This window comes from Phyllobates terribilis, unplaced genomic scaffold (assembly GCF_046119375.1).
Source record: "Phyllobates terribilis strain yellow unplaced genomic scaffold, ASM4611937v1 Scaffold_3__8_contigs__length_932513732, whole genome shotgun sequence".
Classification (NCBI taxonomy): domain Eukaryota; kingdom Metazoa; phylum Chordata; class Amphibia; order Anura; family Dendrobatidae; genus Phyllobates; species Phyllobates terribilis.
Window position 1 is genome coordinate 60,707,516 of NW_027362763.1, and position 72,089 is coordinate 60,779,604.

Genomic DNA, 72,089 nt, shown 5'->3' on the forward strand with positions numbered 1-72,089 from the left:
ACTGTCCAGTAAGAACATATGGCCCATTTTAGTTTTGGGAGCTCTTAGCTGGGAAATAACAGGGATGGAGACTTGGGCTCCACCAGGGGTGCAGTAGGGGGAGTGACACAGAGAGTTTGAAGGTCTCTGTAGCTAGAGCCTATTGTCTTTTTCCTGGGGAGGTCGTGATATCAAGTCATCCACCTGATTGTCACAGCTGACACCCGGTGCTATGTGTAAGGAACGGTCCTGCACCGCTCCCTGCACATTAACCCCTGAAATGCTGTGATTGAAATCGATCGCAGCATTCTGGTGGCAAGAGGAGGTTAGCACGATACTTACCTTCTCTGCCGGCATCCCGCAGCGTCTGAGTCCGGTCCCAGATGTTGTCATGGTGACCCGATGTCATCATGACAACATCCGGGTCATCAGAAGGCAGGAAGTTGCTTTGGTCATGCGCCACGCTGACCAAAGTAACTTTTCCCTGTGCAGCGCTGACAGGCTGCATAGCACAGGGATGGTGATGAAGTTAACCCCTTTAGTGAACAGGGTAAAAAAATAAAATAAAAAACAAAACATAAAACGATGCTTTATCATCATACCACCAAACAAAAAATGGAATAAAACGAGATCAAAAAGACAAATGTAAATAAAAATGGTACCGCTGAAAACGTCATCTTATCCCGCAAAAAACAAGCCACCATACAGCTCCAACGGCAGAAAAATAAAACATTTATAGCTCTCTAGCGATGCATAAACAATTCTTTTTTCTATAAAATAGTTTTCATTGAGTAAAAGTGCCATAACGTGAAAAAAAATATAACTGTGGTACCGCTGTAAACGTACTGACCCGAAGAATAAAGCTTCCTTATCAATTTGACGACACATAGAACGGCATAAAAAAAACACCAAAAAACAATTCGTGAATTGTTGGTTTTTGTTTATTCTGCCTTCCAAAAATCGAAATAGAAAGCAATCAAAAAATGTAATGTGCCCAAAAATGATACCAATAAAAACATCAACTTGTCCCACAAAAACAAAAAAAAAAATCACATGACTCTGTCGGCCGAAATATGGAAAAATTATAGCTCTCAAAAAATTGCGATGCAAAAACTAGTCTTTGCAATAAAAAGGTTTTTTTAGTGTGTGACAGCTCTCAATCATAAAAACCTGATATGAATCTAGTATCCCTGTAATTGCACCGACCAGAAAAATAAAGTTGTCTAATCACTTATACCGCACGAGGAATGGCGTAAAAAATAAACTTTAGGGTTAGGGATAGGGTTGTGCTAGGGTTAGGGTTAGTGTTGTGCTAGGGTTAGGGTTGGGCTAGGGTTAGGGTTGTGCTTGGCTTTGGTTTGGGCTAGGGTTAGGATTGGGCTAGGGTGAGGGTTGAGCTAGGGGGGGCTAGGGGTAGGGTTGGGGTAGGGTGGAGCTAGGCCTAGGGTTGGGCTAGGGGTAGCATTGAGCTATGGGTAGGGTTGTGCTAGGGTTAGGGTTGTACTAGGGCTAGGGTTAGGGTTGTGCTATGGTTAGGCTAGGATTGGGTTAGGGTTGCCTTAGGGTTGAGCTAGGGTTAGGGTTGGGCTAGGGTTAGGGTTGAGCTAAGGTTGCGTTTGGGCTAGGGTTGTGGTTGTATTAGGGTTGGGGTTGGGATTTTTTCAGAAGTAAAGAAAAAAATACCGTCTATATGGCAACTAATGTTGAGCACAAGAGCTCGCTACTTGAGTTTGCATCGGGTGCTCAGGTATGCACCGAGTATAGCGGGTGCTCGAGTGACATGCTCAAGTCTCCGCCTCAAATGTTTTGCAGCTGTTATACAGCCAAAAAAACCTTGCTGGGACTTCCTGTCATGCACAAGCGATCCCCACATGTTTTTATTTGGGTGACTAACAATCATGAAACATGCGGGCGGGGACTCGAGCATGTCACTTGAGCACCCGCCATACATGGTCCATACCTGAGTACCCGATGCAAACTCAAGTAGCGAGCACTTGCACTCAAGACTAATGACAACTTATTCAATATGATGACCTAATGTTATCAAATTCTGTGTCGTACCTCTGGGTTCAAAATGTTCACTATACCCCTTGATAAAATCCTTCAGGGGTGTAGTTTCCAAAATGGAGTCACTTGGGGGGGGGGGGGGGTTTCCACTATTTAGGCACATCAGGGGCTCACCAAACGCAACATGGCGTCCACTAATTCAAGCAAATTTTACATTCAGAAAGTCAAATGGCGTTCCTTCTCTTCCGAACCCTGCCGTGTGCCCATACAGTGTTTTTTCCCCACATATGGGGTATCGGCTTACTCAGGAAAAATTGCACAACAAATCGCGTGGTGCAATTTCTCCTGTTACCCTTATGAAAATGCAAAATTGGGGTCTGCAAAACATTTTTGTTGGAAAAATGTGAAAATGTTATTTTTATAGCTCCATGATATAAACTTCTGTGAAGCACCTGGGGGTTCAAGGTGCTCACCACACACCTAGATAAGTTCCCTGAGGGGTCTAGTTTCCAAAATGGTGTCACTTGTGGGGGGTTTCCACTGTTTAGGCACATCGAGGGCTCCCCAAACGCAACATGGTGTCCGCTAACTTTTCAAGCAAATTTTACATTCAAAAAGTCGAAAATAAAAAAAATTGCGGTCTAAAGTAACATTTTTGTGAAAAAAGTTAAATGTTCATTTTTTTCTTCCACATTCCAAAAATTACTGTGAAGCACCTGAAGGGTTAATAAACATCTTGAATGTGGTTTTGAGCACCTTGGGGGGTGCAGTTTTTACAATGGTGTCACTTTTGGGTATTTTCTATCATAAAGGCCCCTCAAAGTCACGCCAGATGTGATGGGGTCTCTAAAAAAGTGTTTTTGTAAATTTTGTTGTAAAAATGAGAAATCGCTGGTCAACTTTTATCTCTTATAGTTATGGGGAAAAGATTCATCTCGGTGATACACAAAATAGACATGAGGGGATGCGGATTGTAACCCTAGTTTTAAACATAGTCCGGCGTAAGGAAAGGAGATACCCAGCACAGCCTTGCAGGGGCCCCTAGGACTCTGATGTTTAGCATCCATGCGTAGCAGGGGCCCGGCTGGGTCCAATGACACCAGAAAGGGCTCCCTAGGACTGTCCAGTAAGAACATATGGCCCATTTTAGTTTTGGGAGCTCTTAGCTGGGAAATAACAGGGATGGAGACTTGGGCTCCACCAGGGGTGCAGTAGGGGGAGTGACACAGAGTGTTTGAAGGTCTCTGTAGCTAGAGCCTATTGTCTTTTTCCTGGGGAGGTCGTGATATCAAGTCATCCACCTGATTGTCACAGCTGACACCCGGTGCTATGTGCAAGGAACGGTCCCGCACCGCTCCCTGCACATTAACCCCCGAAATGCTGTGATTGAAATCGATCGCAGCATTCTGGTGGCAAGAGGAGGTTAGCGCGATACTTACCTTCTCTGCCGGCATCCCGCAGCGTCTGAGTCCGGTCCCAGATGTTGTCATGGTGACCCGATGTCATCATGACAACATCCGGGTCATCAGAAGGCAGGAAGTTGCTTTGGTCATGCGCCACGCGTGACCAAAGTAACTTTTCCCTGTGCAGCGCTGACAGGCTGCATAGCACAGGGATGGTGATGAAGTTAACCCCTTTAGTGAACAGGGTAAAAAAATAAAATAAAAAACAAAACATAAAACGATGCTTTATCATCATACCACCAAACAAAAAATGGAATAAAACGAGATCAAAAAGACAAATGTAAATAAAAATGGTACCGCTGAAAACGTCATCTTATCCCGCAAAAAACAAGCCACCATACAGCTCCAACGGCAGAAAAATAAAACATTTATAGCTCTCTAGCGATGCATAAACAATTCTTTTTTCTATAAAATAGTTTTCATTGAGTAAAAGTGCCATAACGTGAAAAAAAATATAACTGTGGTACCGCTGTAAATGTACTGACCCGAAGAATAAAGCTTCCTTATCAATTTGACGACACATAGAACGGCATAAAAAAACACCAAAAAACAATTTGTGAATTGTTGGTTTTTGTTTATTCTGCCTTCCAAAAATCGAAATAGAAAGCAATCAAAAAATCTAATGTGCCCAAAAATGGTACCAATAAAAACATCAACTTGTTCCACAAAAAAAAAAAAAAAAATCACATGACTCTGTCGGCCGAAATATGGAAAAATTATAGCTCTCAAAAAATTGCGATGCAAAAACTAGTCTTTGCAAAAAAAAGGGTTTTTTAGTGTGTGACAGCTCTCAATCATAAAAACCTGATATGAATCTAGTATCCCTGTAATTGCACCGACCCGAAAAATAAAGTTGTCTAATCACTTATACCGCACGAGGAATGGCGTAAAAAATAAACTTTAGGGTTAGGGATAGGGTTGTGCTAGGGTTAGGGTTAGTGTTGTGCTAGGGTTAGGGTTGGGCTAGGGTTAGGGTTGGGCTAGGGTTTGGGTTGGGCTAGGGTTAGGGTTGGGCTAGGGTGAGGGTTGAGCTAGGGTGGGGCTAGGGGTAGTGTTGGGGTAGGGTGGAGCTAGGGTTAGGGTTGGGCTAGGGGTAGCATTGAGCTATGGGTAGGGTTGTGCTAGGGTTAGGGTTGTACTAGGGTTAGGGTTGTGCTATGGTTAGGCTAGGATTGGGTTAGGGTTGGGCAAGGGTTAGGGTTGCGTTAGGGTTGAGCTAGGGTTAGGGTTGGGCTAGGGTTAGGGTTGGGCTAGGGTGAGGGTTGAGCTAGGGTGGGGCTAGGGGTAGTGTTGGGGTAGGGTGGAGCTAGGGTTAGGGTTGGGCTAGGGGTAGCATTGAGCTATGGGTAGGCTTGTGCTAGGGTTAGGGTTGTACTAGGGTTAGGGTTGTGCTATGGTTAGGCTAGGATTGGGTTAGGGTTGGGCAAGGGTTAGGGTTGCGTTAGGGTTGAGCTAGGGTTAGGGTTGGGCTAGGGTTAGGGTTGAGGTAAGGTTGCGTTTGGGCTAGGGTTGTGGTTGTATTAGGGTTGGGGTTGGGATTTTTTCAGAAGTAAAGAAAAAAATACCGTCTATATGGCAACTAATGTTGAGCACAAGAACTCGCTACTTGAGTTTGCATCGGGTGCTCGGGTATGCACCGAGTATAGCGGGTGCTCGAGTGACATGCTCAAGTCTCCGCCTCAAATTTTTTGCAGCTGTTATATAGCCAAAAAAACCTTGCTGGGACTGCCTGTCATGCACAAGCGATCCCCACATGTTTTTATTTGGGTGACTAACAACCATGAAACATGCGGGCGGGGACTCGAGCATGTCACTTGAGCACCCGCGATACATGGTCCATACCTGAGTACCCGATGCAAACTCAAGTAGCGAGCACTTGCACTCAAGACTAATGACAACTTATTCAATATGATGACCTAATGTTATCAAATTCTGTGTCGTACCTCTGGGTTCAAAATGTTCACTATACCCCTTGATAAAATCCTTCAGGGGTGTAGTTTCCAAAATGGAGTCACTTGGGGGGGGGGGTTTCCACTATTTAGGCACATCAGGGGCTCCCCAAACGCAACATGGCGTCCACTAATTCAAGCAAATTTTACATTCAAAAAGTCAAATGGCGTTCCTTCTCTTCCGAACCCTGCCGTGTGCCCAAACAGTGTTTTTTCCCCACATATGGGGTATCGGCTTACTCAGGAAAAATTGCACAACAAATCGCGTGGTGCAATTTCTCCTGTTACCCTTATGAAAATGCAAAATTGGGGTCTGCAAAACATTTTTGTTGGAAAAATGTGAAAATGTTATTTTTACAGCTCCATGATATAAACTTCTGTGAAGCACCTGGGGGTTCAAGGTGCTCACCACACACCTAGATAAGTTCCCTGAGGGGTCTAGTTTCCAAAATGGTGTCACTTGTGGGGGGTTTCCACTGTTTAGGCACATCGGGGGCTCCCCAAACGCAACATGGTGTCCGCTAATTTTTCAAGCAAATTTTACATTCAAAAAGTCGAAAATGAAAAAAAATTGCGGTCTAAAGTAACATTTTTGTGAAAAAAGTTAAATGTTCATTTTTTTCTTCCACATTCCAAAAATTACTGTGAAGCACCTGAAGGGTTAATAAACTTCTTGAATGTGGTTTTGAGCACCTTGGGGGGTGCAGTTTTTACAATGGTGTCACTTTTGGGTATTTTCTATCATAAAGGCTCCTCAAAGTCACGCCAGATGTAATGGGGTCTCTAAAAAAGTATTTTTGTAAATTTTGTTGTAAAAATGAGAAATCGCTGGTCAATTTTTAACCCTTATAGCTCCCTAAAAAAAAAAAATGTGGTTCTAAAATTGTGCTGATGTAAAGTAGACATGTGGGAAATGTTATTTATTAACTATTTAGTGTAACATATCTCTATTTAAGGGCATAAAATTTAAAATTTTGAAAATTGCAAAACTTTCTAAATTTTTACCAAATTTCTGATTTTTTCACAAATAAACGCAAGTGATGTCAAAGAAATTTTACCACAATCATGAAGTACAATATGTCACGAAAAAACAGTCTCAGAATCAGCGGGATCCATTTGAAGCGTTCCAGAGTAATTACCTCATAAAGTGACAGTGGTCAGAATTGTAAAAATTGGCCTGGTCATTAACGTGCAAACCACCCTGGGGGTAAAGGGGTTAATACTAGACCTCTGAGCATAAGACGGAAAAGTCGTGGAACTATGGAAATCACAGGTCGGAGAGACGTGTTAGTGATCTGCAAATGATAAAATAATGGATACAACATTTTCAAAACATCTCAATTTATCCAGTATCGAGTATGATCCCCAAGCACAGAAATCCCCGCACCTACAGCCTCGGCTCCTGTTTTTACTTTATTGTATGGTTCGTTTATCCGCATTATCCACATTGTGGTTTTTACAGGTTTTATCTATATATTTTGTCTATGCACATTTTAACCTGAGTGTTACGAATCTGCGAACTCAGATATCCTGTGTTAAGTATTGTGGAATTTTTCAGGCTCAAACTAAGAAACGTAGAGCTCAGAAACGCGTTGCCGTCTGGTTGAAGTACGTTTTGCTGATGGCATTTGTACATTTTTCATGTGCTATTTTTGTAAGAAGCCACTTAAATTTGGTTGTGTTTATATGGATTAAATAAAGTGCTGACTTTTATGGAAAAAGGGAGTGTTGGCCTGAATTTCACATTGCTATATCACTTTTCATACTTTTGCATAGACCTGGTCAGAGAGTCTGGACATGTACAGTAACTCTGCTCTACAGACTCCGGCCACAAGGTAAGTTTAGTCTTACAGAGCCGCTATCTATCACCATGCACACTCTGCTTTTATCAGCTCAAATGTCTCCCGTACCCCTAGACTGTACCTGTTATATTTCGCCATCAACTACATGATGACAATTAGCAGCCATAAACTTAATGCATTGTAGGGGTTTTCCAGGTTTACTATATTGACCTCTTCACCGGTGGGGTTCAACATCAACTGACATCCAACAATCGGAATTATTATAAAGACATTTGTAACTGTGGACGATAGCACAGTATTGGAACTCAGTGGTTGCAAAACCACAGATTGATATGGGGGTGGGGGAGGCATTTACAAAACCTAGGTGCCATAGACATTGACTGAAAATAAGTCCCCTTAAGAAATGGAAGTCTGCACATGTGTAGGAGAACAGTGGTAGGCAGGACAAAGATACCAGTCTCCTCCTGGAGGGCAATTTTACAGACTGTGTAAACCAATGGGACGTAGATTGAGAACTGGATCACTAATGATCGACTATTATTGTGATTGTGACAGGTAATCAAATTTTTCACTAGTGGCTACTAGAGGTGAAATGTAGTATTGCATCCCAACCAGTTAAAGGATTAGGAACTAGGGATGTCACGGGTGTGTCAGGCTTGACATACAGTCATTCTGGATCCGGCTGTAGAAGGTCGCTGCGCTTGGCCTTGCAGACACCTTCTTGATCCTTTCATCATCCCTCCCACTCTAGCACCCAGCGGTGATCTCCACGATCGCCTGCTAATTAACACACCCTTTCTGGATCTTTAAATATACTCAGTTTCTCAAGAGAGTTGCTGGTGATAGAGTAAATTCCTCTGTTCAGGTCTGGAGTTCTAGCAGTCAGCGATATTCTTCTTGGAGTTCCTTTATGGATTGTAGTTGTGTTCTCTCTAGTGTCTCCTCAAAGCTAAGTGTATCTCCTTGTCTGTTTCCCTTGTTTGTCTTTAGTTGCAGTGGGGCCGACTAGAGCTAACTCCTCCCCCTCCCTACCTAGGGCCTAGCTCTAGGGTCAGCCAGGGCTAAGGTATCCTGCTTGGCGATAGGTGTGGAACCTATTTAGGAATGATAAGGGAGTCATGGTGTTGTTAGATCTGCTTAGGGGTCTCCACTCCCCCTTTCCCTAGTTTCTGGGCTTTTCCCGTTGTCGTACGCCGGGTTCTTCCCATACCTAGCATGACAAGAGATGAGCAGACCCGTGGAAGTTCAGGTTTTGGTACCCAACTGAACTTTAGTCCAAAGTTTGGTTCGGGTACCAAAACTGTACCCGAACTTGATCCAGTACATGGACCCCATTGAAATCATTGTGAACTTCATCTTTTGAGATGGAAAAATCTCACTCTCCCTCCTCCCTCCTTCTCTTTTCTCTATCTCTCTCCTCCCGCTTCTCTCCTACCTCTCTCTCTTTCCTCCCTCTCTCTCTCCTCCCTCTCTCTCTCTCCTTCATCTCTCCTCCATCTCTCTCTCCTCCATCTCTCTCTCCTCCATCTCTCTCTCCTCCATCTCTCTCTCCTCCATCTCTCTCTCCTCTATCTCTCTCTCTCCTCCATCTCTCTCCCTCGCACTCTTCTCCATTTCTCTCTTCTCAATCTCTCTCTCCCTTGCTCTTTGTCCTCCATCTTTCTCTCTCCTCCCTCTCTCTCTCTCCTCCCTCTCTCTCTCTCCTCCCTCTCTCTCTCTCCTCCCTCTCTCTCTCTCCTCCTTTGCTCTGTCTCCTCCATCTGTCTCTCTTCCATATCTCTCTCTTATCCATCTCTCTCCCTTACCCTTTCCTCCATCTCTCTCACTCTCTCCTCTCTCTCACTTGCTCTTTCTCCTCCATCTCTTCACCCCCCCCCATATAATGCCCCATGCAGGATTTAACGTCTCACCCCCATATAATGCCCCATACAAGATGTCACCTCTCCCCCCATATAATGCCACATGTAGGATGTCACCTCTCCCCCCATATAATGCCCCATGCAGGATGTCACCTCTCCCCCCCATATAATGTCCTATGCAGGAGGTCACCTCCCCCCCATATAATGCCCCATGCAGGATGTCACCTGTCCCCCCATATAATGTCCTATGCAGGAGGTCACCTATCCCCCCCCCATATAATGCCCCATGCAGGATGTCACTTGTTCCCCCCATATAATGCCCCATGCAGAATGTCACTTGTCCCCCCCCCATATAATTCCCCATGACTCCATACATATAAAAAAAATAATCAAGTACTCACCTCTCCTCACTTGCTGCCGTTGCTCCAGACTCTTCAGCGTCGCCTGCGTCTTCCCGCTCTGCGCTGTGATGGATCTGGAGCGAGCATGGTGTAAAGACATCACAGCATCCTCTGGCCTGAGACGTCACAGTGCAGCAGCCGCGGAAGAGACCAGAGATGGTGCGGAGGCACGGGGAGAGGGGCCCTGAACAAGCGGGGGTGGGTGGCGGGCGCTGGCACCGGCACCGCACCGCTCACGGGTCCCATAGCGCGCAGGGGTGCCCGACTGTAAGTGGGCCCATCCATCTCCTTAGGGCCCCAGCACTTGCCCGGGTGCGCTGGGTTCTGACGCCAGGCCTGCATATAGGTACTTTACTCAAGCTCTACACAAGTGCACCGTCACTTTTATTATCCCCGCCTTCTTTGGCTTCTCTTATTTTACTCTAGTATTTATTTTGATTTATTTTATTCACTTATATAGCACCATTAATTCCGCAGCGCTTTACAGACATTATCGACACTTTCCCCATCGGGGCTCACAATCTAAATTCCCTATCAGTATGTCTTTGGAGTGTAGGAAGAAACCGGAGAACCCAGCGGAAACCCCCAAGAATACGGGGAAAACATACAAACTCAGTATCACATACAGTATATGGATATATAAAATAGGACTCTGAGAAATGTATCTCATTGTTTTGCAATTTTTCCTTAACGGGGCTCTCTGGGAATAGAAAAAAATAAATAACTAAATGGAATCTTAATGAATACATTTATAAATACCTTTAATTAGCAATTTTAGCTTTTTTGTTTAGGGAGGTAAACACTACACAATTAATATGGTCAGTGTCTTGTTACACAGAAAGAAACCTGTCCTAGAATATTAGCACAGAAACTTGTGAGCATGTGCCATAGGAATATTCCTGATATGACTTAGAGATAACCTATAACAGTGTGAGCAGACTTTTCGTACCTTAATAGCCCTGGTATCTCCAGCATTAGATCATATAGACAGGGTAGACATCAGTGTGAGCCGCCTCTTCTTATTTAAGCACTGCTTGTATCTCCAGCATAATATCAGATAGACATGGTGGACAGCAGTGTGAAGAGCCTCTTCTTACTTCAGCACTCCTGGTATCTCCAGTATTAGATCAGATAGATAGAGTAGACAGCACTGTGAGCAGTCTCTTCTTACCACAGCATTCCTAGTATCTCCAGTATTAGATCAGATACACATGGTGGACAACAGTGTGAGCAGCCTCTTCTTACCTCTGCACCCCTGGTATTTCTAGTATAAGCTCAGAAAGACATGGTGGACAGCAGTGTGAGCAGCCTCTTCTTACCTCTGCACCCCTGGTATCTCTAGTATTAGATCAGTTAGACAGGTGTACAGCAGTGTGAGCAACCTCTTCTTACCTCTGCACCCCTGGTATCTCTAGTATTAGATCAGATACACATAGTGGACTGCAGTGTGAGCAGCCTCTTCTTACCTCAACACCCCTGGTATCTCCAGTATTAGCTCAGAAAGACATGGTGAACAGCAGTGTGAGCAGCCTCTTCTTACCTCTGCACCCCTGGTATCTCTAGTATTAGATCAATTAGACAGGTGTACAGCAGTGTGAGCAGCCTGTTCATACCTCAGCAACCATGGTATCACCAGTATTAGCTCAGAAACACATGGCGGACAGCAGTGTGAGCAGCCTCTTCTTACCTCAGCACCCCTAGTAACTCTAGTATTAGATTAAATACACATGGTGGACAGCAGTGTGAGCAGCCTCTTCTTACCTCATGATCTCTGGTATCTCCAGTATTAGATCAATTAGACAGGTGGACAGCAGTGTGAGCAGCCTCTTCTTAACGCTGCACCCCTGGTATCTTCATTATTAGATCAGATAGACAGGGTGGACAGCAGTGTGAGCAGCCTCTCCTTCCCCTAGAACCCCTGGCATCGCCAATATTAGATCATGGGATCAAACGGATACCTATTATATATGTGCTCACTCATCACCTTTTTCTGATGTGGTTGAAACCTAGCCCAGGTTAGTCAATGAAAAAACTGGGTAGGTGGGATTTCAAGTACATGAGTGAGTTTTGGTTGCATCCGCTGCCTAAAACGGTCAGTTTACCGCCAGTGAGAGCTATATAGTGACTATGTGGCTGTCACTGGAGTGTCTTTGGTTCGGGTTGGTTGGGTGGCTGCGTCCTTATATAGCAACGTGCACTCACAAGCAGAAGATGAGTTTGCTATAAGAAATCCCAATATAAAATACCGCTTTTATATTTTACTGACTCTAAAACTTTATTTATTTTCAGCCTTAGCTAATAACTGGAATTTTTTTTATATAAAATAAGTATATAACACCGGAGCTGGAGAAAGGACTACATAGAGGAATAATAAGAAATGGACCATTAATGATTAATGACATCAAATCTATAAATACACAAGTTTATAAAATTATAAAAAGAAGTCTACATGCCGCCCAGAGGATCGGGGAGCATCGTGCTTATTTATTTATTTTTTTTCAATAATTTATTTTCCGCTGTTACACTTGGCAATCAATAATTTCAGTAATAGCTGGTATGGGTCTACTGAATTGTGGTGAGGGGTGATGGAGAGCCGTTCCGAAGAAGGTGGCCAGCAAGTAACTGGGCCCAATCTAAACCCTGAAACAAGGCCTCCCAAAATAATAGTGCTGATGCCCTCATATGAAGCACAGACATTTCCCAGGGCATTTACACATGGGTCCCATCAGCCTTCCGCTTCTATATTGGTGCCAGGAATGATTGACAAGGTTATGACCATGACTCAGTCTAAATATTGTATTTTTAGTTAGCCATTGTATAGCACTGTTAGATTATGTATTGGGAACTGTATAGTGATAATATGTGAACAATGTCCGGTACTATTTATTTGTGCCTTGTATTTTGATAATATGTGAACACTGTATTGTAGTATTTATTTGGGCACTGTATGGTCATAACATGTGAGAACTGTAAAGTGGTATTTATTTGGGCATTTCATAGTGTTAATATGTGAGCACTGTATTGTAGTATTTATTTGAGCACTGTATGGTCATAACATGTGAGAACTGTAAAGTGTTATTTATTTGGGCATTTCATAGTGTTAATATGTGAGCACTGTATGACAGTATTTATTTGAGCAATCTATTGTTCTATTTTGAGAACACTATATAGCCGTATTTATTTTGGCTCTGAGTGGCACTGTTATTTTGTTGCTAAAGAATGGCACTCTTATGTGGGCACCATCCTTTATACCTTGTATAATATCTTATTTGTATATAAATTGTTGGCGGGGGAGCTAAGAGAATAAGCCTCACACGGTACCGTGCCTCCTTAGTCAGGTCGTGACCCAAGTGCAACCTTTTTCTCTGCACCCCATGTATTGCATGCCTGCTTATAGACCAACGTATTCTGCACCACGTATCACTCTCATCCTCCCTGCGGAGGTCACGCTAGAATCTCAGATAGTTGCACAGTGTGTGCCCTTATGGGCAGGGGCGTACTGGCCCACCGTATGATCGGGAAAACCCCCGGTGGGCTCCGGGTTCCGATGGCCATGCCCCTAAGCCCCGCCCTCACACCCACTGGGCCCTGTACAGAGAACAGAGGACCCCCCGGTTCGCTAATCAGATAGGCAGCACTGCCGATATGATTAGTGATGGGCCCTCTGCAGCAGCACAGCAAGGAGACTGGTCTCCCTGCTCTGCCTGCTGCCGCAGTGCCCCTCTGCCTCCTCTGCCGGCGCGTGCGCAGGAGGTCAGTCTCAGGGCGATGACATCATCGCCCTGGGACTGCTTCCTGTGCGCGCTGTGGAGGACGGATCCGCCGTCGCCCTAGGCAGCGGCTGCAGGCCTGCAGCTCATCTCTACGCGTGAGTATTAAAAGCAGGGACCGGGAGGGGAGGAAGGGATAGGGGGGAGGGGTGGCTGAGAGGACCCCTGGCCGAGGCTGTCAGTAAATGCTACTGGGCAATGGGCATGATTATCATCATGCCCATTGCCCAGCCTGTCCTGCTGCCAACCTCTCGTTACTGTTACTATGCCTAGCAGCATGTACTACCACCAGTGGCTGGCAGGACATGCTGGGTGGGCATGAAAGTACCAAGGAGGCTGGCAGGACATACTAAGCATGAATCGGGCTATGGGCGGAGGAGAGCGGTGCCAGCGCCCAACCTTCTCCCCCGCTTGCTCAGGGCCCAGCAGCCGGATACTTACCTCTCCTCCTGCCTCCGCAGATCCGCTGTATTTCTGCTCTGCGCTCCCTGTGACATATCAGGTCAGAGGGTGCGGTGACGTCTTTCCACCGCGCCCTCCCCTGAGCCATCACAGGCAGCGCAGAGCGGGAAGACGCCTGCAACGCTGGAGTACGGACCTGAGCAGCGGCAGCAGGTAAGGAGGAGTGAGGTGAGTATTTGATTATTTTTTTTAATGTATGGAGGCATGGGGCATTATATGGGGGGGGTGATATCCTGCATGGGGCATTATATGGGGGAGTGACATCCTGCATGGGGCATTATATGGGGGGGGTGACATCCAGCATGGGGCATTATATGGGGGGGTGACATCCTGCATGGGGCATTATATGGGGGGTGACATCCTGCATGGGGCATTTTAAAGAGGTGGGTGACATCCTGCATTGGGCATTTTAAAGAGAGGGGGGGTGATATCCTGCATGGGGCATTATATGGAGGGGGGTGACATCCTGCATGGGGCATTATATGGGGTGGGTGATATACTGCATGGGGCATTATATGGGGGAGGTGACATCCTGCATGGGGCATTATATGGGGGAGGTGACATCCTGCATGGGGCATTATATGGAGGGGGGTGACATCCTGCATGGGGCATTATAAGGGGGGGAACAGCCTGCATAGGGCATTATGTGGGGGGAGCAGCCTGCATGGAGCTCTATATGGGGCCAGTATCCTGTACAGAGCATTTTATGGGGGCCAGTATTCTGTATGGAGCGTTATATGGGGTCAGTATTCTGTATGGAGCATTATATGGGGGCCAGTATTCTGTATGGAGCATTTTTTGGGGGCCAGTATACTGTGTGGAGCGTTATATGGGGACCAGTATCCTGTATGGAGCGTTATATGGGGGCCAGTATTCTGTACGGAGCATTTTATGGGGGCCAGTATTCTGTATGGAGCATTATATGGGGACCAATATCCTGTATGGAGCGTTATATGGGGACCAGTATTCTGTATGGAGCACTTTTTGGAGGCCAGTATACTGTGTGGAGCGATTCGCCGGTTTCTGAGCTATTATAGAATTTACAATAGATATCACTCATGTAATATAAGAAGTGAAATCTTTGCATTGTACTATACTTATATTTCTATCTGTGCATCATGAATCGTGGTATGTGTTAAAGGGGCCCACTGAGACTCTTTCTCCCAGGGCCCAGAAAAACCTGGAGCCGGCCCTTTGTGGTACTATCATGCTAGTACTACTACCACCAGTGGCTGGCTGGCAGGACATGCCATGTGAGCTTGAATGATAGTACCACAGAGGCTGGCAGTACTTACTGGGCAATGGGCATAATAATACCACAAAGGCTGGGAGGACATACTGGGCAATGGGCATGATAGTACCACCAGTAGACTGACTTGGCGGTCTCCAGGGCTCCGTCTCCCCTTCTCGCTGCTGTTAGGCTGGGTTAACATTGCGTTTATACTGTGCGTTACAACGGATCCGTTGTAAATCAGCGCAGACGCAATGTACTGTAGACTTGCATTGCAAAAATAGGCATGTGTTTGAAAGTATGCATTATTTGCAACGCACAGGAAAACATGGTCGGCGGCTGGAGGCCAGCTGAGCACTTCTCTGACAACTGTGTTCTAGTGTCATTCTGTGCCTGCTCATCTCTGTCAGCAGGGGTATTTGTCTGATGGCAAAGATGTAGCAGAGCTGGAGACAGAAGATCCGTGGATTACCTCAGAGCGAGGATTTTGTTTTTTATTAAAGATGGAGTCCCTACATGTGTTTTTTTCTGTTTACTAGATATTCATGGTGGCCATGTCTAGTTTGGCGTGACGCCATGAATTTCAGGCTTAGTGCCAGCTGATAATACAAAGCTGGTACTAACCCCATTATTACCCAGCGTGCCACCCCCACCAGGGCCGCTGGAAGAGCCGGATAAAGCGCCTGGAAATGGTGCTACGATGAATGCGCCAATTCCAGGGGTGGCTGCGGGCTGCCGTCTTCAGCGTGGGGGGCCCAGAATGCTTGGGCCTTACCATGCTGAGAATCCCAGCCCCCAGCTGCCTGGTTTTTACCAGGCTGGTGATCAAAATATGGCGGGAACCCACGCATTTTTTTTTTAATTATTTTTTTAAATAATTTAAAAAAACATTGGGCTTTCCTGACTTTTGATCGCCAGGCAGCTGGAGGTGGCAGCCCGTAGCTGTCTGCTTTATCTGCGCTGAGAATCAAAAATTCATTTTTGTTTTATTATTTATTTATTTTCACACTTCTATATGAGTGACAGTCCCAACAGCTAATCACAGCCGCTGACACAGTGAACGGGCGTCTGTGATTGGCTGCTTGAGTAACCTGAAAGCAGCCCATACATAATACCATACTAGAATGTATGGGCTGATTGTAGATTACTCAAACAGCCAATCACAGACGCCCATCCTCTTTGACAGCATCTGTGATTGGCTGTTGGGTCTGTGACATATAGAAGTGTGAAAAGAAATCATTTTTAAAAACGGTGTAGCGATCTGCAGAATTTTTGATTCTCACCGCAGATAAAGCGAACAGCTACGTACTGCCACCCCCAGCTGCCTGGCTTTACCTTGGCTGTCGATCAGAAGACAGAGAAGCCGAATATTTGTTTTAAACTTATTTAAAATATTTTTTTTTTTAGGAAAAGGTGTGTGCTCCTGCCATATGTTGATCGCCAGCCAGATAAAACAAAGGAGCTGGGGTCTGGGATTCTCAGCATGGTAAGGCCCAAGTGTTCTTGGCCCCCCACACTGAAAATCGCAGCCCGCAGCCACCCCTGAAATTTTCCAGGCGCTTTACCTGGCTCTTCCAGCGGCCCTGGTGGTGAGTGGCACCCTGGGTAATAATAGTGTTAGTACCAGGCCAGCTTTGTATTATCCGCCGGTACTAAGCCCGAAATTCATGTTGTCACGCCAAATTAGACATGGCCACCATGAATTTCTAGTAAATAGAAAAAAAACACAGAAAGTTTTTTTTTAATTAAAAATAAAACACAAAACCCATTTAGGCTCCGTTCATACGCGGCGCAAAAAATCTCTACTGCATGCCGACGTTGCGCTTTTCTCAGCGCGCTTTTCCCGAGGCATGTTAACATGTAGCCTATGGGGAAAGCGCGCCGAAAAAAACGCCAAGAATTGGCATGTCAATTCTTTTGCGCGGCCGCTTTTGCAGTAAAAGCGCCCGCGCAAAAATACGTGGCAAAACGCGGCATCTGAACGCTTTTCAGCAAAATCCATAGCTTTTGCTGGAAGGCGTTTCCAGCTTTCTTTGGCACTTCTTCTACGCGAGCGGTCTAAAGCGCCGCATAAAAGCAGGAACGTAGCCTAAGGGACTCTATCTTTAATAAAAAAAAATCCTCGTTCCGACGTAATCCATGGGTCTTCTGTCTTCAGCTCTGCTACATCTTTGCCATCAGAGAAATATGTCTGCTGACAGATGAGCAGGCACAGAATGACACTGGAGCACTGTTACTGTGTAGTGCGGCACTATGTTTCTTTTTTTTGTCATTTAATGCAGTGTAGAAATCTTGGGAAAAGTGTGGATTGTGCTCTGGAAGTGATCAGTTATAGCTAACTATGTTATTTTCTGCAGAGATAAGTCCTGCATAGAAGATGGGATATATCGGTCTGCAGATAAAGAACTTCACCTAGAGACATCACTGGTGAGTATGTGTATTACCTTTGTTGAGTATATGTATTACCTATACACACACACTGACACTATATACAGAGCTCCTGTGTATAATATTAATGGTAATCATTGCATTACCTGTACACTGACACTATATACAGAGCTTCTGTGTATAATGTCACTGGTGATGACTGATAACCTGTACACTATATACAGAGCTCCTGTGTATAATATCACTGGTGAGCACTGTATAACCTGTACACTGACCCAATATACAGAGCTTTTTTACATTTTTATTATTTTAGCATTATTTGTCACTATGTTGTGGCATTATGTGCTTTGGTCATGACATGACGATATTTGTCCCTTGTATGTGGTATTATTCAGTCACTATGTGGTGGTAATATGTGGTCTCATGGTGTGTCAGTATTTATACCTTGTATCTGGTAGCATTTGATCACTATGTGGTGGTATTATGTGCTTTGGTCATGGTGTGGCGGTATTTGTGCCTTGTATGTGGCATTATTTGGGCACTATGTGGTGGTAATATGTGATCTGGTCACGGTGTGGTGGTATTTCTGCCTTCTATCTGGTAATATTGGTCTTGGTAGAGTGGATTGTGGTTGGTCATTTGTTTTATCTGATATCAATAAGGGGAAACCTCTTTATTTCCAATAGATATTAAATACTTGGATGTTTAACCCCTCCCTGCCCTGTGACTATTACACAGCAGCAGAGATGCAGTTGCAGAGGTTCACCAGAGAAAGCAAGTTGGCATTTGGTGAGATTTTCACCTCTGTATTTATAAGACAAAACCAGGAGTGGGTGAGAAATTCATAAACCATTACCTCGGATTGCTCCACTCCTGGTTTTGTCTTATAAATGCAGAGGTAAAAATCTCACCAAATACTCAAAGTGCCACAATCTTCTGACAGTGCTGATTCCACCAATAAATAAGTGATCACCTTCCCAACCTGTGCATCGCTGATAACTTGTTTTCACCAATAAAAACCCTTGAATGCAAACTACAGTAATTGTACATCACATTTCTGGTGAGCGCACAGTGATGGGCAGAAGCGGCCAATATAATGGGTATAACGGCAAACAGGTATTTGCAAATAGCTGAAGGGTGGGTGTGCCCCTGGAGTCAATGTCCCTGGTGGGCCCCAGACACCCCAGTCCGGCGCTGTTGACAGCAGTGACCTGGGGGTCTGAAATGCTTCCTGGGGCGATCCCCATGCTGTCCCCATGTCATTTGAGCACTGTCACTATCGTTTTGGGCACTTTTTAGGCTTTCTACAGACTGTCGGGGGTGCCGCCGCAAAAATGCTCGGGTCTCCCATAGACTAACATTGGGCTCGTTGCTCGGATCGAGCACCCAAGTATCACGGTGAGCTCGGCCCGAGCTTCGAGCACCCGAGCATTTTAGTGCTCACTCAACACTAATTGCCACTCTTCGTAATGTGCAAACAATGTCTTCTTCAGGTGGATTCCACCTGGATCCCTCATGAAAAGCACTAGATAAAAATGTAAATGATTGAACATATGCACTGTAATATAAAAACAACTTGCTGTGCATTGTGTATTTTTCAGTCTTTTTCAGCTTCTTTTATCCGCTTCCAGCTTTGAAAATTATGAAGTGGTTAAAGAAAGTGATCGGTTCATTCTGCTGGTGGCTTCTGTTTGGAAGCCGCTCACTATTTTATATGTAGTTAACAAAAACACTGATGTTTTCCTTAAGTGTCTTCTTATAAAATAAAAAATCAGTGGGTATGCTGGCGTCTATAAGGTGCTGTGTGTACGTACCCTTAGGAATAACAGAATCTCTGGTCATCTCCTCCATTTTTGGCCAGAGTTTAGAGGATTAATGGGAGACATAGAACCGCTATTCTCCAGTTTGGGATCTAACCCTTCAGACATACTATATATGAGGTATAGTATTAATATACCATAAAAGTCAGTAATAATCAATTAAATGCGAAAAGACATTAAACAATTTTAATTTTTTATTTCTTTGAATTAAAATTGCATGGAAGGATGAAGAAAAGTTCTTGGAGGAGCCTTCAACTTTTGCACGTGTCTCTTGCTGGTCAGGAGGCCACAGGTAGGTGGTACAACTCCTTCCATACAGGTACAGCATTAATGGTGGATGTGCTGTAGTTTCTTCAGAGCGCTAGATTTGGGGGTTTTCTGTCCTCGAGATGTCAATGGTGCGTTGGTGGCAGCAGCCAAAAATGCAGCTTTCTCTGACAGCACGAGCAGCCCTGGATAATCCACGCCGGCAGGATGTTATCATCCGGCGGAAGAGAGAACCTAGGAGAAAAGATGTAAAACTGATGTAAGTAATGGGACTCCATATTAGAGGACACTACTGTGGTGTCACTGTAACATGACGTTAGAGGAATCTCATCATACAGAGGAGCAGAATCATTGTCAGCCATCATACATGTGACAATCCCACCACTGACGGATAACATCTGCTCCACATGACTTCTTCTCACTGACGTCATACAACATGGAGATTATCGTCACACTTACCTCGCCTAGTTTCCCCCTCTTCAACTTTCTCTGTTTTTAGTTGTTTTCTCAGTGTTCGAAAATATTTTCTTCTCTTCTGAACTGGAGATTCTAATCAAAAAGCCAGAAAAAAATGTTGATTATAAACTCCTAAAAGATGAGCTTTGTATCTTTATAGAGTTATGCAACTGATTAATATGAACCTGTAGCTTTTCTGGGTTCCGGTGGTGTCTCCCCAAAGAACCATGTCCCCATATTAATATGACATTACTTTCAGCAAGCCACGGTGTTATATAATCAGTTGGATAAAACTTCATTGTAACTTTAAAGAAGACCCATCACCAGGTCAAAAGTGTCCAAGATTCGCTCTTATTTTATGTCGGCTTCTCCCCTGAGTATTCTGATATTTGTTTTCCTAAAATCCACAGTACGGTTGTAGAGATATGGGACTTTTTATTTAGTGTTAATTATTATGGTCTTTATCATGTGGGCGTGGTAACCTAAGGGCACGCCCCAGAGGATCCTGTGAGCACCGCCCCTTTGTAAAGAATAAAAATTACCACTAATTACAAAGGCCCATAACTCTGGAACCGTATGGGGGATTTTAACAAAACAAAAAATAGAATACTCAGGGGAGCAGAAAGAATAAAGGAAGTAATTTTAGAGCCTTAATATTTAAATTTTGGATCATAGGCTATAATTGGATGGCCTATAAACCTGTACATACCTGACAATGAGGGCGAGGATGACTCACTGTTTTTAGCAGTAAAACACTGATTGTCTCCAACAGTTTTGGAAGGGGAAGATTCTTTCTGCCTGTTGGTAGAAAAAAGACACGTAAATTACAAGGAAAAAACAATAGAATAACGGAAGAACACCTGTCTGTAAGGTCAATTAGGACAACATAGAGGAGATATCCTGCGCAAGACCACATTTTACCAGCAAGAATGGAGTCTAATTAGTAATATTGGCCTGTAGTGAGTTGGAAATGAATGGTTGGTCGCAACAATCAGCTGTTATTGAAGTTATCACAAGTAAGACCCACAGAGATTGTGTAGTCATGGGGTGGTGGATGCTAGATTTAGATTTGTGTTACTCATAATAATAATAATCTACTCACATTTCTGAGCGTTTTTCATTGATCTCTGGGGAACACCCTGGAGGTGACATAGGCACTTCATTGCCTTCATCACTGCTCTCTTGGGAACACTGTGGAGGTGACATAGGCTCTTCATTGCCTCCATCACTGTTCTCTTGGGAACACTGTGGAGGTGACATAGGCTCTATATTGGTCATCATCCCAGTATTGGTGATATATAGCTAAAACAGATAAAGAAATATAAAATAGATATATTTAATTTTTTTTTGTAATTATAGGTTTCATACATTTTATTAGCCACATACTTACTTTAGAAGACCTTTGATAAGTTGATGCAAAGTTTTTGATTTCTGGCCAGTCATTGTCCTCACTTGTGTCCCCCTCATCTGAATTCATATGTTTGAAGCTGCTACTTCGAGCTAAAAAATACAAGTGTTATTAGAGATTATTAGTATAATACCCAGACAGTCACCATGTTATCACTAATAATGATGGGAACTGATTTTGACATAAAATGAAAGACAAGACACACGTCAGTTTTCTGCAGATGACGTCTCATTTTACTTACTGATAAAGTAGCGGGTGTCCTCATCTGACTTTAGGTCAGGAACGAACAGGGGCTTCTGACTTAAAAGGTTGTCAAAGTCTAAGTCACGCATAAATGGATGAATTTTGATCTCATTTGCGCCTCCTGGGAAAGGAAGACAAGAAAGAAAGTGATACAGTCATTGTCAGAGAAACTGCTCCATATCTGTAGAATTTATGTTAATCTGAACTGAAGATGTAACAGAGCCGATATAAAGGAAATATATTGAACATTATAGCATGAAGAATGGGTAATAGACAAGTAGGTAGAGTACAGAACCTCAGTGCTGATCCTCATGGAACCCATCATTTGTCTTGTCACGCTGTAATAATTCATTGATAATACTATTAATATTACCTGTTCCAAGTCTCAGTGCTGGAATTTTTCTGAGCAGTTGAGTGATGATGCCTCGAGCATTAGTTGGAGGAAAGTAATTACATCTCCAAGGTATATCATCTGTTATATAAAAAGCAAATATTATAAGAAATAAAACCTCTTCATTTATTTTCATAAAAAAAAATTCCTTAACAAAGCTAGAAAAAACTACAGAACTATTCAAGTCAAATAACAGTGACATCACAAGCATTCAGATTATTTTACTTACCCTGGATGATACTGTGTAAAATATTCCTTCTGCAAGCCCCTGTAAATGGTGGATATCCAAATAGAAATTTATATAGGATGATCCCTATTGACCACCAGTCAACAGGCCTTCCATAGCCTATCTTTAGGATAACTTCTGGGGCCATGTAAGTAGGGGTGCCAGCAGTCTGGAAACCAACAGAAAAAGGAGATGATGATCAATAAATATAATTGCGACACATAACATCAGTGGAAATGTTTTTCTAGAGAAATTATAAATCAGAGAAGGAGAAAGAGATGAGATCTGTAAAGTACAAGACCCTGTAAGTAAAGCCTACCTCTTTATCAAGGAACTCTTTGGTGATGTCCTTAGTTGGAGTCTTGTAGAAGTCTGAGTTTGGTCTCATGAGGCCGAGTTTTGAAACCCCAAAATCAGTGACCTTAATATGTCCTGTTGATGTTATCAGGAGGCTGTGAAAGAAAAGATGGTGTCAGCACCAAGTAATAACCCACAGACTGTATAAGAAACTCTAACTTTCTTCCCCTCTAATATGCTAGAGGGGTCACTTACTTCTCAGGCTTCAGATCTCTGTGCACCACACCATAGCTGTGCAGGTATTCCACAGCAAGGACCGTTTCCGCAATGTACATACGGGCCAAGAGGACTGGTAAAGGACCCCTGTGCTTTAGAAGGGTACCACAGTAACCTCCTACAATAGAAAGCAAATATGAGAACTGAGGGTTTGTTACAATGTAAATTACACATGATGAGTGGGAATGTGAAAAAGGCGGAGACATTGGGACAGGATGGTCTATATATACTGTATAATGTAGTGCGTATACTGTATACTGCAGATAGACCCTATACATAGAGACAAAGCCTCATCTACGAGCCTCTAATTTTTTTCTCTGTGAACGTTCTTATCTATAAAAACTCTTCAAAAAGACAAATCTTCCTTTTACCCATAGTGGAAATTGCTGCCGTGCTCAGCGAGGACATACTGGGGGACTTTCATAGAGATCAATGGTTTTTCAGGCATCTTGGTAACAGATGACTTATAATAATTGCAAAGAGGACATGTAACCGTCCATGTGGGCACATTGTGGTCATATATAGGTGCTAGGATTAAGCAGACGTGGGCTGGATATAGATACAATGGATGTGTCCTACCTGGTACATACTCCATGACCATACATAGATGAAGTTTAGTAGGAAAGGAGCAGAACGTGGAGACCACAAAGGGACAATCTGCGAATGCTGAGATGTCCCTCTCCAGAAAGGCCCATTCAAGCCTCTTTGGCTTTTTCAGGTTCTCCTTGTCCATTTTCTTCATAGCGCAGACTTGGTTTGTGTCTTTATGGCGAACTAAGTGGACGGCCCTGGAGAGGAGAAAAAAACATGATTTACTATAAATTCTTATTAACAATCTATCTATAGATCTCATCAAATGATCTCCTGTATTAATGATTAATGTGGGACCATCACTAGAAAACCATGTCTATAAATACATAAAATAACACTCCACAAATGATCACCAATGGGGGGTCCTCATCCACGTCACATCCTAACTGACCTGAATAGTGACAGATAGATGTGGACCATGATGTGAACTCATAATTTGTCCATGGGAACATAACATGAGAAGGACGCAGAGACATCGTCATAAGGAGCCCTGGGAAATATATATAATACCAAAGTAAAGCTCACCCAAAGGCTCCACTGCTGATCAGTTTGATCGGTTTATAGTCGCTCTTACAAGGATTTCTCCCCAGGTTCAATGATCCGATCGCGGCCTAAAAAGGAATAAGAAATGACATTAAGACATAGAAACTGCAGGGGAATAAAAGCTGAAGATGCAGTAACGTCTCTCTTGTATATTATGTCCATGATGATTACACTGCAGCAGATGTAGGGGACGTGATACAAGCCGGACCCTGCACAGACACTATTATATTATAGGAGATATCCCCCTTATACAAAGACACAGGCGGAAATACAAACTCCGCACCACTGAGTACAGACTGTCCTCACAGATGATGAAGCCACAGGGACAGGTGGCCATAAAATACCCTGTGTCTGCCTGGAGTGGACATGGAGGCCTCCACCATCATAAATCTGACCTTCTGCTAAATGGCTGGTAATCTGGAGAAGATCAGACAACAAGGACATGAGATGTAGACCTGTGTCTGCCTGGAGAGGACAGGGAGGCCTCCACCATCATGAAACTGACCTTCTGCTATATGATTGGTAATCTGGAGAAGTTGAGACAAGGACATGAGATGTAGACCTGTGTCTGCCTGGAGCGGACATGGAGGCCTCCACCATCATAAATCTGAGCTTCTGCTATATGGCTGGTGATCTGGAGAAGATCAGAGAACAATGACATGAGATGGAAACCTGTGTCTGCCTAGAGAGGACAGGGAGGCCTCCACCATCATGAACCTGAGCTTCTGCTATATGGCTGGTGATCTGGAGAAGATCAGACAACAAGGACATGAGATGTAGAAGATGATAGATCCTTACCAGGCGCTCCACTGAGTAGGCCGGATACTCCAGTACAAGCAGGACATTTTGGGCCAGTTGTTTAATAAAGGCCAATTCTCCACTTTGGGATTTTTCTTCAGCCTATAGAGATGAAAACAAAGAAGAAAGGAAAATCATGAGAGAAAAAGCAAAACGGAGGAGGCCATTTATATCACCATGTTACTTATGCTATCTACACTACAAGTACTACATGACAACTGACGAGGGATCCGGTCGCTTGTAAACCTTTAAATCCCCACGTCCTCCCTCCATACCCAATGTATGTATATAAGACACATGGCTGCTTGTGACCTGTGTAAAATGGCCACAGCAGACTCCAACTCAAAACGCGGGGTGACTGCAACAATGATAGCCCTACAATTATATACAGTAGATATCTAATAGGCTTTAAACCAGAAGTAAAACAACACCTAATTAAGAGTTAGACCCTAGCCGCACCACACCGACACCACACCGACACAAGGGTTAAGGCATTAATATCCCACATTAATACCACTATCCTCACAGGACCGAAGTCCACTAATTAATTATATTGAGATGTAACCAAAGTCACTATTCCCCCAACAGTAACCTCCGTCCAAAGGACATCACATTTATCAAGACTCTGACCCAAACCTATCCCCCACCGCTGTGACCGTCCCAAAACCTCTACTTATCAAGTGCCAGCCTTCAAACTTTCCTCCCATCTCTTTATAAGGGCTGGTTGGATGCTGGAACGTGAAACTCCTACCTTCTTCCTTTTATTGTCCCCCTGTAACCCAGCTCCTCAACTCCTTCCCGCAAATGTACGGGTTATTAACATCCTGGAAGGGTCCTCACATGTGGAGGGGGCTCAGGAGCTGAGCTCCCCAAACATGCGTATATGAAATAGCCAGCATCTGTCCCTAAAAACCGTGGACAACGCAGAATTCTTCTGGTAACCATTTAAATAAAGCTGTCAGTCTGTGACAGTATCATTTCAATTGTGCATGCACCGATGCCTGAGCACTCTTGCTTTCATCGGCCCTCCACAAGGCGATCACAGGGGTCTAATGCATTTCTAGGACAACCAGGGGTCTGCTGAAGACCTCCGTTGCTGAAACCACGGTCCTCCTTGTGAAGCTTAGCTATAGGCTGAGCTCCAGAGGAGATCAAGATTTTCACTATATAGCGCAATACTGTAGTATTGCAATATATAGTATGAGCGATTTGCAGGATTAAGTCCCCTAAGGGAACGAAAAAAAAAAATTTAAAATAAAGAAGAAAAGATTTAAAAAAATGTTAAAAATATAAAAGTTCAAATCACTCCTCTTTTCACCATTTAAAATAAAGAAAGGAAAAAATTAATGATCATATTTGATATTGATGCGGTTGTTAAAGTCTGATCTTTTAAGATAGGGAATTAATTAATACGATCAATAAACACCGAAAAGAGGAAAAAAAATTGGATTTGTGTTTTTTTTTTGTCTTCTCATTTCACTTAAAAACATTAATAATAAACAACCAAAACACCCATAGAATCTATGATTCTATGACACTCTATGTACACAAAGTTCACTGCAAAACTCAAATCTTCACTCATCCCAATCGACAGAAAACTAAAATGTTATGGGTCCCTGAATATAGCGACACAAAGAACCATTGCATCTCACTTGGAATTTTTTTCCCTTGTTTCAGTACAATGTATGGTAAATAGAATGGAGCCACTGAAAGCTACAACTTGTCCTGCAAAAGAATCAAGCCCTCACATGTCTATGTCAATGGAAAAATAACTAATTTATGGCTCTTGAAAGAAAGTGAGGAAAAAATGAAGGCATAACAACTGAAAACTCTGTGGTCCATAATTGGTTAACCAATCCAATTCCCCCCTACCTCCACAACCCTCCCAATAACCCTGTAGATATCACCCTCTCCCTTGTCATGTAGCCTGTATGCCCTATTACTGCTCCCCGGCTATTCTTATCTGGGTATTTGGTACAGGTTAAACTTATATTCCATTATTATTTTCCATTATTACTATATGATTTCTGCAGATTGTCCGCTATTTACCTGTTGTACTAATGTCCATATGTTCTTCTGTAAATGCTCAAGATATTCTGAGCTTATATGACCTCGTTTGTATTTGGTCAGGCAATCTCTCACAAGCTCCATTACCAGCCGGTAAGTGAAGCTGAGGACGCCATCGGGTAGTGGTAGCACAAAGTCAGGGTCATAGGTGGTAAGAATCCCCTGGAGTAGTGCTAACACCTGAAGTCTGTCTGGAGGAATTCCAGACATTTCCAGTAAATCCAAGCGCAGTCTGTATATGACTAGCTATATGGCTTATCACACCGACAACAATGACACCGGAAAGTCAAAGTGACAACTAGAGTGTAATCACTTGTAGAAGTAGTGATGGTTAATTGTGATGTCATAATGGAATCTTGTGTTCTACTCTTAAAGGGGCAGCTTACCTTATAAGGAAGTTGCCTAGCATCCCTTAAGGAGGCAACAATATAGGCTGAGCATCGGTACCATATGCAGACATGGATGATAGAGCTATGGACGCTTTACTCTTCTGAGCAGTTAGAGTATTATTATGTTTTTACATAAATTATTTGTATCTGTTCCACACAATAAAAATTACAGTGTTTTGTATCAATAAGAAAGTCATATTCCGGGGCTAAAAGACAATGTATATCTTTGTACCGTGTTAGGGGCTAAAAGAAGTATCTTTACTGAGGGAACAGGGCCGGACTAGGGGCTGCGCCCAGCTCTGGCATAGGACGCACACAGGCCCATGTTACTCTCCCACACCCACTTTCAACGATGAGGGTCTCTATTACAAATATGACCCTGCCTACCATTGGAGAAAATCTAAATTTACTACTCCCCGTGATACCAATTTATTAGGATGATCATTTAGGTCTCTTTATCACATTAATAGTTCCCCTCTGGGTCTCCTTATAATAATATTAGTGCCCCTCTGGGTCTCCTTATAATAATAATAGTGCCCCTCTGGGTCTCCTTATAATAATAATAGTGCCCCTCTGGGTCTCTTTATAATAATAATAGTGCCACTCTGGGTCTCCCTATAATAATAATAGTGCCCCTCTGGGTCTCCTTATAATAATAATAGTGCCCCTCTGGGTCTCCTTATAATAATAATAGTGCCCCTCTGGTTCTCCCTATAATAATAATAGTGCCCCTCTGGGACTCCTTATAATAATAATAGTGCCCCTCTGGGACTCCTTATAATAATAATAGTGCCCCTCTGGGTCTCCTTATAATAATAATAGTGCTCCTCTGGGTCTCCTTAGAATAATAATAGTGCTCCTCTGGGTCTCCTTATAATAATAATAGTGCCCCTCTGGGTCTCCTTATAATAATAATAGTGCCCCTCTGGGTCTCCTTATAATAATAATAGTGCCCCTCTGGGTCTCCTTATAATAATAATAGTGCTGCTCTGGGTCTCCTTATAATAATAATAGTGCCCCTCTGGGACTCCTTATAATAATAATAGTGCCCCTCTGGGTCTCCTTATAATAATAATAGTGCCCCTCTGGGTCTCCTTATAATAATAATAGTGCTCCTCTGGGTCTCCTTATAATAATAATAGTGCCCCTCTGGGTCTCCTTATAATAATAATAGTGCCCCTCTTCGTCTCCTTATAAGATTAAAGGGAATCTGTCAGAAGGATCAGCTCTCCCTCCCAAGCCGTCTATATGGGCATACGTTATACACGTGGTCCCTTTACCAGCGAGGTTGGTCGACTGGGATAAGAAAATCATTCAACGAGAGACTAGATGGATTTTATTATCGAATGGCCTATTGTTATAGTGTGATCACTATTCAGTATGGCCCTATTACATAGACTATCACCATACAGTGTGTAGGCCAATTGTGGCTGCGCTCTTCTATACGGCATAGTCGGCCATTTGGACGGACTTCTTTTCTTTATCTATACTTTTAATCTTGGCTGCACTGAATATTGATTCAGGGTTAAATGATTCTCCTTTGTGTGTGCATCGATTATATCTGGTACATTTACACTATATTAATACATCCTCTATATTTATAATATATCTATACACCTATATTCCCTGTTGTCTTGTTGCCTAGCCATTATGGGAACCAATCTGGACCTATGATGTGATAAATACTTGATGAGATCCATAAAACAGCGCCCCCTATTGGAGCCCACTGTGCGTTTCAAGCATGGACCTTCTGGTATCTGTATGGGGAGGAAACCTCTCGCTGGAGCGCAGCGTGCCTCCCAATGCGCACTGACACCCCCTCCGGTCTCATCGCTGGAACACATTTTTATGTAAAGTGTCATTGAATGCAGCAGCCGGGTCTAAGCTCCTAATAAACACAACCCTCCGCCTGCCCCGCTGTGTTATTACAGGCTCTATTCCCCTTCAAGCCTAAGCATCAGAATGCCTGCTCCTCCTCTTACCTCCCCCTTTCACCTGCTGTTATAGTACAGCCTGTCTGGGCTCTGTATTAAAGCCTCTTATTAACCCTCTCCCCCTATGTATCTACTAGTAGACCCCATATTAATATAAGCCCCTTGCATACCATGAGCTGCAATATTATTATTGTAAGAAACCCCATGTGCACTATTATTATCAGGCATAGATGGGGGCATTATTATTCAGTATCGGCACACAGGGGGCATTATTACTATCTAAGGCAAGGGTGGGCAATTAATTTTCCAAAGAGATCACATGAGAGACCATGACTGTTGCGGAGAACGAACCAATAGACAGATATGAATTCTGCTCAATATTCATATCAACATATTAATTACATTTATTATAATATATTAATATTATCACTAGAGATGAGCGGTGTTCGACTCGAACTGTTTGCCTATCTCAAATTCGAGCTGTTTTGGGCGGTGTTCGAGCCGTTCGGCGAACACGAACAATTTGAAAAAAATCCGGCTGTTCGAGGTTATGTTCCATAACTGTTCATGCACCAAAATCATAACTGGATTTTTTCTCAGTAATGCTGAAAATTAATGTTAATACGCAGTTTGAGTGTACAGCGGGGCGGGGGGAGGGGCAGGGGATGGATCTCTGCAGAAATAATGAAGATCTCCATTTTTTTTTCTCTTTCCCCCATTTACAGTGGGGAGGTGCAATCTGTCAGCCTATCAGCAGCGCACACACGGAGCGAACTGCTTTTTTCACACAAGCAAAGGCATGTGTCATTGGCAGTGTATGTCACATGTCCTTGCCCTATAAGACCCAGCCATTTTCCACGTAGCCACCATTTTCTCACTGCTGCAGCTGCGTGTTAGATGGCACCGCTGTTGCTGTGTGCGCTATACTTTGAGTGTTCATTTCAAGCCAATTTTCGCACAAATCTACAGATAGCTTGGGAGTAGGGGATAGTTGTGATTGCAGTCCTTTTGAGGACTAGGTTACAGCATTTCCTAGGACTTTTTGCTAGGTAGGTCTGTGCCAGTGCTGTGCAAGTTTTTTTCACAGCATTTAGCTAAATCTAGCTAAGCAAATCCTTTTTGGGCTCTTGCAGTGTGTGTTAGTCAGTGGAGTAGCCTATCTGTGTTGCAAGCTATACCACCTGTGTATAGAATACAAATTTTTTTACTGCACCTAGCCAAGTAAAACCTTTTGGGCATAGCATCATTCTATTAGTCCATCTATACTAACCTCCACCAGGTTGCAAATTAAAAATAATTTTTATCTGCATCTAGCTCTGAAAAAAAATGTGGTCTTGTAGCAGTGTGTGGGACTTGTTCTATTAGTCCATCTATACTAACCTCCACCAGTTTGCAAATTAAAAATAATTTTTAGCTGTATCTAGCTCTGAAAAAAAAATTGGGCTTGTAGCAGTGTGTGGGACTTGTTCTATTAGTCCATCTATACTAACCTCCACCAGGTTGCAAATTAAAAATAATTTTTATCTGCATCTAGCTCTGAAAAAAAATTTGAGCTTGTAGCAGTGTGTGGCACTTGTTCTATTAGTCCATCTATTCTAACCTCCACCAGGTTGCAAATTAAAAATAATTTTTATCTACATCTAGCTCTGAAAAAAAATTTGGGCTTGTAGCAGTGTATGGGACTTGTTCTATTAGTCCATCTATACTAACCTCCACCACCTGTGTATGTAATAAAATTGTTTTACTGCATCTAACCCAGCCAATACTTTTGGGCTAATACAACAGTTTGGCCACTCAGCTCTGCTCGGTTCCCATCCATTGTTTTTTGTGCAAACAACTCCAGAGTTGTCAATTAGTTAACCACCAAAATGAGTGGAAAAAGGCCTGCTGATGGTGGAAAGGGGAATAGGTGTGTTGGGAAGGGAAAAAAAGGTTGTGTCCGTGGGGTAGGTGTTAAAGCAACAGTAACATCTGCAGAAGAAAGACCATCTTCCAGCCAAACTAAAATGTCTACTTCTTTTAGTGGACAATGTGATAAGATCCCTTTCTTACGGCCACGCCAATCGCTACAAATTCCAGATGAGGCACAAAAACAGTTGCTTCAACGGATATCAAGTGCTCCTTCAAGTGGGCTCTCCTCCACCTCAACCATAATGTAGACCCTCGTTCCCAAACTGTATCTCCTGTTGGTGGAGAGAATGAGGAAGGCGATGATGAGACTCAAATACCTGATTGGAACGACAACTTGAGATTTTTGTCAGGGCAGGAAGAGGTTGACTCTGAGGACGACTGGTGTGATAACACACAGGGTGATGATGACGAGGTTGGAGATCCCACTTACTGTCAACCCACAGTCAGCCAGTCGATGAGGTCAGCAGAGGAGGTGGAGGAGGATACTAGTGACGACGAGGTCAGGTTGCGCCTTCCTGGACAGAGACGTAGTACTGGAAGCACGTCAACAACTGCATCCTCAAACACAACTCTGCCTCTGACCACAAGTCGTAGTGGCTCTTCAGGTCGCATGGGTGCTAAGCCTTGCATAGCTTGGGCATTTTTTCAGATCGATAAGAATGACCCAACTCGTGTTATCTGTAACATTTGTCCGAAAAAGCTAAGTAGAGGCCAAAAAATACATAGTTTGAGTACTTCATACATGAACCGGCACATGGATATGAAGCATAAGTTGCAGTGGGAAGCTCACTGTGCTACAATGCGGCCTAGCCGGCTGGGCCAACCACCATCAGCCACATCTTGTGCACCCTCAGCCTCTTCATCCTCTGTGACTGGGGGGAGAGCAGTCACACCTGTTTTGGGACGCAGACCGGCCACCTCTTTACCCGCAACAGCCAGTGTGATTGTCAGGTCATCATTTTATTTGGAGGTGGAAACACCAGCTGGTGTTGAGCGCTCTCCGACATTGATAGCACCACCTTTGGATCAAGGCAACCTAACATGTCCGCCTGCATCTTCCTCACAGACCGGCAGTTTGCCGGGGACACCCTTCTCAACCCCGTCTAAGCACAACAGCCAGCCCTCGGTCCCTCAGATGTGGATGTGGCACCCAGGGGAATGGGGATAACTCGGTACCCGGGCCTTTGGCCTGGCCTTTAGGGATGTCGCGGTGGTCGGCTCCCGGGCCCGTACCCTGGGGTCTCTCCTTAAAAGGGGTTGATATTTGTAAAGTTTATAAAAGAAAGAGTTCGTGACGCCACCTGTGGTTTCTGGTGAGGATCACCAGCGCTGCGCAGTCTACTGAGGCTGATGATAAGGCAGCTTGATGGTATAGCTCTCCACAGTTAGAGCTGGGCCTCAGGGCAGTATAGGAACGGGGATGCAGGATATAGAGACTACTCTGGGCCAGAGCGAGAACAAGGACGGACACGATAGTCACTTCAGTACCTTTTACTGGTGGAATTTCAGGCACTCCCCGGAGCACTGTAGGGTGAAGGGTGTATGTCCAGATCCTCCCCAATGAGCAGGTTTTGGGCCTCCTGGTTCTGGCTTCTGCATAATAAGTTTCTGACCTGCCTGGAGCTAGGCCTAACTTTGTCTCTGTCCTGCACTGGCTGACCTTGTGGTAGGGCCTTCTCTTGGAGTGCACGCTCCCGACCTACGGGGCCTATGTGTCTCCTGGCTCTGGTACGTATCAGCACTTTAGCGATCCTGGGACCTGTAGTTCTCCAGGGATTCCGGTTTATCTTGCTGGGTCGTGGAGTTCCCGGCAAGCTTCGGACCCGGTGTCCGGTAAATTCTTCTTCTCGGGGTGAGCCAGCTAAGCTCCTCTGCTCCCCTATGAACTAACTCTCTACTCCTTTGCCTTCGGCCTACTCGAGCCCTCGATAGGCTACTCACACAAACGGCAGCGTGCCGCGGTTCACCGATCTTATGGCGCCGGCACACCTACAGCTCACCTCACTGAGCTACACCGAGTCTTGATCTGGATAAGCTCCACTGCAGGGTAGAATGCAGGAGCTGGAACAGGCTTTTGTCCTCTGAGGTAACACGTCTCAGACTGCACTGGACTCACTGCTAAACCAGACTCTGACAGACTAACGGCTGCCTGGCCCCACCTTCCCTTATATATCTCCCTAAGGAGCTCCCTCTGGTGGTCTGAGGTGGAAGGTGCAGATTTGTGAATGGTTATGGGGGCCTCTTGTGGAGGAGTCCTTCAATACACCCTTCTGGGTCTGTGATGCCAAGCACAGCTGGGCTTCACATGGACAAGTAAAAGACCATTTCCTCCTAGCCATGAGAAAGCTAAGAGGTTGAATTTCACCATCTGCAAGCTCTTGGCTACATAAATGCTGCCTTCCGCCTGGTGGACACAGAGGATTTTCGAGACCTTATGTCCCGTCACAGTGCCCCAGTACCAGATGCCCAGTCGGCACTACTTCTCAAAGAAAGGTGTGCCTGCACTCCACCAGCATGTCGCACACAACATCACCGCTTCTTTGAGAAACTCTGTGTGTGACAGGGTGCATTTCACCACAGACACTTGGACGAGTAGGCATGGACAGGGGCGTTACATGTCGCTGACTGGGTACTGGGTAACTATGGTGACAGCAGGACAAGGGGCTGCTGTCCAAGTCTTGCCGTCCCCACGAGTTGTGCGTCAATCCTCTTTATCTCGAAGTTCCTCCACTGCTTCTGCCTCCTCAACCTCCTCTCGGTCCTCCACCTGCACCCAAAGCCTGTCTGGTCATGCCACAAGCTTTCTAACTGCGCAGAAGGGATCCTGCACAGCTCCTTACTATGCTGGCAGCAGGGCTCAACGTCATCAGGCGGTTTTTACTTTGAAATGTCTGGGAAATGTGAGTCACACAGCTGAGGAGTTGTGGTCAGCTCTGGAGAACCAGTTTCATGAATGGTTGTCTCCACTGGACCTGAAACCAGGGAAGGCCGTGTGCGACAATGCTGCAAACCTCAGTGCGGCCCTTCGCCGGGGCAATGTCACACACGTGCCTTGTATGGCTCACGTGTTGAACCTGGTGTCCAGCAATTTTTAGGCCACTATCCTGGACTAGATAGCCTTCTGCAGAGGGCACGGTCGCTGTGTGCTCACTTCCGCCGTTCGCATCCCGCAGCTCAGCGACTTACATCTCTACAGAAGTCGTTGAGCCTGCCACTTCACAGGCTAAAACGCGATGTGCCTACCCGGTGGAATTCAACTCTGCACATGTTGCAGCGACTGTGGCAGCACCGACAAGCCCTGGTGCAATATGTTCTGACGTATAGCCTGGGCCAACGAGATCCAGAGGTGGGGCAAATCACGCTGGAGGAGTGGTCTCAGATCAGGGACCTATGCATCCTTCTGCACAGTTTTGAAATGGCGACGAAGATGTTTAGTGCTGACGATGCCATTATCAGCATGACTATTCCGGTGATTTACATGCTGGAGCACATGTTAAACAGAATTCGGAGTCAGGTGGTGGCACAAGAGGAGGTGGAGGAAGTAGAGGAGGAGGAGTTGTATGCGGAAGGGCTAACATCTACAAAGTCCAGACGGTCGGCAGCACCAAGGCGGCAGGCATGTGAGGGTGGGGGAGATGGTTTTAGCAGGGCGCATGGTAGCAGCCAAACTAGTGAGAAATGTGCAGGAGCCCAGGAAGAAGTGGAGGACGAACTGATGGAAGACTCATCAGATGAGGGAGACCTTGATCACATTTCTGTTGTGCAAGGTTGGGGAGAGAGGGCAGAGGAAGGAAGCATGATTGTTACCTCGCCACCAACACAACAGGGACTTGGTGCTCCTGGATGCGCAAGACACATGAGTGCCTTCTTGCTGCACTACCTGCAACATGACCCTCGAATTGTGAGAATTAGAAATAATCCTGACTACTGGGTTGCCACACTGTTAGATCCCCGGTACAAAAGTAAATTTGCAGAAATTATTCCTGCCATAGAAAGGGATGCACGCATGCAGTAGTATCAGCAGAGACTGTTGCAGAATCTTACATGTGCTTTTCCACAAAACACCAGTGGTGCACGTAGTGAATCTCACAGTTCCAACTTGCCAACTGTGGGACCGTCGAGTGTTCAGCACTCAAAATGTAACAGAAACACAGTATCTGCTGGTAACATCAATATTGCGGAATCATTTCACCACTTTTTTAGCCCATCCTTTGCAAGGCCACAGGAGACAAGAAGTCTGACACACAGTCAACTCCTAGAGACGATGGTACAGGAGTATCTCCAAGTAAACATTGAAGCCATGACTGTGTCACTGGACCCTTGCTCTTTTTGGACTTCCAATCTGGATAAATGGCCTGAGCTCGCCACTTATGCCTTGGAGATCTTGTCATGCCCCGCAGCCAGCGTTCTGTCTGAACGTGTGTTCAGCGCTGCTGGTGGTGTGCTGACAGATAAGCGCACGCGGCTCTCCACTGATAATGTAGACAGATTCACGTTCATAAAGATGTACAAATCATGGATCCGAAAGGACTTTTCTACCCCTGTGTCATCCTGGGGAGAGTAAAAGCTTGATGATTTGTTAATTTCACCTCACCAACCGTTTTAAGCTTTCAAATTACTAATCATGTTTATCTGTATCTTGCCTGTATAGTAATTTTGGCCTTGTAGCACTGTGCTGTACTGATTCTATTAGGCCATCTATACTAAACTCCACCAGATTTCAAATTACTAATCATGTTTATCTGTATCTTGCCTGTATAATAATTTTGGCCTTGTAGCACTGTGCAGTACTGATTCTATTAGGCCATCTATACTAAGCTACACCAGATTTAAAATTACACTGGTCAATGCAGTTTTTCTGTCAAAAGGTTTTAAAACCTATTTTAAGTCAATTTTGGCTGCTGATTACTAATACGAACTCCGTTTTTGGCTATCACATCAGGATTTCGAGATATTTTTGATGGAAATTAATCCTATCGAATGTTTTTTGATAAAAACCTCATGATTTTCGTTACTACATTTTGTATATTTTTAATCAAGGAATAACAAATTACAAAGTCTGTGTACAGCAAATCAAATATACTTACAAAATTAAACTACAAAATATAAAAACACATATATATGGCACACAGATGAATGGCAAATGGCAGTTATTTGAACTTTCTTTTCTTGGCTGATCTGTGATGTACAGCTTCTGGGTTGTCTCTCATCAAGCTCCAGCAATAGTCAGCCATCATATGTGAGTCCCACCGGCCTTGATACCGTTCTTCCATTGTTTTAATGTCCTGATGAAAACGCTCCCCTTGTTCCTCGCTCACATCCCCAAGGTTCTCTGGAAAAAAGTCCAAATGGCTGTTTAAATAGTGAATCTTGGTACTCATTCTACATCCAAGATTTTGCAGACTCATTAGTAGCTCTTCCACAATCTCTTCATAGTTGTCTGCTTTCTTATTCCCTAGAAAATTCTGCACCACATTACAAAATGCATTCCGAGCTCTTTCTTCTGTCTCATTCATTGATGTGATAAAGTTTGGGTTTCTCATAAGTGTTCTTATTTGAGGTACATCCAATATTCCAGCCTTTTTCTTCTCTTCACTAAGACCTGGAAAAGTTGAACATAAATAGTTAAAGCATTCTCCACTGTGATTGAGAGCTTTGACGAACTGCTTCATCAATCCAAGTTTTATGTGCAAGGGAGGAAAGACCATGTTCTTCCTATCTACTAGTGAATCATGGATGACATTCTTATCGCCAGGTGCCAAACTCTGTCGCTGAGGCCATTCAGTTTTCACCCAATGCTCTGCTGTAGCTCTACTGTCCCAGTAGCACAGAAAACAAGGGTGTTTGAAAACAGTTTTTTTACTTTATTATCATAACAAATGGGAATTATGCATGTTCAAAGAAAACAAAGATATTCTCACATTTATTGGGAGACTAAATGAAAACTAAATTTACCTTAGTGAACCGTATAAAACGGCACTTTTCATACACTACTTATATTTTTCTTGGAATTATTGAAAATGGGCTATATACCTATAGCGCAAAAACGTGATGTGATAGAGAAATTATAAGATCAGATTTGAATTCAGCACCCTCAAATTAGTCTAAAACTGTTCTTAAAGTCCATGCCAGAATTTTTTTTTTTTTGTACACCAGTGTTATTAATAATCATGTTTATCTGCATCTTGCCTGTAAAATAATTTTGGCCTTGTAGCAGTTTGCAGTACTGATTCTATTAGGCCATCTATACTAAGCTCCACCAGATTTCAAATTATTACTAATCATGTTTATCTGCATCTTGCCTGTAAAATAATTTTGGCCTTGTAGCAGTTTGCAGTACTGATTCTATTAGGCCATCTATACTAAGCTCCACCAGATTTCAAATTAATAATAATTTTTGTTCTCTCTGAACATGTGTTCAGCGCTGCTGGTGTTGTGCTGACAGCGCGGCTGTCCGCTGACAATGTAGACAGACTCAGGTTCATAAAGATGAACACATCATGCATCAGCAAGGACTTTTCTAGCCCTGTGTCATCCTGGGGAGAGTAAAAGCTTGAGGATTTGGTAAAATCACCTCACCAACCGTTTTAAGCTTTCAAATTAATTATCATTTTTATCTGTATCTTGCCTGGAAAATAATTTTGGGCATAGTAGCAGTGTGGAGTACTGATTCTATTAGGCCATCTATACTAAGCTCCACCAGATTTCAAATTATTACTAATCATGTTTATCTCTATCTTCCCTGTAAAATAATTTTGGCCTTATAGCAGTTTGCAGTACTGATTCTATTAGGCCATCTATACTAAGCTCCACCAGCTTTCAAATTAATAATAATTTTTAGCTGCATCTAGCCCGGAAAATAATTTTGGGGCTCCTAGATGCGCAAGACACATGGGTGCCTTCTTGCTGCACTACCTGCAACATGACCCTCAGATTGTCAGAATTCGAAATAATCCTGGCTCCTGGGTTGCCACACTCTTAGATCCCCCACACTCTTCGATCAACCTTTTCATTTTAAAAAAGAACTAAAAAATGGTCATTTTTGAAATTATAAGCATTAGCAGGTTATTAGAAACTTAAATCAAACAGTTTTCAACTCAAAGCTTTATTCTAGGTGATGTTACATTTGCACATAGGACCCCTTGTTCGAAAGGAGCTTCTGAACTCTCTCGTCCATTGAATTTGTCAGGTTTTGGATGGTTTCTGCTTCAATTGTTTTGCATGAGAACAGAATACCCTCCCAGAGCTGTTGCTTAGATGTGAACTGCCTCCCGCCATCATAGACACTCCTTTTGATGATGCTCCAGAGGTTCTCAATGGGTTTGAGGTCAGGGGAGCATGGAGGTCACACCATAAGTTTGTCCCCTTTTATGCCCATATCAGCCAGAGATGCAGATGTGTTATGTGCATCATGAGACGGTGCATTATCATGCATGAAAATGATCTTGCTGAGGAATACATGGTTCTTCTTCTTGAACCATGGCAGGAAGTGCTGTTTGAGAAACTCCACATACATCATGGAGTTCATCTTTACCCCTTCAAGGATCCTAAAGGGGCCGACAATCTCTCTCCCCATGATTCCAGCCCAAAACATTACTCCTTCTCCTCCTTGTTGGCGCCGTAGCCATCTTTGCATGGGGTGTCCATCAACCAGCCATCCTCCACTCCATCCATCTGGACTATCGAGCGTTGAACAGCACTCATCGGTGAATAAAACAGTTTTGAAGTCAGTCTTCATGTATTGTTTGGCCCATTGGAGCTGTTTCTGCTTGTGTACAATGGATACAGGAGGTCAACAGGATGGCTTATGCACAGCTGCAAACCTCTGAAGGGCCCTGCATCTTGTTGTTCGGGGGACGTTGGAGGCACCAGCAGCTTCAAAAACTTGTCTGCTGCTATGACAAGGCTTTTTTGCCGCTGCTCTTTTAACCTGACGTAATTGCCTGTAGGAAAGAGTCCTCAATTTTCCCTTATCAGCACGCACACGTGTGTACTGTGAATCAGCTACATACTTCTTGATTGTGCAATGATCACGATGAAGTGTCTTGGCAATGTTGAATGTAGTCATGCCTTGACCTAAACACTCCACAATTTGTTGCTTCTCAGCAGCCGACACATCCTTTTTCTTTCCCATTTTGGCAGAAAATGTAGGCTGCTTAATAATGTGGGACAGCCTTCTTAAGTAGTCTTGCCTTTCATTGGACACACCTGCCAAACTAATTAGCACAGGTGTCTGCAATTGCTTACAGTGATATAAAGAGCCCTGACACACATCACCATCAATGAGTTTAACTGACAAACAAAAAAATTCTTACCTTATCACTCCTAAACACTTTTTGCATAATAATTTGGAACACAGTGTACATGTGCTTTTCCACAAAGCTCCAGTGGTTCACGTAGTGAATCTTACAGTTCTAACTTGCCAACCGTGGTCTGTATGGAGTTGTTCAATAAAGGGCCCAAAATTAAGATAACATAGACGGGAGAGGTCTCTATGAATAGGAATTCCTAAGTATTTGATACCCTGTGAGGGCCAGGCATGCCAGGAGACTCTATGGAATGCTTTCTCAGCATCTAACGAGAGTATCTAATTACAAAATTTTAACTGCATCTAGCCCAGGAAATACTTTGTGCCTAGTAGCAGTGTCTGCTAGTCAGCGGATTATCCCGGCTGTTAAGCAAGCTGCACCACCTGTAGTTTGGACACTTAATTTTTTCAAAGGAAATGCTTCGGGCCCCCGGGACACTCAGTGAAGAGCATCGGGAGGCACCCCAAGCCACAGGGGCTGGGACTGGCGGTAGGACGCCTTGAAGTGGACCGCCAAGCTCGATCCTTATAAAAGCTTTTTAACTGCAGCAGCTTTAGTGGACGCTACTGGAGCTGTAATTCCCGCGGCTGCTGGCATCAGACTTGCCCTCCAATAGATCCTTGTAAAAGGATTTAAAGTGTACTCATTCAAATTAGAGAGACAATTTAAATTAAAAAGCTTAGACCTGCCTCCACCGCAGGGGGGCTCGCTCGACCCACCAGCGGACAGGCACCAGTATAGGGAGAAGGGGGCTGGCCATCAGGGTCCACCGCAGCTCTGGCACAAACCCGGCGACACGGAGGTCGCATGGGCAAGAACGGACTGGCCGTGTCAGCTTCGCACTTTTTTGGTTTTAGAAGGGCATTACATGCCTATATCTGTGTCACCCCCTCCTTTTACTCCTCAACCTCTTTTCTTTTTGCATGACTATATGTACTTGTCACTTTTCCATGTGTTAGTTGTGTCTTCTGAGCAGTTTGTCAGCTTTTGGACACCTTTGAAGTGTTTTCTATGTGTTTTCTATGTGTTTCTATGTGTTTTTGTTTGCCTGCCATTGGTTTTAATGGTGTTCGACGGTGTTCCATGAACAGTTCGATGAACAGTTCGGCGAACATACGGGCGTTCGACGAACCGAACTCGAACCTTACGGGGGTGGCTTAACTCTAATTATCACTTAATATTTAAGTATGCTGACATTCCCCTATTTACCGTATAAGCCTGAAAACTGCCCCTATATACAGTATGAGCCCCCACACAGCCCCCTACATATAATATAAGACCAACATAGCCCTTCTATATACAGTGTGAGTCCCCATATAGTCCCCTATATACAGTATGAGCCTCCACATAGACTTTCTACATACAATATGAGCCCTCATATAGCCTCCTATTTACATGATGAGCCCCCACATAGCCCCCTATAAACAGTATGAGCCCCCATATAGCCTCTCTATATAGAGTGTGAGCTCACATATCCTCCTATAAACAGTATGAGCCTGAACAATTCCTCCTATAAACAGTATGAGCCCCCACATGGACCCTATAAACAGCATGACCCTCACATAGCTTCCTATATCCAGTATGAGCCCCCATATGGCCCCCTATAAACAGTGTGAGCCCCCACATAGCCTCTCTATATAGAGGTTGAGCCTCACATATCCTCCTATAACAGTATGAGCCCTCACTTAGCCACTCTCTATACAGTATGAACCCCACATAACCCCATATACTGTATACAGTATGTGCCCACACATAGCCTCCCTATATACAGTATGAGCCCTAGGTAACCTCCTATATACAGTATGAACCCCCACGCAGCCCTATATAAACAGTATGAGCCCCACATAGTCCCTTTATACAGTATGAGCCCCCACATAGCCTCCTAAATACAGTATAAGCCCCCATATAGCCTCCTATATGCAGTATAAGCCCCCACATATTTTCCAATATACAGCATAAGCCCCCCACATAGTCTCCTATATACATTGTGAGCCCCATCATAGCCTCCTATATATACTGTGAGCACCCTCATAGCCTCCTATATACAGTATGAGGCCGCACATAGCCTCCTGTATACAGTGTGAGCTCCACATAGCCTCCTAAATACAGTTTGAGCCACCATGTAGCCTTTGTATATACAGTGTGAGCCCCCACATAGACTCATATATACATGCAGAAAAAACATACTCATCTCGCTCCTGTTCCCCGGGTGTGCTGCTCCGGTCTCTAACACCCTGACTCTCCATACAGCAGACGCGATGAGGTGACGTCTCTGCAAAATGTAATTCACAAGTCATGGATGGAAGAAGTGGTTATGGTGGTGTGGGCTGAATGAAAAAGAAAAGGGAAAGTGAACAACTATGATCAGAGAGATGGTAGATGACTTAATATACATATATTTGTACAATTACCAGCACACTATGCACATACAGTACAGACCAAAAGTTTGGACACACCTTCTCATTTAAAGATTTTTTCTGTATTTTCATGACTTTGAAAATTGTGCATTCACACTGAAGACATCAAAGCTATGAATTAACACAGTTGTTGTAGAGATGTGTTTGCTTCTAGAACTCTGTGTGGCATTGACCTGGTCTCTAATTTGAGCTGCTGTTAACCTGCGATTTCTGAGGCTGGTGACTCGGATAAACTTATCCTCAGAAGCAGAGGTGACTCTTGGTCTTCCTTTCCTGGGGTGGTACTTTTGGTGAGCCAGTTACTTTGTAGCGCTTGATGGTTTTTACAACTGTACTTGGGGACACTTTCAAAGTTTGCCCAATTTTTCGGACTGACAGACCTTCATTTCTTAAAGTAATGATGGCCACTCGTTTTTCTTTACTTAGCTACTTTTTTCTTGCCATAATACAAATTCTAACAGTCTATTCAGTAAGACTATCATCTGTGTGTCCAGCAGACTTCTGTACAACACAACTGATAGTCCCAACCCCATTTATAAGGCAAGAAATCCCACTTATTAAACCTGACAGGGCACACCTGTGAAGTGAAAACCATTTCCGGTGACTACCTCTTGAAGCTCATCAAGAGAATGACAAGTGTGCAAAGCAGTCATCAAAGCAAAAGGTGGCTACTTTGAAGAACGTAAAATATAAGACATATTTTCAGTTGTTTCACACCTTTTTGTTAAGTATATAATTTCACATGTGTTAATTCATAGTTTTGATGCCTTCAGTGTGAATGTACAATTTTCATAGTCATGAAAATACAGAAAAATCTTTAAATGAGAAGGTGTGTCCAAACTTTTGGTCTGTACTGTATATAGTATGCAGAGCACTGGAATTGATATATACAATTATACCACTACATGGTTGCTGCACAGTGATAATATCAGTGTTTATACTGTTAATAATCAGTATGGTATATTATCACTACAGTACATGTTGGTGATATGTTGTTATGATCTGGCTGTATTTATTGATTATTGTCTCATATTGTGGTATTGATTGTAATATTGGTCTTAGTACAGTCATGATGGTAATGATCAGTATGGTGGCATTATTTTAGCATTATGTGGTCATAACTTGGTAGGATTATTTACTAGTGATGGGCGGACCCGTGGATATCCGAATATCTATTAAAAGTTTGGTTCGGTTACCAGAACAGTACCTGACCCGGAACACGGACCCCATTCATATGAATGGGGCCCCCGAACATCCATGATTTCCCACGCAGATGACAGCGTGGGAAAAAGGGGCTCTGATCGGTTAGAACTACGGGCTCACTCTGTCAGATGACAGTGTGAGCACGCAGCTGTGACTGTGATCAGTCGTAAAAAGCTTACCACGGGTCACAGGCATCAGCTGATGAGAGTACTACTCCCATCAGCCTATGCCTGCTGTTATAGAGCAGACGCCGCTGTGTAATCACTCCTGCAGTGTATAGCGCTGAGCTGCCGTGAAAGAGTTCACAGGAGTTCATCAGCTGATGAGCTCCAGTGATCTCACTTACGGCACCGCTACGGCGTGAGACAGTTCTCACGCAGCGGCGGTGCCGTAAGTGAGGTTACCGGGTTTCATCAGCTGATGAACTCCTGTCAACTCTTTCACGGCAGCTGATCGCTACACATTACTTGTGTCAGTGTGAGCCTGTTGTCATGTACAATATATTGTATGTCTATATACTGTTGACACATATATATACTGTTGTTATACACATGTAAATATATATATGGTGGCTCATTATACCCGTAATATTATTTTGAGGAATGTATTAACATTGTCTGTTTCTCTGACCGAACAACCTTTGACTATATGAGCCTTTTTACTAATCGGGTCACATTGGCCTGTGTATAAATACTATGCTACTTGGATGATCACTTAATATCTACTAGGCTGTACAATTTGGGTCCTGCGTGTCCCATATAGCGGTAGAATTTTTTTACACACTGTATGTTGTTTTGCACCATTTTTTGCACCAATTATCTGCATGTGATAATTTTTAACAAAATTGAATATTTAATAAAACAATTTTTTATGATGTAGATCGGCCTTTGATCGTGGTTGCTTCGGTTGTTTATGTTTATCTTGCGATTTTGCCATTATACGGTCAATAGCTGCCACTCTTCACATTGTAGTATGTGTACATTATGGAGTGGCACCGTTTGAAAATTATACTAGTATAAGTCATCTAGATAATCGTAGGACACTATGGATTATTTCATCACTTTGGATAGGTGAGGGATATGGTTGTTTTTTATTTTTGCTGTTTTACAGTTGACAGTGGCTTCTGGGATTAGGTGTTAGGTGAGTATAAATTAGCTTATTTATTTTCTGTTTTTTACAGGGAACAATGGTGTGAAGATATTCAAGGTAATCCCCTGTCGATCACTGTGCACTGGCAGGCGGGTTTTACGAAGCTCTACATATGAAAATTTGACACTGCAGCTTGCAAAGGAAGGAGCTGAAGAAGCGAAGAGTGAGAATTCTCACAGCAGCTGCAAGCTACACAGGATGTCCCTTCCCCTGACGCCATGTGCCTATTCAAGAAACATAATTCAACAGCGAGTTATGGGGAAAAGATTCATCTCAGTGATACACAAAATAGACCTGAGGGGATGCGGATTGTAACCCTAGTTTTAAACATAGTCCAGCATAAGGAAAGGAGATACCCAGCACAGCCTTGCAGGGGCCCCTAGGACTCTGATGTTTAGCATCCATGCATAGCAGGGGCCCGGCTGGGTCCAATGACACCAGAACGGGCTCCCTAGGACTGTCCAGTAAGAACATATGGCCCATTTTAGTTTTGGGAGCTCTTAGCTGGGAAATAACAGGGATGGAGACTTGGGCTCCACCAGGGGTGCAGTAGGGGGAGTGACACAGAGTGTTTGAAGGTCTCTGTAGCTAGAGCCTATTGTCTTTTTCCTGGGGAGGTCGTGATATCAAGTCATCCGCCTGATTGTCACAGCTGACACCCGGTGCTATGTGCAAGGAACGGTCCCGCACCGCTCCCTGCACATTAACCCCCGAAATGCTGTGATTGAAATCGATCGCAGCATTCTGGTGGCAAGAGGAGGTTAGCGCGATACTTACCTTCTCTGCCGGCATCCCGCAGCGTCTGAGTCCAGTCCCAGATGTTGTCATGGTGACCCGATGTCATCATGACAACATCCGGGTCATAAGAAGGCAGGAAGTTGCTTTGGTCATGCGCCACGCGTGACCAAAGTAACTTTTCCCTGTGCAGCGCTGACAGGCTGCATAGCACAGGGATGGTGATGAAGTTAACCCCTTTAGTGATCAGGGTAAAAAAATAAAAAACAAAACATAAAACGATGCTTTATCATCATACCACCAAACAAAAAATGGAATAAAATGAGATCAAAAAGACAAATGTAAATAAAAATGGTACCGCTGAAAACGTCATCTTATCCCGCAAAAAACAAGCCACCATACAGCTCCAACGGCAGAAAAATAAAACATTTATAGCTCTCTAGCGATGCATAAACAATTCTTTTTTCTATAAAATAGTTTTCATTGAGTAAAAGTGCCATAACGTGAAAAAAAATATAACTGTGGTACCGCTGTAAACGTACTGACCCGAAGAATAAAGCTTCCTTATCAATTTGACGACACATAGAACGGCATAAAAAAACACCAAAAAACAATTCGTGAATTGTTGGTTTTTGTTTATTCTGCCTTCCAAAAATCGGAATAGAAAGCAATCAAAAAATGGAATGTGCCCAAAAATGGTACCAAAAAAAACATCAATTTGTCCCACAAAAAAAAAAAAAAAATCACATGACTCTGTCGGCCGAAATATGGAAAAATTATAGCTCTCAAAAAATTGCGATGCAAAAACTAGTCTTTGCAAAAAAAAGGGTTTTTTAGTGTGTGACAGCTCTCAATCATAAAAACCTGATATGAATCTAGTATCCCTGTAATTGCACCGACCCGAAAAATAAAGTTGTCTAATCACTTATACCGCACGAGCAATGGCGTAAAAAATAAACTTTAGGGATAGGGTTGTGCTAGGGTTAGGGTTAGTGTTGTGCTAGGGTTAGGGTTGGGCTAGGGTTAGGGTTGTGTTAGGGTTGGCCTAGGGTGAGGGTTGAGCTAGGGTGGGGCTAGGGGTAGGGTTGGGGTAGGGTGGAGCTAGGGTTAGGGTTGGGCTAGGGGTAGCATTGAGCTATGGGTAGGGTTGTGCTAGGGTTAGGGTTGTACTAGGGCTAGGGTTAGGGTTATGCTATGGTTAGGCTAGGATTGGGTTAGGGTTGGGCAAGGGTTAGGGTTGAGCTAGGGTTAGGGTTGGGCTAGGGTTAGGGTTGAGCTAAGGTTGCGTTTGGGCTAGGGTTGTGGTTGTATTAGGGTTGGGGTTGGGATTTTTTCAGAAGTAAAGAAAAAAATACCGTCTATATGGCAACTAATGTTGAGCACAAGAGCTCGCTACTTGAGTTTGCATCGGGTGCTCGGGTATGCACCGAGTATAGCGGGTGCTCGAGTGACATGCTCAAGTCTCCGCCTCAAATGTTTTGCAGCTGTTATACAGCGAAAAAAACCTTGCTGGGACTGCCTGTCATGCACAAGCGATCCCCACATGTTTTTATTTGGGTGACTAACAACCATGAAACATGCGGGCGGGGACTCGAGCATGTCACTTGAGCACCCGCCATACATGGTCCATACCTGAGTACCCGATGCAAACTCAAGTAGCGAGCACTTGCACTCAAGACTAATGACAACTTATTCAATATGATGACCTAATGTTATCAAATTCTGTGTCGTACCTCTGGGTTCAAAATGTTCACTATACCCCTTGATAAAATCCTTCAGGGGTGTAGTTTCCAAAATGGAGTCACTTGGGGGGGGGGGGGTTTCCACTATTTAGGCACATCAGGGGCTCCCCAAACGCAACATGGCGTCCACTATTTCAAGCAAAGTTTACATTCAAAAAGTCAAATGGCGTTCCTTCTCTTCCGAACCCTGCCGTGTGCCCAAACAGTGTTTTTTCCCCACATATGGGGTATCGGCTTACTCAGGAAAAATTGCACAACAAATCGCGTGGTGCAATTTCTCCTGTTACCCTTATGAAAATGCAAAATTGGGGTCTGCAAAACATTTTTGTTGGAAAAATGTGAAAATGTTATTTTTACAGCTCCATGATATAAACTTCTGTGAAGCACCTGGGGGTTCAAGGTGCTCACCACACACCTAGATAAGTTCCCTGAGGGGTCTAGTTTCCAAAATGGTGTCACTTGTGGGGGGTTTCCACTGTTTAGGCACATCGGGGGCTCCCCAAACGCAACATGGTGTCCGCTATTTTTCAAGCAAATTTTACATTCAAAAAGTCGAAAATAAAAAAAATTGCGGTCTAAAGTAACATTTTTGTGAAAAAAGTTAAATGTTCATTTTTTTCTTCCACATTCCAAAAATTACTGTGAAGCACCTGAAGGGTTAATAAACTTCTTGAATGTGGTTTTGAGCACCTTGGGGGGTGCAGTTTTTACAATGGTGTCACTTTTGGGTATTTTCTATCATAAAGGCCCCTCAAAGTCACGCCAGATGTGATGGGGTCTCTAAAAAAGTGTTTTTGTAAATTTTGTAATTTGTAAATGAGAAATCGCTGGTCAACTTTTAACCCTTATAGCTCCCTAAAAAAAAAAAATGTGGTTCCAAAATTGTGCTGATGTAAAGTAGACATGTGGGAAATGTTATTTATTAACTATTTAGTGTAACATATCTCTATTTAAGGGCATAAAATTTAAAATTTTGAAAATTGCAAAACTTTCTACATTTTTACCAAATTTCTGATTTTTTCACAAATAAACGCAAGTGATGTCAAAGAAATTTTACCACAATCATGAAGTACAATATGGCACGAAAAAACAGTCTCAGAATCAGCGGGATCCATTTGAAGCGTTCCAGAGTAATTACCTCATAAAGTGACAGTGGTCAGAATTGTAAAAATTGGCCTGGTCATTAACGTGCAAACCACCCTGGGGGTAAAGGGGTTAATACTAGACCTCTGAGCATAAGACGGAAAAGTCGTGGAACTATGGAAATCACAGGTCGGAGAGACGTGTTAGTGATCTGCAAATGATAAAATAATGGATACAACATTTTCAAAACATCTCAATTTATCCAGTATCGAGTATGATCCCCAAGCACAGAAATCCCCGCACTTACAGCCTCGGCTCCTGTTTTTACTTTATTGTATGGTTCGTTTATCCGCATTATCCACATTGTGGTTTTTACAGGTTTTATCTATATATTTTGTCTATGCTCATTTTAACCTGAGTGTTACGAATCTGCGAACTCAGATATCCTGTGTTAAGTATTGTGGAATTTTTCAGGCTCAAACTAAGAAACGTAGAGCTCAGAAACGCGTTGCCGTCTGGTTGAAGTACGTCTTGCTGATGGCATTTGTACATTTTTCATGTGCTGTTTTTGTAAGAAGCCACTTAAATTTGGTTGTGTTTATATGGATTAAATAAAGTGCTGACTTTTATGGAAAAAGGGAGTGTTGGCCTGAATTTCACATTGCTATATCACTTTTCATACTTTTGCATAGACCTGGTCAGAGAGTCTGGACATGTACAGTAACTCTGCTCTACAGACTCCGGCCACAAGGTAAGTTTAGTCTTACAGAGCCTCTATCTATCACCATGCACACTCAGCTTTTATCAGCTCAAATGTCTCCCGTACCCCTAGACTGTACCTGTTATATTTCCCCATCAACTACATGATGACAATTAGCAGCCATAAACTTAATGCATTGTAGGGGTTTTCCAGGTTTACTATATTGACCTCTTCACCGGTGGGGTTCAACATCAACTGACATCCAACAATCGGAATTATTATAAAGACATTTGTAACTGTGGACGATAGCACAGTATTGGAACTCAGTGGTTGCAAAACCACAGATTGATATGGGGGGTGGGGGAGGCATTTACAAAACCTAGGTGCCACAGACATTGACTGAAAAGAAGTCCCCTTAAGAAATGGAAGTCTGCACATGTGTAGGAGAACAGTGGTAGGCAGGACAAAGATACCAGTCTCCTCCTGGAGGGCAATTTTACAGACTGTGTAAACCAATGGGACGTAGATTGAGAACTGGATCACTAATGATCGACTATTATTGTGATTGTGACAGGTAATCAAATTTTTCACTAGTGTCTACTAGAGGTGAAATGTAGTATTGCATCCCAACCAGTTAAAGGATTAGGAACTAGGGATGTCACGGGTGTGTCAGGCTTGACATACAGTCATTCTGGATCCGGCTGTAGAAGGTCGCTGCGCTTGGCCTTGCAGACACCTTCTTGATCCTTTCATCATCCCTCCCACTCTAGCACCCAGCGGTGATCTCCACGATCGCCTGCTAATTAACACACCCTTTCTGGATCTTTAAATATACTCAGTTTCTCAAGAGAGTTGCTGGTGATAGAGTAAATTCCTCTGTTCAGGTCTGGAGTTCTAGCAGTCAGCGAGATTCTTCTTGGAGTTCCTTTATGGATTGTAGTTGTGTTCTCTCTGGTGTCTCCTCAAAGCTAAGTGTATCTCCTTGTCTGTTTCCCTTGTTTGTCTTTAGTTGCAGTGGGGCCGACTAGTGCTAACTCCTCCCCCTCCCTACCTAGGGCCTAGCTCTAGGGTCAGCCAGGGCTAAGGTATCCTGCTTGGCGATAGGTGTGGAACCTATTTAGGAACGATAAGGGAGTCATGGTGTTGTTAGATCTGCTTAGGGGTCTCCACTCCCCCTTTCCCTAGTTTTTGGGCTTTCCCCCTTTTCCCGTTGTCGTACGCTGGGTTCTTCCCATACCTAGCATGACAAGGGATGAGCAGACCCGTGGAAGTTCAGGTTTTGGTACCCAACTGAACTTTAGTCCAAAGTTTGGTTCGGGTACCAAAACTGTACCCGAACTTGATCCAGTACATGGACCCCATTGAAATCATTGTGGACTCCAACTTTTGAGATGGAAAAATCTCACTCTCCCTCCTTCTCTTTTCTCTTTCTCTCTCCTCCCGCTTCTCTCCTCCCTCTCTCTCTTTCCTCCCTCTCTCTCTCCTCCCTCTCTCTCTCTCCTTCATCTCTCCTCCATCTCTCTCTCCTCTATCTCTCTCTCTCCTCCATCTATCTCCCTCGCACTCTTCTCCATTTCTGTCACTCTCTCCTCTCTCTTCTCAATCTCTCTCTCCCTTGCTCTTTGTCCTCCATCTCTTTCTCTCTCCTCCCTCTCCCTCTCTCCTCCCTCTCTCTCTCTCCTCCTTTGCTCTGTCTCTCCTCCATATCTCTCTCTCTCATCCATCTCTCTCCCTTACCCTTTCCTCCATCTCTCTCACTCTCTCCTCTCTCTCACTTGCTCTTTCTCCTCCATCTCTTCCTCTCCCCCCCATATACAGTTATATGAAAAAGTTTGGGCACCCCTATTAATCTTAATCTTAATGTTTTATAAAAATTGGTGTTTTTGCAGCAGCTATTTCAGTTTGATATATGTAATAAATGTTGGACACAGTAAAGTTTCTGCCTTGAAATGAGGTTTATTGTCCTAACAGAAAATGTGCAATCTGCATTCAAACAAAATTTGACAGGTGCATAAGTATGGGCACCTCACCAGAAAAGTGACATTAATATTTAGTAGATCCTCCTTTTGCAAAAATAACAGCCTCTAGTCGCTTCCTGTAGCTTTTAATGAGTTCCTGGATCCTGGATGAAGATATTTTTGACCATTCCTCTTTACAAAACAATTCCAGTTAAGTTTGATGGTCGCCGAGCATGGACAGCCCTCTTCAAATGATCCCACAGATGTTCAATGATATTCAGGTCTGGGGACTGGGATGGCCATTCCAGAACATTGTAATTGTTCCTCTGCATGAATGCCTGAGTAGATTTGGAGCGGTGTTTTGGATCATTGTCTTGCTGAAAGATCCATCCCCTGCGTAACTTCAACTTTATCACTGATTCTTGAACATTATTGTCAAGAATCTGCTGATACTGAGTGGAATCCATGCGTCCCTCAACTTTAACAAGATTCCCGGTGCCGGCATTGGCCACACAGCCCCAAAGCATGATGGAACCTGCACCAAATTTTACTGTGGGTAGCAAGTGTTTTTCTTGGAATGCTGTGTTTTTTTGCCGCCATGCATAATGCCTTTTTGTATGACCAAACAACTCAATCTTGGTTTCATCAGTCCACAGGACCTTCTTCCAAAAAGAAATTGGCTTCTCCAAATGTGCTTTTGCATACCTCAGCCGACTCTGTTTGTGGCGTGCTTGCAGAAACGGCTTCTTTCGCATTACTCTCCCATACAGCTTCTCCTTGTGCAAAGTGCGTTGTATAGTTGACCGATGCACAGTGACACCATCTGCAGCAAGTTGATGCTGCAGCTCTCTGGAAGTGGTCTGAGGATTGTCCTTGACTGATCTCACCATTCTTCTTCTCTGCCTTTCTGATGTTTTTCTTGGCCTACCACTTCTGGCCTTAACAAGAACTGTCACTGTATTCTTCCGTTTCCTTACTATGTTCCTCACAGTGGAAACTGACAGGTTAAATCTCTGAGACAGCTTTTGGTATCCTTCCCCTGAACAACTATGTTGAATAATCTTTGTTTTCAGATCATTTGACAGTTGTTTTGAGGAGACCATGATGCCACTCTTCAGAGGAGATTCAAACAGGAGAACAACTTGCAAGTGGCCACTTTAAGTAGCTTTTCTCATGATTGCATACACCTGGCTATGAAGTTCAAAGCTCAATGAGGTTACAAAACCCAAAAAAAGTTCTTTAGTAAGTCAGTAAAAAGTAGGTAGGAGTATTTAAAACAAGAAAATGATAAGGGTGCCCATACTTATGCACCTGTCAAATTTTGTTTGAATGCAGATTGCACATTTTCTGTTAGTACAATAAACCTCATTTCAAGGCAGAAACATTACTGTGTCCAAAGTTATTACATATATCAAACTGAAATAGCTGTTGCAAAAACATCAATTTTTATAAAACATTAAGCTTAAGATTAATAGGGGTGCCCAAACTTTTTCATATAACTGTAATTCCCCATGCAGGATTTAACGTCTCACCCCCATATAATTCCCCATACAAGATGTCACCTCTCCCCCCATATAATGCCACATGTAGGATGTCACCTCTCCCCCCATATAATGCCCCATGCAGGATGTCACCTCTCACCCCCCATATAATGTCCTATGCAGGAGGTCACCTCCCCCCCATATAATGCCCCATGCAGGATGTCACCAGTCCCCCCATATAATGTCCTATGCAGGAGGTCACCTATCCCCCCCCATATAATGCCCCATGCAGGATGTCACTTGTTCCCCCCATATAATGCCCCATGCAGAATGTCACTTGTCCCCCCCCCATATAATTCCCCATGACTCCATACATATAAAAAAAATAATCAAGTACTCACCTCTCCTCACTTGCTGCCATTGCTCCAGACTCTTTAGCGTCGCCGGCGTCTTCCCGCTCTGCTCTGTGATGGATCTGGAGCGAGCATGGTGTAAAGACATCACAGCATCCTCTGGCCTGAGACGTCACAGTGCAGCAGCCGCGGAAGAGACCAGAGATGGTGCGGAGGCACGGGGAGAGGGGCCCTGAACAAGCGGGGGTGGGTGGCGGGCGCTGGCACCGGCACCGCACCGCTCACGGATCCCATAGCGCGCAGTGGTGCCCGACGGTAAGTGGGCCCATCCATCTCCTTAGGGCCCCAGCACTTGCCCGGGTGCGCTGGGTTCTAACGCCGGGCCTGCATATAGTTACTTTACTCAAGCTCCACACAAGTGCACCATGACTTTTATTATTCCCGCCTTCTTTGGCTTCTCTTATTGTACTCTAGTATTTATTTTTATTTATTTATTTATTTTATTCACTTATATAGCACCATTAATTCCGCAGAGCTTTACAGACATTATCGACACTTTCCCCATCGGAGCTCACAATCTAAATTCCCTATCAGTATGTTTTTGGAGTATAGGAAGAAACCGGAGATCCCGGCGGAAACCCACGAGAATACGGGGAAAACATACAAACTCAGTATCACATACAGTATATGGATATATAAAATAGGACTCTGAGAAATGTATCTCTTTGTTTTGCAATTTTTCCTTAACAGGGCTCTCCGGGAATAGAAAAAAATAAATAACTAAAGGGAATCTTAATAAATACATTTATAAATACCTTTAATTAGCAATTTTAGCTCATTTTTGTTTAGGGAGGTAAACATTAAAGAATTAATATGGTCACTGTCTTGTTACACAGAAATAAACCTGTCCTAGAATATTAGCACAGAAACTTGTGAGCATGTGCCGTAGGAATATTCCTGATATGACTTAGAGATAACCTATAACAGTGTGAGCAGCCTTTTCGTACCTTAATAGCCCTGGTATCTCCAGCATTAGATCATATAGACAGGGTAGACATCAGTGTGAGCCGCCTCTTCTTATTTAAGCACTCCTTGTACCTCCAGCATAATATCAGATAGACATGGTGAACAGCAGTGTGAAGAGCCTCTTCTTACTTCAGCACTCCTGGCATCTCCAGTATTAGATCAGATAGATAGAGTAGACAGCAGTGTGAGCAGTCTCTTCTTACCTCAGCACTCCTAGTATCTCCAGTATTAGATGAGATACACAAGGTGGACAGCAGTGTGAACAGCCTCTTCTTACCTCAGCACCCCTGGTATCTCTAGTATTAGATTAGTTAGACAGGTGTACAGCAGTGTGAGCAGCCTCTTCTTACCTCTGCACCCCTGGTATCTCCAGTATTAACTCAGAAAGACATGGTGAACAGCAGTGTGAGCAGCCTCTTCTTACCTCTGCACCCCTGGTTTCTCTAGTATTAGATCAATTAGACAGATGTACAGCAGTGTGAGCAGCCTCTTCTTACCTCAGGACCTCTGTTATCTCCAGTATTAGATCAATTAGACAGGTGGACAGCAGTGTGAGCAGCTTCTTCTTACCCCAGAACACCTGGCATCGCCAATATTAGATCATGGGATCAAACGGATACCTATTATATATGTGCTCACTCATCACCTTTTTCTGATGTGATTGAAACCTAGCCCACGTTAGTCAATGAAAAAACTGGGTAGGTGGGATTTCAAGTACATGAGTGAGTTTTGGTTGCATCCGCTGCCTAAAACGGTCAGTTTACCACCAGTGAGAGCTATATAGTGACTATGTGGCTGTCACTGGGGTGTCTTTGGTTCGGGTTGGTTGGGTGGCTGCGTCATTATATAGCAACGTGCACTCACAAGCAGAAGATGAGTTTGCTATAAGAAATCCCAATATAAAATACCGCTTTTATATTTTACAGACTTTAAAACTTTATTTATTTTCAGCCTTAGCTAATAACTGGAACTTTTTTTTTTTTATAAAATAAGTATATAACACCGGAGCTGGAGAAAGGACTACATAGAGGAATAATAAGTAATGGACCATTAATGATTAATAACATCAAATCTATAAATACACAAGTTTATAAAATTATAAAAAGAAGTCTACATGCCGCCCAGAGGATCGGGGAGCATCGTGCTTATTTATTTATTTTTTTTCAATAATTTATTTTCCGCTGTTACACTTGGCAATCAATAATTTCAGTAATAGCTGGTATGGGTCTACTGAATTGTGGTGAGGGGTGACGGAGAGCCGTTTCGAAGAATGTGGCCAGCAAGTAACTAGGACCCAATGCAAACCCTGAAACAAGGCCTCCCAAAATAATAGTGCTGATGCCCTCATATGAAGCACAGACATTTCCCTGGGCATTTACACATGGGTCCCATCAGCCTCCTGCTTCTATATTGGTGCCACGAATGATTGACATGGTTATGACCATGACTCAGTCTAATTATTGTATTTTTAGTTAGCCATTGTATAGTGTGGCGCCCCTGAGGGTTCAGTCGCCACAGGGTTACTGCACCTCACCCAGAGGTGTGGTATCTCCTTCTCTCAGGTAAGGATGGAGTACTGCCCGGGACCCCAACACCAGCACCCATCACTACACTACTCCAGGCCGGCTGGAAGGGCAAGATGCACTCTGATTTGCTGCCCCGTCCCTGGCTGGAGAAGGGAGAACCAAAGAGATTGGGTACCATGTAGTGCGTGTGGGTGGAGGACGTAGTTCAGGGGAGCACTTTAGAAAAACACATAAAAAGAGAAGCCATCTTAGATCAGTGAGTAGTCTTTTGTAAGTGGAAGAGGAGTAGGAGGGGAGCAGAGTCTCGTCAGGAGCTCTGCTCCAGAGTGGGGCCTAGCCAGGAAGGCCCAGGAGGGGAGCAGAGGAGAAGGCTTCATTAAGGAAAGGGATCCCAGCGGTATGGAAGGAGCAGGAAGCCACCCGTACGCCTGAATCTGCCAAGCGTCAGAGGGATCGGGCCGCAAGAGGGGAACCAGTCCCCGGACTGGCCGAGTACTTCACGTCTCAGCCAGAAAACCGGAGGCTTCTGCACTTCCAGGGTGCAGTCGCCGTACTCTCACACCTAAGTCACCGAAAAGGGCACCAAGTAGGTCCGAGAACTCCAAGTTGTCCAGAGGGATCACGGAGTACCCGTTCGAGACTTTACTGGAAGGAGCAGGGCAGGAGGGAGAAGACCCAGTGCGGGAAGTCGGTCTAGAGAGGAACACACAAAAGCGGGGTCCCGTCAAGCGCTCCTGATATACCTGAGGAAGTGCTGAACCCCTGTCTGGCATACGCAGTGTGACGCGAGAGGCTGACACCCGTACAGTGTACCTGAGGAACTTGAACAGAACTGTAAGTAAACTCGGATGACAGGACTCCACTGCCTCCGTCAGTTATTTCCTCTGCGCCATCTCTCCTGCACTACAAGCCCCATCATCACCACCTACCATTCTACACTGCCCTGGGGCCCGCTCCACCTGTGGGGAGCCATTCCAACCCAGCTGCCCTATCAAGCGCCCCAGAGGTCTGAAGCAGCGCTGGTACCTATTACCAGAATCCACAGGTGGCGTCACGAACTTTATAAAAACACTATAAATCCCCTATAAATAACCCCTTTTATTGACCGCCCTGGGTCACGGACCGGGTCATCGCCACTGTGACATCATCCCCCAGCATTTATTGGCCCGGCTCCGCGTGCCCCACGGCCCAGGGGGCGCGTCAATAGCACTGTTAGATTATGCATTGAGAACTGCATAGTGATAATATGTGAACAAAGTCCGGTACTATTTATTTGGGCGCTGTATTTTGATAATATGTGAGCACTGTATTGTAGTATTTATTTGGGCACTGTATGGTCATAACATGTGAGAACTGTAAAGTGGTAGTTATTTGGGCATTTAATAGTGATAATATGTGAGCACTGTATGACAGTATTTATTTGAGCACAGTATGGTCATAACATGTGAGAACTAAAGTGGTAGTTATTTGGGCATTTCATAGTGATAATATGTGAGCACTGTATGACAGTATTTATTTGAGCAATCTATTGTTCTATCTTGAGAACACTTTATAGCCGTATTTATTTTGGCTCTGAGTGGCACTGTTATTTTGTTGCTAAAGAATGGCACTCTTATGTGGGCACCATCCTTTATACCTTGTATAATGTAGCACTGTATAATATCTTATTTGTATATAAATTGTTGGCGGGGGAGCTAAGAGAATAAGCCTCACACGGTACCGTGCCTCCTTAGTCAGGTCGTGACCCAAGTGCAACCTTTTTCTCTGCACCCCATGTATTGCATGCCTGCTTATAGACCAACGTATTCTGCACCACGTATCACTCTCATCCTCCCTGCAGAGGTCACGCTAGAATCTCAGATAATTGCACAGTGTGTGCCCTTATGGGCAGGGGCGTACTGGCCCACCGTATGATCGGGAAAACCCCCGGTGGGCTCCGGGGTCCGATGGCCATGCCCCCACACCCACTGGGCCCTGTACAGAGAACAGAGGACCCCCCGGTTCGCTAATCAGATAGGCAGCACTGCCGATATGATTAGTGATGGGCCCTCTGCAGCAGCACAGCAAGAAGACCGGTCTCCCTCCTCGGCCTGCTGCCGCAGTGCCCCTCTGCCTCCTCTGCCGGCGCGTGCGCAGGAGGTCAGTCTCAGGGCGAACACGTCATCGCCCTGGGACTGCTTCCTGTGCGCGCTGTGGAGGACGGATCCGCCGTCGCCCTAGGCAGCGTCTGCAGGCCTGCAGCTCATCTCGACGCGTGAGTATGAAAAGCAGGGGCCGGGAGGGGAGGAAGGGATAGGGGGGAGAGGTGGCTGAGAGGACCCCTGGCCGAGGCTGGCAGTAAATGCTACTGGGCAATGGGCATGATTATCATCATGCCCATTGCCCAGCCTGTCCTGCTGCCAACCTCTCGTTACTGTTACTATGCCTAGCAGCATGTACTACCACCAGTGGTTGGCAAGACATGCTGGGTGGGCATGAAAGTACCAAGGAGGCTGGCAGGACATAAAAAGTATGAATCGGGCTATGGGCGGAGGAGAGCGGTGCCAGCGCCCGCCCTTCTCCCCCGCTTGCTCAGGGCCCAGCAGCCGGATACTTACCTCTCCTCCTGCCTCCGCAGATCCGCTGTATTTCTGCTCTGCGATCCCTGTGACATATCAGGTCAGAAGGTGCGGTGACGTCTTTCCACCGCGCCCTCCCCTGAGCCATCACAGGCAGCGCAGAGCGGGAAGACGCCGGCGACGCTGGAGTACGGACCTGAGCAGCGGCAGCAGGTAAGGAGGAGTGAGGTGAGTATTTGATTATTATTTTTTTTAATGTATGGAGGCATGGGGCATTATATGGGGGGGGTGATATCCTGCATGGGGCATTATATGGGGGAGTGACATCCTGCATGGGGCATTATATGGGGGGGTGACATCCTGCATGGGGCATTATATGGGGGGGGTGACATCCAGCATGGGGCATTATATGGGGGGGTGACATCCAGCATGGGGCATTATATGGGGGGGGTGACATCCTGCATGGGGCATTATATGGGGGGGGTGACATCCTGCATGGGGCATTATATGGGGGGGTGACATCCTGCATGGGGCATTTTAAAGAGGGGGGGTGACATCCTGCATGGGGCATTATATGGGGGAGGTGACATCCTGCATGGGGCATTATATGGGGGAGGTGACATCCTGCATGGGGCATTATATGGAGGGGGGTGACATCCTGCGGCGCTGGAGTCCAGACCTGAGCAGCGGCAGCAGGTGAGTAGGAGTGAGGTGAGTATTCGATTATTTATTTAATGTATGGAGGCATGGGGCATTACATGGGTGGGGTGGTGATATCCTGCATTGGGCATTATATGGGGGAGTGACATCCTGCATGGGGCATTATATGGGGGGTGACATCCAGCATGGGGCATTATATGGGGGGGTGACATCCTGCATGGGGCATTATATGGGGGCGGTAACATCCTGCATGGGGCATTTTAAAGAGAAGGGTGACATCCTGCATTGGGCATTATAAAAGGGGGGGTGACATCCTGCATGGGGCATTTTAAAGAGAGGGGGGGGTGACATCCTGCATGGGGCATTTTAAAGAGAGGGGGGGTGATATCCTGCATGGGGCATTATAAAGAGGGGGGGTGACATCCTGCATGGGGCGTTATATGGGGGGGTGACATCCTGCATGGGGCGTTATATGGGGGGTGACATCCTGCATGGGGCAGGTGACATCCTGCATGGGGCATTATATGGAGGGGGGTAACATCCTGCATGGGGCATTATATGGTGTGCGTGACCTCCTGCATGGGTCATTATATGGGGTGCGTGACCTCCTGCATGGGGCATTATATGGGGGAGGTGACATCCTGCATGGGGCATTATATGGGGGAGTTGACATCCTGCATGGGGCATTATATGGAGGGGGGTGACATCCTGCATGGGACTTTATAAGGGGGGGAACAGCCTGCATAGGGCATTATGGGGGGGAACAGCCTGCATGGAGCTTTATATGGGGCCATTATCCTGTACAGAGCATTTTATGGGGGCCAGTATTCTGTATGGAGCGTTATATGGGGGCCAGTATTCTGTATGGAGCACTTTTTGGAGGCCAGTATACTGTGTGGAGCGTTATATGGGGACCAGTATCCTGTATGGAGCGTTATATGGGGACCAGTATTCTGTATGGAGCGTTATATGGGGACCAGTATTCTGTATGGAGCACTTTTTGGAGGCCAGTGTACTGTGTGGAGCGATTCGCCGGTTTCTGAGCTATTATAGAATTTACAATAGATATCACTCATGTAATATAAGAAGTGAAATCTTTGCATTGTACTATACTTATATTTCTCTGCGTTATTTGTGCATCATGAATCGTGGTATGTGTTAAAGGGGCCCACTGAGACTCTTTCTCCCAGGGCCCAGAAAAACCTGGAGCCGGCCCTTTGTGGTACTATCATGCTAGTACTACTACCACCAGTGGCTGGCTGGCAGGACATGCCATGTGAGCTTGAATGATAGTACCACAGAGGCTGGCAGTACATACTGGGCAATGGGCATAATAATACCACAAAGGCTGGGAGGACATACTGGGCAATGGGCATGATAGTACCACCAGTAGACTGACTTGGCGGTCTCCAGGGCTCCATCTCCCCTTCTCGCTGCTGTTAGACTGGGTTAACATTGCGTTTATACTGTGCGTTACAACGGATCCGTTGTAAATCAGCGCAGACGCAATGTACTGTAGACTTGCATTGCAAAAATAGGCATGTGTTTGAAAGTATGCATTATTTGCAACGCACAGGAAAACATGGTCGGCGGCTGGAGGCCAGCTGAGCACTTCTCTGACAACTGTGTTCTAGTGTCATTCTGTGCCTGCTCATCTCTGTCAGCAGGGGTATTTGTCTGATGGCAAAGATGTAGCTGAGCTGGAGACAGAAGATCCGTGGATTACGTCAGAGCGAGGATTTTGTTTTTTATTAAAGATGGAGTCCCTACATGTGTTTTTTTCTGTTTACTAGAAATTCTTGGTGGCCATGTCTAGTTTGGCGTGACGCCATGAATTTCAGGCTTAGTGCCAGCTGATAATACAAAGCTGGTACTAACCCCATTATTACCCAGCGTGCCACCCCCACCAGGGCCGCTGGAAGAGCCGGATAAAGTGCCTGGAAATGGTGCTATGATGAATGCGCCAATTCCAGGGGTGGCTGCGGGCTGCCGTCTTCAGCTTGGGGGGCCCAGAATGCTTGGGCCTTACCATGCTGAGAATCCCAGCCCCCAGCTGCCTGGTTTTTACCAGGCTGGCGATCAAAATATGGCGGGAACCCACGTATTTTTTTAATTATTTTTTTTAAATAATTTAAAAAAAACATTGGGCTTTCCTGACTTTTGATCGCCAGGCAGCTGGAGGTGGCAGCCCGTAGCTGTCTGCTTTATCTGCGCTGAGAGTCAAAAATTCTGCGGAGCGCTATGTCATTTTTGTTTTATTATTTATTTATTTTCACACTTCTATATGTGTGACAGTCCCAACAGCCAATCACAGACGCTGACACAGAGAACGGGCGTCTGTGATTGGCTGCTTGAGTAACCTGAAAGCAGCCCATACATAGTACCATACTAGAATGTATGGGCTGATTGTAGATTACTCGAACAGCCAATCACAGACGCCCATCCTCTTTGACAGCATCTGTGATTGGCTGTTGGGTCTGTGACATATAGAAGTGTGAAAAGAAATCATTTTTAAAAACGATGTAGCGCTCTGCAGAATTTTTGATTCTCACCGCAGATAAAGCGGACAGCTACGTACTGCCACCCCCAGCTGCCTGGCTTTACCTTGGCTGCCGATCAAAAGACAGAGAAGCCGAATATTTGTTTTAAACTTACTTAACTTTTTTTTTTCCGCCATATGTTGATCGCCAGCCAGATAAAACAAGGCAGCTGGGGGCTGGGATTCGCAACATGGTAAGGCCCAAGCGTTCTTGGCCCTCCACGCTGAAAATCGCAGCCCGCAGCCACCCCTGAAAATGGCACATTCATCATAGCACCATTTCCAGGTGCTTTACCCGGCTCTTCCAGCGGCCCTGGTGGTGAGTGGCACCCTGGGTAATAATAGGATTAGTACCAGGCCAGCTTTGTATTATCAGCTTGTACTAAGCCCGAAATTCATGGTTTCACGCCAAATTAGACATAGTCACCATCAATTTCTAGTAAACAGAAAAAAAAAGATTTTTTTTTTTATTAAAAATAAAACACATTTAGGGACTCCATCTTTAATAAAGAAAAATCCTCACTCCAACGTAATCCATAGGTCTTCTGTCTTCAGCTCTGCTAGATCTTTGCCATCAGAGAAATATGTCTGCTGACAGATGAGCAGGCACAGAATGACACTGGAGCACTGTTACTGTGTAGTGCGGCGCTATGTTTCTTTTTTTTGTCATTTAATGCAGTGTAGAAATCTTGGGAAAAGTGTGGATTGTGCTCTGGAAGTGATCAGTTATAGCTAACTATGTTATTTTCTGCAGAGATAAGTCCTGCCTAGAAGATGGGATATATCGGTCTGCAGATAAAGAGCTTCACCTAGAGACATCACTGGTGAGTATGTGTATTACCTATACACACACACTGACACTATACACAGAGCTCCTGTGCATAATGTCACTGGTGATCACTGTATTACGTCTACACTGACACTATATACAGAGCTCCTATGCATAATGTCACTGGTGATCACTGTATTACCTCTACACTGACATTATATACAGAGCTCCTGTGTATAATGTCACTGGTGATCACTGTATTACCTCTACACTGACACTATACACAGAGCTCCTGTGCATAATGTCACTGGTGATCACTGTATTACTGTCACACTGTCTCTGTATACTGGAGGTAGGGGGCCTAAGCTGGGGCCCTGACTAATCCCTCAACCTGGAGGTACTGTTAAAGGTACAGAGGTCCAGGCCGCCAGCGTAACCCCTACCTCCTGAGGATCCCTGCACCTAAGTAATCTAGTCCTGAGAAGGACCCCGATCACAACAAAAGAGGACAAGTAATAATATGCCCACACACAGTACTTAGACGAACGAGACAGTACAAGGGAAAAACCAAAACCACCTTGCATACAAAGACTACACAACTACAACAGAGGGAACACGAACGGGAAAGGAGATAAATGATAAAGCGAGGAAGGGAAAATACACTCCAAATACACTTATCTCAGAAACTCCAAATACCACGATCCGCTCTGTAAGTCTGTATGAAAAGCTTTCACCGACACTTCCCTAACAGACCAGCAGGCATTTGAAGGAGACTCACTACAGCAGCATTGATTGCAGCTGGGCGAGGCTGGACCTCGTCTAGCACAGAGAGAAAGAGAATTAACTCCCTCACTGCCGAAAACACAAAGCACCAAAAAGTCAGCTGCGAGAAGTCAGGCTGTGTAATCGTGACGATCTTCGTGGCGACACACCCGTGACAGTACCCCCCCTTCTACGAGGGGCCTCCGGACCCTCAGGGCCAGGTTTATCCGGGTGAGTCATGTGGAAGGCCCGAACTAATCGGTCTGCGTTAATATCCGACGCAGGAACCCACATCCTCTCCTCAGGACCATACCCTTTCCAATGAACCAGGTACTGAAGGGACCGGCGGTTAAAACGTGAATCGATGACCCTTGATACCTGGAACTCCAAGTTACCATTGACCACCACTGGAGGGGGAGGTAAAGATGACGGTACCACCGGCGCCACATACCTCTTAAGCAACGATCTGTGGAACACGTTGTGAATTTTAAACGTAGGGGGGAGGTCAAGACGGAATGCCACCGGATTAATAATAGAACTGATTCTGTACGGCCCGATGAACCTGGGACCCAGTTTCCAGGAGGGAACCTTAAGTTTAATATTCCTGGTAGACAACCATACCCGATCGTTCACACTTAGGTCCGGACCAGACACTCTCCTCCTATCAGCCATACGTTTGTATCGGTTCCCCATAGTATTCAGATTCTTCAGCACCCCTCTCCATACTGAAGCGAGTGATGAGGAAAATCGTTCCTCCTCAGGAACCCCCGAAGAGCCCCCCCTACTGAAAGTACAAAACTGGGGGTGAAAACCATATGCCCCAAAAAACGGGGACTTACCAGTGGACTCGCTCCGCCTATTATTGAGAGCAAACTCTGCCAGAGGTAAGAAAGAAGCCCAGTCCTCCTGGTTCTCTGACACAAAACACCGGAGATATGTCTCCAAGCTCTGGTTCATACGTTCCGTCTGACCGTTGGTCTGAGGGTGAAAAGCCGATGAGAATGACAAATGCATCCCCCGCCGTGCACAAAACGCCTTCCAGAACTTGGACACAAACTGAGACCCCCGATCAGACACCACATCGGAGGGTACCCCGTGAAGCCTCACAATCTCCCCAATGAACACCTGCGCAAGAGTTTTAGCATTAGGGAGAGCCGGAAGAGCGATAAAATGTGCCATCTTGCTGAACCTGTCCACTACAACGAGTATGACCGTTTTACCCGAAGACGGAGGGAGGTCCGTAATAAAGTCCATAGACAGATGAGTCCAAGGACGCTCCGGGATCTTCAAAGGTAAGAGGGCCCCAGACGGACGGGTATGTGAGGTCTTAGAGCGCGCACAAACCCCACAGGACGCGACAAAAGTTACCACCTCCTTATGTAAGTTAGGCCACCAAAACCGACGCGAGAGAAGATCCACAGTTGCTTTACTCCCCAGGTGTCCTGCCAAAACTGAGTTATGGTGTGCCTCGATCACCTTTTGTCGCAACTGATCTGGAACAAACAGTCTCCCCGGAGGTCCAACAGGGGCGTCCCCCTGAGCCTCCAATACCTTCTCCTCCAGCTCAGAGCATACTGCCGAAACCACCACCCCCTCCTGAAGGATAGGAATCGGGTCGTCCGTATTCCCGGCCCCAGGGAAACTACGAGATAAGGCATCCGCCTTTACATTTTTTGACCCAGGACGATATGTAACGACAAAATTAAACCTGGTAAAAAACAATGACCACCTAGCTTGTCTGGGATTCAGACGTTTCGCGGACTCCAGATATAGCAGGTTCTTGTGATCGGTGATGACGGTGACCGGATGGACTGCCCCCTCCAAAAAATGGCGCCACTCCTCAAAAGCTAACTTAATGGCTAAGAGTTCCCTATTGCCGACATCGTAATTCCTCTCAGCGGACGACAATTTTTTAGAGAAAAAGGCGCACGGATGCCACTTACCAGGGGACGAACCTTGTGACAATACTGCTCCCACCCCTACCTCGGAAGCGTCTACCTCTACAATGAATGGCTGTGACGCATCAGGTTGAATGAGTATGGGTGCCGAGGCAAAACATTTTTTCAAGCAGGAGAATGCTTGACAAGCCTTGTCAGACCACCTAGAAAAATCCGTCCCCTTTTTAGTCATGTCTGTGAGAGGCTTAACCATGGACGAGAAATTACGAATGAACTTCCGGTAATAATTAGCAAACCCCAGGAAACGTTGTAGTGCCTTAAGATTCTCTGGCCGATCCCACTCAAGAACTGCCCGCACTTTCCCAGGGTCCATACGAAAACCGGACGCTGAAACCAGGAAGCCTAAAAACTGGAGTTCCTGTACGGCGAACACACACTTTTCCCATTTGGCATACAGTTTATTATCCCGCAAGATCTGTAACACCTGCCTAACGTGCTCCTGATGAGACACCAGATCCGGCGAGTAAATTAAGATATCATCCAGATATATGACAACAAACTGTCCCACCAGGCGGCGAAAAATGTCATTAACAAAGTGTTGGAACACCGCCGGGGCATTAGTCAGACCGAATGGCATGACAAGGTTCTCATAATGCCCCTCCGGAGTGTTAAACGCCGTCTTCCACTCATCCCCCTCCTTTATCCTAATCAGATTGTACGCCCCCCTGAGATCCAACTTAGAGAACCATTTGGCGCCCACGATCTGATTAAAGAGATCGGGAATAAGTGGGAGTGGATACGGATCTCGGACCGTAATCCGATTAAGTTCACGGAAATCCAGGCAAGGGCGTAGGCCTCCATCTTTCTTCTTAACAAAGAAGAACCCCGCAGCCACCGGTGAAGATGAAGGTCTAATATGCCCCTTAGCCAGACTTTCTGAAATATAATCCTTCATGGCCTGCCTCTCAGGACCAGAAAGGTTATACAACCTAGCTTTAGGTAACTTGGCCTCAGGGAGCAGTTTTACAGAACAGTCATACTCGCGATGAGGAGGTAGTTCCTGACACCCTTTCTCCGAGAATACATCCTCAAAGTCCGCCAGAAATGGAGGTAAGACCCAAGGAGTAACCGCACCGATGACCGTGTTCATGCAGTTTTTATTACAGAATTTACTCCATTGGCTTATCTCTCTGGTTTGCCAATTAATAACCGGGTTATGCTTAGTTAACCAAGGAAGGCCCAACACTATAGGAGTGGGAAGACCCTCCAACACGTAGCAAGACAACAGTTCTTTATGTATCGCCCCCACTTGAAGTTTTACGTCATGCACAGCTTGCAAAAAACTTCCCTGACCGAGAGGCCTGGCATCGATCGAGAATATGGGGATGGGTTTAGCCAACTCACTCAATCGCATACCTTGAACCCGGGCAAACCGAGCATCAACCAGATTAGCTCCGGCCCCACTATCCAGAAGAACAGATATCCTCTCAGTTCTCGTACCCACCACCACCTCCGCCGGTACGAGAAACTGAGACGAACCTAGGGACGAAATACCTACTCCCAGATTGCCGTCCACCACACAACCTGGGATCAACAGTTTTCCGACGACTCTTCACTCTGCAAGGGACGGGATGGACACCCCCCAATAAAATGTCCCTTTCTCCCGCAGAAGAAACACCTTCCTGTCTTATGGCGCACCACCGGTCCCCTCCCCCGAAATGATGTCCCTCCTAATTGCATAGGCTCCTCTGGACTGACCAGGGGAACCACCATATGAGGGGACCTTGTAGGAGGTGGAGTCATCACAGGGGGTCGAGTTATCCCGCACCTCTCCCGAAGCCGTCTGTCAACGCGAATAGCCAGGGCCATAGCGGCTTCCAGTGACGCGGGATAGTCATACTGTGCCAACACATCCTGTAATTTGTCGGATAAACCTTGACAAAACTGGCTCCTAAGAGCCGGGTCATTCCACTGGGTGTCCGTGGCCCACCTACGGAACTCCGAACAGAATTCCTCCGCCGGACGATCTCCCTGCTGGATCCTACGTAACTTAGACTCAGCAAGGGAGATCCGATCTGGGTCATCATATACGAGTCCCAGAGCAGCGAAAAACCTATCCACTGACTGGAGAGCCGGGGAGCCCGGGGGAAGAGAGAACGCCCAAGATTGTGGGTCCCCTTGTAGGAGCGAGATGACAATTCCCACCCTTTGTTCTTCACTCCCCGATGACCGAGGCCGCAGCCGAAAGTACAATTTGCATGCCTCCCGGAAAACAAAAAACTTGTCCCGCCCCCCAGTGAACCTGTCAGGGAGAGCTACTTTAGGTTCTGGTCCGGCTTGCTCCAGAGGATGCAAAACCTTGGACCTAACGTCCGCCAGCTCCATGGACAAACTCTGCAACTGCCGAGCTAGACCGGCTACTGGATCCATGGTAGCTGGAGAAAAACTAAGTGGGTCGGTGAAAATGTCACACTGTCTCTGTATACTGGAGGTAGGGGGCCTAAGCTGACCCTAAGCTGGGGCCCTGACTAATCCCTCAACCTGGAGGTACTGTTAAAGGTACAGAGGTCCAGGCCGCCAGCGTAACCCCTACCTCCTGAGGATCCCTGCACCTAAGTAATCTAGTCCTGAGAAGGACCCCGATCACAACAAAAGAGGACAAGTAATAATATGCCCACACACAGTACTTAGACGAACGAGACAGTACAAGGGAAAAACCAAAACCACCTTGCATACAAAGACTACACAACTACAACAGAGGGAACACGAACGGGAAAGGAGATAAATGATAAAGCGAGGAAGGGAAAATACACTCCAAATACACTTATCTCAGAAACTCCAAATACCACGATCCGCTCTGTAAGTCTGTATGAAAAGCTTTCACCGACACTTCCCTAACAGACCAGCAGGCATTTGAAGGAGACTCACTACAGCAGCATTGATTGCAGCTGGGCGAGGCTGGACCTCGTCTAGCACAGAGAGAAAGAGAATTAACTCCCTCACTGCCGAAAACACAAAGCACCAAAAAGTCAGCTGCGAGAAGTCAGGCTGTGTAATCGTGACGATCTTCGTGGCGACACACCCGTGACAATTACCTCTACACTGACACTATACACAGAGCTCCTGTGCATAATGTCACTGGTGATCACTGTATTACCTCTGCACTGACACTATATACAGAGCTACTGTGTATAATGTCACTGGTGATCACTGTATTACCTCTACACTGACACTATATACAGAGCTCCTATGCATAATGTCACTGGTGATCACTGTATTACCTCTACACTGACACTATATACAGAGCTCCTCTGTATAATGTCACTGGTGATCACTGTATTACCTCTACACTGACACTATACACAGAGCTCCTGTGTATTATGTTACTGGTGATCACTGTATTACCTCTACATTGACACTATATACAGAACTCCTGTGTATAATGTCACTGGTAATCTCTACATTATCTGTACACTGACACTATATACAGAGCTCCTATGCATAATGTCACTGGTGATCACTGTATTACCTCTACACTGACACTATACACAGAGCTCCTGTGTATAATGTCACTGGTGATCACTGTATTATCTCTACACTGACACTATATACAGAGCTCCTGTGTATAATGTCACTGGTGATCACTGTATTACCTGCACACTGACACTATATACAGAGCTCCTGTGTATAATGTCACTGGTGATCCCTGCATTACCTGTACACTGACACTATATACAGAGCTCCTGTGTATAATGTCACTGGTGATCACTGTATTACCTGTACACTGACACTATATACAGAGCTCCTGTGTATAATGTCACTGGTGATCACTGTATTACCTCTACACTGACACTATATACAGAGCTCCTGTGTATAATGTCACTGATAGTCTCTACATTATCTGTACACTGACTCTATATACAGAGCTTTTTTACATTTTCATGATCAGTCACTATCTGGTGCCATTATGTGCCATGGTCATGGTGTGGCGGTATTTCTCCCTTGTATGTGGTATTATTCAGACAGTCACTATGTGGTGGTAATATGTGGTCTTCTCATGGTGTGGCAGTATATATACCTTGTACTTGGTTGTATTTGATCACTATCTGGTGGTATGTGTTCTGGTCATGGTGTGGCGGTATTTCTCCCTTGTATGTGGTATTATTCAGACAGTCACTATGTGGTGGTAATATGTGGTCTTCTCATGGTGTGGCAGTATATATACCTTGTACTTGGTTGTATTTGATCACTATCTGATGGTATGTGTTCTGGTCATGGTGTGGCGGTATTTCTCTCTTCTCTGTGGTATTATTAGTCTAGGTATAGTGGATTGTTGTCAGTCATTTGTTTTTTCGGATATTAAGAATGGGAACATTCTTTATTTGCAATACATATTAAATACTTGGATGTTTAACCTCTCCCTGTGTTGTGACTACTACACAGCAGCAGAGATTTATTGGTTAATAAAGTTGATTCATTTTGAAAGAGTTTGTGGACTTATGTTATTCCTATATACGCATGGTGCTGGTGGGCCCCAAGGTTGATTTTTTCCTGGTGGGCCCCAGGTACTCCAGTCCGGCGCTGGTGCCAGACAGTTACCTCCTCATCTGTCCTGCTGCTGGCTGGGAGTCCTGTACAGTGCAGCATGTAGTGTGATGTGAATGCCACACTATGGAGATGCTGCTCCTACTACTGCCAAGTGAGGATCTCACCTCCCCAGTATGGTGCCTTCAGGAGCTCCCACAGGGCATCACAGGCCTTAGTATGAAGCAATGCTAGATCTTTGCCATCAGAGAAATATGTCTGCTGACAGATGAGCAGGCACAGAATGACACTGGAGCACTGTTACTGTGTAGTGCGGCACTATGTTGCTTTTTTGTCATTTCATGCAGTGTAGAAATCTTGGGAAAAGTGTGGATTGTGCTCTGGAAGTGATCAGTTATAGCTAACTATGTTATTTTCTGCAGAGATAAGTCCTGCATAGAAGATGGGATATATCGGTCTGCAGATAAAGAACTTCACCTAGAGACATCACTGGTGAGTATGTGTATTACCTATGTTGAGTATATGTATTACCTATACACACACACTGACACTATATACAGAGCTCCTGTGTATAATATTAGTGGTGATCATTGCATTACCTGTACACTATATACAGAGCTCCTGTGTATAATGTCACTGGTGATCACTGTATAACCTGTACACTGACCCAATATACAGAGCTTTTTTACATTTTTATTATTTTAGCATTATTTGTCACTATGTTGTGGCATTATATGCTTTGATCATAACATGACGATATTTGTCCCTTGTATGTGGTATTATTCAGTCACTATGTGGTGGTAATATGTGGTCTCATGGTGTGTCAGTATTTATACCTTGTATCTGGTAGCATTTGATCACTATGTGGTGGTATTATGTGCTTTGGTCATGGTGTGGCGGTATTTGTGCCTTGTATGTGGCATTATTTGGGCACTATGTGGTGGTAATATGTGATCTGGTCACGGTGTGGTGGTATTTCTGCCTTCTATCTGGTAATATTGGTCTTGGTAGAGTGGATTGTGGTTGGTCATTTGTTTTATCTGATATCAATAAGGGGAAACCTCTTTATTTCCAATAGATATTTAATACTTGGATGTTTAACCCCTCCCTGCCCTGTGACTATTACACAGCAGCAGAGATGCAGTTGCAGAGGTTCACCAGAGAAAGCAAGTTGGCATTTGGTGAGATTTTCACCTCTGTATTTATAAGACAAAACCAGGAGTGGGTGAGAAATTCATAAAACATTACCTCGGATTGCTCCACTCCTGGTTTTGTCTTATAAATACAGAGGTAGAAATCTCACCAAATACTCAAAGTGCCACAATCTTCTGACAGTGCTGATTCCACCAATAAATAAGTGATCACCTTCCCAACCTGTGCATCGCTGAGAACTTGTTTTCACCAATAAAAACCCTTTAATGCAAACTACAGTAATTGTACATCGCATTTCTGGTGAGCGCACAGTGATGGGCAGAAGCGGCCAATATAATGGGTATAACGGCTAACAGGTATTTGCAAATAGCTGAAGGGTGGGTGGGCCCCTGGAGTCAATGTCCCTGGTGGGCCCCAGACACCCCAGTCCGGCGCTGTTGACAGCAGTGACCTGGGGGTCTGAAATGCTTCCTGGGGCGATCCCCATGCTGTCCCCATGTCATTTGAGCACTGTCACTATCGTTTTGGGCACTTTTTAGGCTTTCTACAGACTGTCGGGGGTGCCGCCGCAAAAATGCTCTGGTCTCCCATAGACTAACATTGGGCTCGTTGCTCGGGTCGAGCACCCGAGTATCACGGTGAGCTCGGCCCGAGCTTCGAGCACCCGAGCATTTTAGTGCTCACTCAACACTAATTGCCACTCTTCGTAATCTGCAAACAATGTCGTCTTCAGGTGGATTCCACCTGGATCCCTCATGAAAAGCACTAGATAAAAATGTAAATGATTGAACATATGCACTGCAATATAAAAACAACTTGCTGTGCATTGTGTATTTTTCAGTCTTTTTCAGCTTCTTTTCTCCGCTTCCAGCTTTGAAAATTATGAAGTGGTTAAAGAAAGTGATCGGTTCATTCTGCTGGTGGCTTCTGTTTGGAAGCCGCTCACTATTTTATATGTAGTTAACAAAAACACTGATGTTTTCCTTAAGTGTCTTCTTATAAAATAAAAAATCAGTGGGTATGCTGGCGTCTATAAGGTGCTGTGTGTACGTACCCTTAGGAATAACAGAATCTCTGGTCATCTCCTCCATTTTTGGCCAGAGTTTAGAGGATTAATGGGAGACATATAACCGCTATTCTCCAGTTTGGGATCTAACCCTTCAGACATACTATATATGAGGTATAGTATTAATATACCATAAAAGTCAGTAATAATCAATTAAATGCGAAAAGACATTAAACAATTTTAATTTTTTATTTCTTTGAATTAAAATTGCATGGAAGGATGAAGACAAGTTCTTGGAGGAGCCTTCAACTTTTGCACGTGTCTCTTGCTGGTCAGGAGGCCACAGGTAGGTGGTACAACTCCTTCCATACAGGTACAGCATTAATGGTGGATGTGCTGTAGTTTCTTCAGAGCGCTAGATTTGGGGGTTTTCTGTCCTCGAGATGTCAATGGTGCGTTGGTGACAGCAGCCAAAAATGCAGCTTTCTCTGACAGCACGAGCAGCCCTGGATAATCCACGCCAGCAGGATGTTATCATCCGGCGGAAGAGAGAACCTAGGAGAAAAGATGTAAAACTGATGTAAGTAATGGGACTCCATATTAGAGGACACTACTGTGGTGTCACTGTAACATGACGTTAGAGGAATCTCATCATACAGAGGAGCAGAATCATTGTCAGCCATCATACATGTGACAATCCCACCACTGACGGATAACATCTGCTCCACATGGCTTCTTCTCACTGACGTCATACAACATGGAGATTATCGTCACACTTACCTCGCCTAGTTTCCCCCTCTTCAACTTTCTCTGTTTTTAGTTGTTTTCTCAGTGTTCGAAAATATTTTCTTCTCTTCTGAACTGGAGATTCTAATCAAAAAGCCAGAAAAAAATGTTGATTATAAACTCCTAAAAGATGAGCTTTGTATCTTTATAGAGTTATGCAACTGATTAATATGAACCTGTAGCTTTTCTGGGTTCCGGTGGTGTCTCCCCAAAGAACCATGTCCCCATATTAATATGACATTACTTTCAGCAAGCCACAGTGTTATATAATCAGATAAAACTTCATTGTAACTTTAAAGAAGACCCATCACCAGGTCAAAAGTGTCCAAGATTCGCTCTTATTTTATGTCGGCTTCTCCCCTGAGTATTCTGATATTTGTTTTCCTAAAATCCACAGTACGGTTGTAGAGATATGGGACTTTTTATTTAGTGTTAATTATTATGGTCTTTATCATGTGGGTGTGGTAACCTAAGGGCACGCCCCAGAGGATCCTGTGAGCACCGCCCCTTTGTAAAGAATAAAAATTACCACTAATTACAAAGGCCTATAACTCTGGACCCGTATGGGGGATTTTAACAAAACAAAAAATAGAATACTCAGGGGAGCAGAAAGAATAAAGGAAGTAATTTTAGAGCCTTAATATTTAAATTTTGGATCATAGGCTATAATTGGATGGCCTATAAACCTGTACATACCTGACAATGAGGGCGAGGATGACTCACTGTTTTTAGCAGTAAAACACTGATTGTCTCCAACAGTTTTGGAAGGGGAAGATTCTTTCTGCCTGTTGGTAGAAAAAAGAC

The 72,089-nt window shown here is 44.6% G+C and overlaps 1 protein-coding gene and 2 long non-coding RNA genes across 3 annotated transcripts in view; all 3 read right to left on the bottom strand.

Moving 5' to 3' along the window:
• Positions 1–21,013: 21,013 nt before the first annotated feature.
• On the bottom strand, positions 21,014–22,782 carry LOC141258438 (microtubule-associated serine/threonine-protein kinase 3-like). Its single transcript, XM_073673437.1, has 8 exons — positions 22,675–22,782; positions 22,442–22,574; positions 22,126–22,291; positions 21,879–21,977; positions 21,504–21,626; positions 21,245–21,354; positions 21,065–21,156; positions 21,014–21,020 (listed from the first exon to the last, which is right to left on the bottom strand). The coding sequence occupies exons 1-8, from the start codon at positions 22,752–22,754 to the stop codon at positions 21,014–21,016; spliced, it is 810 nt and encodes a 269-aa protein (XP_073529538.1). The 5' UTR covers positions 22,755–22,782.
• A 1,033-nt stretch (positions 22,783–23,815) lies between these two features.
• On the bottom strand, positions 23,816–32,494 carry LOC141257930 (uncharacterized). Its single transcript, XR_012318132.1, has 3 exons — positions 32,417–32,494; positions 24,628–24,729; positions 23,816–23,897 (listed from the first exon to the last, which is right to left on the bottom strand). It is a non-coding gene; the product is annotated as an uncharacterized lncRNA (long non-coding RNA).
• A 38,783-nt stretch (positions 32,495–71,277) lies between these two features.
• The window catches only part of LOC141257931 (uncharacterized), a 1,215-nt gene continuing 403 nt past the window's right edge, over positions 71,278–72,089 (bottom strand). The window contains exons 2-3 of the long non-coding RNA XR_012318133.1: positions 71,982–72,070; positions 71,278–71,369 (exon numbers count right to left, since the gene is read on the bottom strand). This is a non-coding gene — a long non-coding RNA (uncharacterized lncRNA). The remainder of the gene's footprint in view (positions 71,370–71,981; positions 72,071–72,089) is intronic.

Excerpts from the sequence above, each read along its gene's own strand:
- LOC141258438 (XM_073673437.1), bottom strand. The coding sequence starts at position 22,754 with ATGTACATTGCGGAAACGGTCCTTGCTGTGGAATACCTGCACAGCTAT. Across the intron at positions 22,575-22,674 it reads AGAGATCTGAAGCCTGAGAA|CCTCCTGATAACATCAACAG; the intron begins GTAAGTGACCCC and ends TTTCTTTCACAG. Across the intron at positions 21,978-22,125 it reads TTTACACAGTATCATCCAGG|ATGATATACCTTGGAGATGT; the intron begins GTAAGTAAAATA and ends TTTATATAACAG.